The following is a 72,089-nucleotide window of genomic DNA, read 5'->3' as shown; positions in this document are numbered from 1 at the left end:
CAGGAGGAGAAAGGGGACAACAGAGGATGAGATGGTTGGATGGCATCACTGACTTGATGGACATGACTTTGAGTAGGCTCTGGGACAGAGAAGGCTGGAGTGCTTCAGTCCATGGGGTCGCAAAGAGTCGGACTCGACTGAGCAATGAACTGAACTGAACTGATATGACTCCAAAATTTACAAACAGTTTATGAGACAACATCATGAAAAAAATGGGTGGAAAACCTAAATAGACATTTCTCCAAAGAAGCCATAGAGAAGGCCAAAGTCACATGAAAAGATGCTCAGCATCACTAATTATTAGAGAAATGCAAATCAAAACTACAATGAGATATCACCTCACACCAGTCAAAATGGTTATCATCAAAAAATCCACAAACAATAAATCCTGGGGAGGGTGTGGAGAGAAGGGAACCCTCCTATGCTGTTGGTGGGAATGTAAATTGGTACATTGTAATATTATTAATATTCAGACATGAAAAGATTGAAATAATGCCATTTGCAGCAACATGGATGCCCCTAGAGATTGTCATACTGAGTGAAGTAAGTCAGACAGAGCAAGACAAATATCATGTGATACTGTTTATATGTGGAATCTAAACAGAAATAGAGTCGCAGATGTAGAAACAAACTTTTGGTTACCGAGGGTGGAGGGGGAGGGGTAATTTGGGAAACTGGGATTGAAAAATACACACTACATTACACAAAATAGATAACTAATAAGAACCTAGTGTATAGCACAGAGAACTGTACTCAATACTCTGTAATGACCTATATGGGAAAAGAATCTAAAAAATAAATGGATATATGTATAAATGATTCACTTTGCTGTACATCTGAAACTAACACAACATTGTAAATCAACTACATGTGTGCTAAGCTGCTTCAGTCGTGCCCGACTCTTTGTGACCCTATGGACTGTAGCCTGCCAGGCTCCTTTGTCCATGAGATTCTCCAGGCAAGAATACTGGAGTGGGTTGCCATTTCCTCCTCCAGGGCATCTTCCTGACCACACTCCAATAAAAATTTAAAAAACAAACAAGTTGACCCCCCCAAAACTTTCTTTTTGGAGAACATTCCAAGGACAGGGGATGTTATATGCTTAGATCCTGAAGTGGGATGAAGATGCTCTGTTGATGTATAGGAAGAAATCTAGAGACAAAAGTGCAATGAAATTAGTTTAAAAAAAAAAGGACAAGTAAATTCTTTTCCCAGATTCAATGGTTATTTTGGGGGTGACAACTTTCTTCCTATGAGTTATAATATATAAATTAAAAAAAAAGTTGACAGCATTTGCCTTAGTTCAAAAGTAAAATACTTAGGTCCCAACAAAACAAGAGTGAATTGATCAATAGAAGCATATCCAGAGAAGACACTGTTGACCAACTTGGACAAGGCCCTTATATATCAGTTATAAATATATTCTTTCCTTTGTACAAGATAGTTAGAGGAAATTATGAGTGTAAGTCAGGCGCTCCTGAGCACATTCTAAAAGCTGGGACACATTAACTCCTCTGATTGGTTTCTGAGGGGGATGTGGGGTGATGGATGCCCTTGACCTCTGCGTCATTATGCAAACAGGGCATCATGGTATTTCACTGAGACTCCTAGAGACTTCTATACTCTCTCACAGTGCGATGTTGTTGCTAGATCCTGTGGCAGATGGGGGATGGAGACAGGATGAATGAGGGTCACTCCATCCCAGGAAGCCCCCTGCCCTTAGATGAAAACCCCAGTGGCAGCCCCTAGAGCCCTTGGTGAGTTTGGGTCTGCTTCTTCTGCCTGATCTCTGGAGTGCCACTGAAGGACTTGGGCACCTTTGGGACATCTGGAGCCCCTGGGCATCTTCTTCAGGGCACAGTGACTAGGCCCCATGGGGAAGGGCCACTGAGCCCAGATTGGAGTGCTACAATCACATCTTGACCTGATGCCAGTGACTACACCTGCCTAAGTGGCCTACCAACATGTCCTTAGCACACAACCAAGGGGTCTGGCAGAGCCCCATGCATCACCTGGGGTTTCCCAAACAGGCCCAAATGTCTTGACCTTCTTGAAGGATATTTCACCTTAATGACTAGTGAATGGAGCCCTAAGTTGTCCACACAGTCAAGTGAGTTCTCACAAAACTCATAATCTCCTCCTAGAAAGCAATATTGGACAAGGGATGCAATTCTCATATTTTTTGCCTTGTATATGACTGAAGCGACTTAGCGGCAGCAGCATTTATATTGTCAAAGAAACTGTGAGGGAAGAAACATCTGTTGCAAATTTGCCCGGAGGAACAGGAGGCCTGTTGTCATTCAGTTGCTGAGTCTAGTCCAATTCTTTGAGACGTCATGGACTGCAGCGCACCAGGCTTCCCTCTCTCTCACCATCTCTCAGGAGTTTGCCCAAGTTTGTGTCCCTTGAATGCCATCCAACCATCACATCCTCTGATGCCATCTTTTCCTTCTGCCTTCAATCTTTCCCAGCATCAAGGTCTTTTCCAGTGAGTTGGCTCTTCACATCAGGTGGCCAAAGTATCGGAGCTTCAGCTTCAGCATCAGTCCTTCCGAGTATTCAGGATTGATTTCCTTTAAGATTGACTAGTTTGATTTCCTTACTGTCCAAGAGACTATCAAGAGTCTTCTCCAGCACCACAGTTTGAAAGCATCAATACTTTGACACTCTGCCTTCTTTATGGTCCAGCTCTCATATCCGTATATGACTACTGGAAAGACCACAGCCTTGACTATATGGACCTTTGTCAGCAAAGCGATGTCTTTGCTTTTTAACACACTGTCTAGGTTTGTCATAGCTTTCCTTCCAGGAAGCAGTGGTCTTCTAATTTCACGGCTGCAGTCACTATTCCACCGTGATTTTAGAGCCCAAGAAGAGGAAATCTGTCATTGCTTCCACCATTTCCCCTTTTATTTGTTATGAAGTGCTTGGACCAGATGCCATGATCTTAGTTTTTTGAATGTTGAGTTTTAAGCCAGCTTTTTCCACTCTCCTCCTTCACCCTCATCAAGAGGTTCTTTAGCTCCTATACGCAGGTCAAGAGGCAACAGTTAGAACCTTGTATAGAACAACTGACTGGTTCAGGATTGAGAAGCCCTAGTAATGCTCAACCAAAAGATGATGCCTGTAAAAATTAATACACAGAAATCTCAACTGTTGATAAAAATGGAGGCAGGAGGCCAGAAGGGGGAGCTCTAACACCCTACAACCATAGTGGAATGTGACAGACTTCTCTTGCCTGGCAGGAGCTCAGTCAATGAAAGATGGTTACAGTGCAATCAATGATAAGCTACTATAGTTTGAACTCTTTCCTTCTCCACAACCCCCCCACCCAATAAATAAGTTCTCTCTTTATTGCAAAAGATTGCATGTGGCTTGTCATGGTTGCTGATGCCAAATTGCAATTCTTTGATGATCATGAACAAACCCATTTTTGCTGGAGAAATAACTGTCAGTCTATTTAAGGTCAGCATTTTTGGCCCACATAGGGATCCAGAGAAGACCTCCAACAACTGGAAGGTGGGTGCTCAAACAGTTGTGATACTAGCACTGAGCTCACTAATGCTTGATGCTTTTCTTAGGGACCCTGGGGTTTGAAGGTTAAGTCTTTCTCCTGGATCTGAGTTGCCCTCTTTGCTTTGCAGATCTCCAGGATCTATATTAAAGTTTTATTGAGGATCTATATTAAAGTTTTGTCCTTTCTGATTAAAGCCTTGTTTATCTTCAAGTACTCTTTTGGCACATTGCCCTGACTTGAAATCAAGCTGTTCCAACTGGAATTCCCTCTTTCAGCTTGATTCCTTTTGGAACAGGGACTCCTCTATTAGATCTGTGCTGTTAAGCATTCAACCTGAGTCTTTCAGGACTGGGCTGTGCCCTTGAAACTGGCTGGTGTTAATGCCTGCAGGGTTTTTGAGCTGTTAGGGCTTTTTGTAAATTGTTCTTCTACTCTAGAGAAAAACTTCTGGGAAATAGGATCCCAGTTACCTAAATATTTTGAAGGAGCATTTGCCCCTGCCTCCCTCAACCACAGGGACCCTGGATTTTATGTTTAAAAACTGTGGTCCTTCCTCATGTGCATTTCTGTGTGGACCTGAGGCAGGAGATAGATGGGCTCCAGGCCAGACATTTACAACTAGCCTCTTGTTCATATTTCTTGAGGCAGAGTATAGATGGACTCCAGATCAGAAGTTTACAGCCGGCCTTCTGTTTATACTTCAAGATAGAAATAACAACAGGAACAGGGTAAATAGCTGGACTTTGTCTCTTGTGGACACTTTAAGATAACAGTAATGACAGGGACAGACAGGGATTAAGCACTGCCTGGGTAAAAGATCAAGAGGTCATGTATTTCTCATCGTTGGGGTCAGGGAGACCTTGACTGGGCATGTGCAGAAAGGTTCTGTGGGGTCAAAAAGGGAGGGGATAATAAGTTTTACTAAGTTCCAAAGACCCTTGTGTGAAAATCCATCTTGGCTAAAGGATGTGCATGCACAGAGGGAAGGGCCCTGAGTCAAAGAACAAAGCAGGTTGATTGGGCAGAGAAAAACAAAGACATGGAAGACTGCCCTCTTACAAATGATTTAAACTTCCCTGGAGAAAAGGGAACGCTCTTGCACTGTTGGTGGGAATATAAATTGATACAGCCACTATGGAAGAGGTATGGAGATTCCTTAAAAAACTAGGAATAAAACCACCATATGACCCAGCAATCCCAATCCTAGGCATATACCCTATGAGGAAACCAAAATTGAAAGAGACATATATATCCCATTGTTCACTGCAGCACTATTTACAACAGCTAGAACATGAAAGCAATCTAGATGCCCATCGACAGATGAATGGATAAAGAAGTTGTGGTTCATATACACAATGGAATATTACTCAGCCACACCTTTTGAGGTAGATGAACCTAGAATCTATTATATGGAGTGAAGTAAGTCAGAGAAAGATAAATATCATATTCTAATGCGTATATACAGAATCTTAAAAGTGGTGCTGAAGAATCTGTTTACAGGGCAGCAGTGGAGAAACAGACATAGAGAATAGACTTAACGGACACGGGGAGAGGAGAGGAGAGGGTGAGATGTATGGACAGAGTAACATGGAAGCTTACATTACCATATGTAAAATAGCCAACGGGAGTTTGCTGTATGGCTCAGAAAGCTCAAACAAGGGCTCTGTATCAATCTAGAGGGGTGGGATGGGGAGGGAGATGGGAGGGAGGTTCAAAAGGGAGGAGATATATGTATACCTATGGCTGACTCATATTGAGGTTTGACAGAAAATAACCAAATTTGTAAAGCAGTTATCCTTCAATAAAAAAATAAAAAGAAAAAAAAGCACATCTTTTATTGGTAAGCATATAGTTGAATATGGCTTTTATATGTAGTCTGACATTCTTTGCTATTTAGTTGAAATAAATATTTCATTTACATTTTAAAAAAATAAAGAAAAGTGATGTCTTCACATACTGAGAATATATATAAAAAAAAAAGAAAGAAAGAAATAGTGTCACTTCTTCCTTCCACTCCAGCCTTAAACAATCACTAATCCACTTTCTGTCTCCACAGATTTGCTCTATTTAACATTTCATATAAATGGAATCATATAATATTGGCTTTTTTGGAACTAGCTTCTTTCACTTAGCATAATGTCTTCAAGGTTCATCCATACTGCAATGTTTGTCCCTTTATGTCTTTTATGAGTGAACAATATATGATGTATGGATATATCACATTTTGTTTACCCATTGTTTGAGCTGCTGTAGTCCACTTTTTGCTGGTTCCACTTTCACCTTCTCTGGACCAAGATCAATGTCTCCTGTTCTCTGTCTTATTCATTGCCATCCAGTCCTCTCAGATCTGCCAACTCTTCTCAGTCGTATCCTTGACAAAATACCTACTAGGGACCTTTAAAGCTGGTGTCTGCTTTCACCTAGATGCCAACTCCGTGTGGCAATCTAGCTAACTATCAAGTCGAACACATGCTTTGTGGCATCAACAACTATAAAGTAAACTATTAGAGTGGAAGGACTTCCCTAGTGGCTCAAACCGTAAAGAATCTGCCTGCAATGCAGAAGACCTGAGTTCAATCGCTGGGTTGGGAGATCCCCTTGAGGAGGGCATGGCAACCCATTCCAGTATTCTTGCCTGGATAATCCCCACGGACAGAGGAGCCTGGCAGGCTACAGTCCATGGGTTCACAAAATGTCAGACACAACTGAGTGACTAAGCACAGCACATTAGAGTGGAAATCCCAGGGCAGGTGGCATGCATGGTCTCCAGTGATTCCTCTTTGTATAAATTGAAGTATGCAGGGCCCTCTAGAACCCATCATCCATCCTTTCAGATTCTCGGTGTCTGAGCCTCTATCTTATGTTTTAGGAGTTTCCCCAAAAGAAATAACACAATCTTCCCAGAAAATAACAGATGCTTCCATTTGCAGCCTCCTCACTGCTCTTCTGGAATCAGATATACTCATTCAGACTCTGAATCTGGACATAGAAACAAGAAACTTGAAATCAAGCAACAGCTAATAGAATTTACCTCAGTGGGGCTCTGAGCTCAATTTCCTGTCCTCCTAAATGCTACAGGAGAGATGAAAACAAACCAACCAACCACAACCCTCTATTGCACACAGCTGAGAACCTGACATGATAGAGCCCTGTGTTTGTGGTGGAAGGGGCAAATGACCCAGCGTAGGGTGGTGATCAGGTGTTCTAAAATTGCCTCTCTGCAAAATAAGATTTTTAAGATCAACTGAGGCAAACAAATAATTGAAAAGAGATAAAATAGCTCCTGAAGACTCACGTTCTTCTTCCCCAGCCTCTCTGTCTCAGGCTCTGCCTCCAGCACTGTCTTGCTCCCCTCTTCTGGGGACTTGTGCTCAGACCCTGCCTCCAGGGTCACCTTTTCCCTTCCCCCTTTATACTGCCTATTCCTCCTCTGTACCCTCAGTTTCCCCACACTAATTTTCTCACTGAACTTCCCTTTCCTCCTGAAGTTCTCCTCATCCCATTTTCTTCTGAATCTCTCAGAACCTGTCCCTTTGAATTAAGTAAGCCTTCTGAGAATCCAGTGGTTAAACTCTTAAATTTTTATATTCTTTGGACTAAAACTGATCTGTAAGCATTATTCAAAGTGTTTCTCAAAGTAAACAAAGATCCTCACAGATTCGCTAAGGAATTTAATATATCAGTCTTACCAATCTTGTTTCTTTGCTCTATATCAGTTAGATCATAAGCTTGTTGGTGAAGGCCATTGCCAGCACTGAATGAAAAGTTCTGATTGGGAAAGTCCTGAAAGGTCTAGAATTAGAACCAGGAGAGCAACCTTCTAACTTATACCATCAGGCCCAAGAAATCCCTATATGACTTAATTGGGCAATTCCTAGCACTTTTCCAAAGCTTAAGGATTGGAATAAAGGAACAAAACTCATGCTTACATATAAACTTCTGATGAATCTGTTCATTGCTATTATAATCTTCAGGTTATTTTAAAGAAAATTCTGGTCTTCTTTCAGATGTTGATCCCACTCATGTAGATTTAACTCTGATTATTAATGGTCTGAACAAGGATCTAGTAAAAAGGAGCAGGGTGTAATGGGAAACTGTCCACTCCAGATTTAATCTGATAAACCAGCTCTCTCACACTCTGGATGAGTCACCTAAAAGGAATACTGCCAAAATTCTTAATCTTAAATTTCAGCAAATAAAATTTCCTAAAAGAAACAAAAACCTTCCTAGCTTCTGTTATTAGTGCAAAGAGGACACTGGAAAAGAGATTGTTAACAGACTCAAGCACTTCAGGCACCATTGGCCCTCTAACCAGGCTGTCCAACTTCTTCCCAATTCCCAGTTGTGGGGCTCCAAGGAACTGTAGGGGCTTTTCTCAATCCTTCCTCTTAATCAGCTTGGAGAGCCATTCCTCCAGATTTGAGATGGATCTCTTCTAGTCCATCTGAGCCACTCCTGATGCTCAACCCCACTACTAGAAAGCAGTCCCTTCCTTGAGTTCAAATAATGGGGATCTCTAATGAGATTCACGAGATTCCTGTCTGTGAACTGATCCCCTTTTGTTTGGGCCCTTTGAGAGACACACACTCTTTTCTCCTTAGTTCCTCTACCACCTTTCATATACTACACTAATAATTCTTCTTAAAGTAGTATCATGCTGAAATTGCTTTCTTCTGAAAAGGGAAAATAATTCTGGAATTTGACAGTAGTCATCAAAGCAGCCAACCAGATGAATTAAGTGACTCTTTGATATTTTTTTTTTAAGTTTGCAAATTCTTTATATTTCCAGCTATTGAGAGAACATTTCTGAGTTGAAGTTACCTCTAGCAGCAAAACCAGAGCCAGCTGTTAAGCAGCCAGCATGCTACAGTATACATGACCATTTATTTTTAGCATGTTCTTTGTTCTCCTCTTCCAGAAGCTTCAGACATCTATTTAATTTATCTGTAGTCATAATGAAGCTGTATCTACAACTGCCATGTCTCCTGAAGTTCCTTCAATCATTGCATATATATTTGAAAAGCCATACACGGAGTCAGTTCTAACTAGCTGTCCATTTTGGTGAACAGCATTTTCACTCATAGAGAGCTTTATTTTTAGCCTGCCAACTGCATGGATTTCTTCATTTTGAGGGGATGGAGGAGGTCCTTCTAAATCCAGAAAATCTAGTGGTCTTTCACTTAGGGTGAGTACAGGAGGTGGTATTTTTAGTTCCATAGGCTTAAAGGGAGTTGACTGTGGAAGGTCTGGTCTTGAAATCTGCTGGTCTTGAAAACGGAATGTTCATTATTTCCTGCTACAATTCTCTCTGGAAGCTGCATAATCACACTAGCATTTGAAACTCCTTCTTGGAATCCTTGTTCCAGGTCAGCATTTGTTGGTGCTATCTTTCATTTTTCCAGGACCCTCACTAACTGACCTTTGGTGTATTCCATTTCCTACTGAATTTGACTAATTTCTGCCATCTCAGCAGCAGTAGAAGGAAATGCTGCCCCACTCACTAAATGTATACTAACTACTGCTTGCTTTCTGGCGTTATCTGCTTCTTAGCTTCATATTAAATCCTTTAACTTGCCTCAATATGCATGTGCTGGACTAAGAGCCACTTCTGTCCCCTTGGGTCCACTGGAGGGTCCCAGCAAGGGCCACCACCCACTGGCTCTCGTTTTTGACATCTTTTATCAGCTCTGTCTCTGAGCCGATTCTGGAAACACTGATCATTTATCTTTATTAAATCAACTACTACCCTCCTTATAGACAAAATTGCCAATTGATACTGACAAAATTCACAGTGTACTATCCATTGATTCAAATAGATCCCTCAAAACCCCTTCCCAGAATTAAGCAATATCCTATAAGTAAAGAATCCTTTCATGGCATAAAGCCCATGATAGGACATTACAAGTCTCAAAGACCCATTTCTTGGAATAGTTCCTGTAATATCCCTGTTTTACTAATGAGAAAAACTGAGGGCTGAGGGTGGAGGTTTGCTGAGGACCTGAGAACAATAAACAATGTTGTTATCTTGCCACACCCTGTTCTTAACCCTCATTCTTTACTAACATCCATTCCCACTGGATGTGAATGCTGCTGCTGCTGCTGCTAAGTCACTTCAGTCGTGTCCGACTCTGTGCGACCCCACAGACGGCAGCCCACCAGGCTCCCCTGTCCCTGAGATTCTCCAGGCAAGAACACTGGAGTGGGTTGCCATTTCCTTCTCCAATGCATGAAAGTGAAAAGTGAAAGTAAAGTTGCTCAGTCCTGTCCGACTCCCTGCGACCTCATGGACTGCAGCCCACCAGGCTCCTCTGTCCATGGGATTTTCCAGGCAAGAGTACTGGAGTGGGGTGCCACTGCCTTCTCCGCTGGATGTAAATGTTCCACTGTAATTCAATTTATGCAGTGCATTTTTTAGTATTTCAGCTGATGGACTATTGTGTATCATTTTTGCCTTCCCCTTGGAATAAAGCCAGTTCACCTGGACAGTAAAGCCTCAGGGTTTTACTGAGAGTTCTTATTTCTCACAAATCCTCAAGGCTGATCTAGATAATATAAAGTTCCCAGAAATTCTACTTTGTTGCAATATGTGGATGATTTGCTTTTTTGCTGTCCTCAGGCCTCTTCACAGGAAGACAGCATCCACTTGCTAAAGCTTTTAGCACTAAAGGGACATAAGGTTATCAAGGAAAATTGTAGTTTGCCCAAACCCAGGTTTGATATTTAGGGCATCTGATATCAGAACAAGTTATACCGAGTTACAGATAGGTTTTATGGTGTCTCTAAGTGTCCCCAAACCCCAAACATTAATTGCAAGGTTTTCTCGGATTAGTCAGCTTTTGCTGAAAATGTATTTCAAGTTTCTCTCATATAGACAAACTTCTGTATGTTTTGTAGCTTATTATTTTGGAATGTTGTAAGTGCGTCATGGCTTACTTCTAGCTGAAGTAAAATTTAAAATGGCCCTTATTTTAGGTGTTATTAGATGCAATACTTTTTCCTGCCAGTTTAGCTCTTAAGATTTCAGGGCATTCTAAACTTAATTCTCTAGAAGCTAAGGGAAATTTATCTTATTGACATTTCCACAAGGAATGCTTCTGTTAAAGGGACCGATAGTAGCTGAACCTCTGTCATGGTCCAAATGGGTATTTCCCCAAATGATAACTTAGGAAAACTGGCCCAGGGAAGTTCAACAATTGGCCTCAGGAAAGGAAAAGCAAGATTGGAAATTCAGTAATTGTTTTGATAAAAAGAGAACGCTCTGCCCAACCCAGTGCTCTGTGATGTCCTGAGGGGTTGGGGAGGGGAGCATGGGAGAGAAGCTCAAGAGGGAGGGGATATATGTATACTTATGGCTGATTCACATTGTTGTATGGCAGAAAACAACACAATATTGTAAAGCAATTATTCTTTAATTAAAAATTAATTAAAAAAAAAAGAGAGAACGCTCTGGTTTGGACCAAACAACAACCCAGTCTTACTGGAACCTCTAAAATTCCTACCGTAACTGGACCTGCACATCATCAGGTGACTTGAAAGTAAAGATTTTCCAGAATTGAAGCAGACAGTGTTTGAGTTCTACTTCTTTTGCTGTTTGGGCGACTTGCCTGTGATTTGCCATGCTTCCAGACCCTGAATTGTAATTCTCTGTTGAATAAACCCAATTTTTCTGGTGAAATAACTGGCAGTCTATTTGTTTTCAGTCCATACAATTCAGTGACATTTAGTACAACCACTTTTGTGCAACTCTCACCATTAATTAGCTTCAGAACATTTTCATCATCCCCCAAAGAAAATCTTGTACCCATTCGGCAGTCACTCCCCATTCATCTGTTCTCCAGACCTTGGAAACCAGTAATTTGAGGTCTCTTGGCTTGCCTATTCTGGATATTTGGCATAAATGGAGTCATACAATGCATAACCTTTGTGTCTGACTTCCTTCACTTAGCATAGCGTTTACAAGGCTCATCCATGTTTGTTTTGGCATGTATCTACATTTTATTCCTTTTTATTGCTGAATAATATTTCACTCTATGGTTATACTACATTTTATTTATCCATTCACTGAGTGATAGATAGTTGAGTTGTTTCCATCTTTTGGCTATTGTGAATAGTGCTTCTTTGAACAGTTGTGAACAGGTTTCTGTGTGAACAATTGTTTTCAGTTCTCTTGGGTATATACCTAGGAGTTGAATTTCTTGGTCTATGGTAATTCTGTATTTAACATCAGTAAACTGTTTTCAACAGCAGCAGCACCTTTTAACAGTTCCATCATTCACGCACAAGGGTTCAATTTCTTCACGTCCTTACCAACATCTGTTACTTAAAAATAGCCACGTGATATTTTTGGATTTATGATATCACATAATGGATCTGATATATCTCATTGTGGTTTTGACTTGCATTTCTTGCATTATGATTAATGATGTTGAACATCTTTTCACTTGGTTATTGGCTGTTTGTATATTTTCCTTAGGGAAGTGTCTATTCAATTACTTTGCCCCCCTTTTAATTGCATTGTGTTTTTTAATTCAATTGTGTTGCATTATGAATTTTTAAAAAAATGTTTCAGACTTGAGGCTTTTAGAAAATATTTGCAAATATCATGTTCCATTCTACGAGATGTCCTTTTAATTCTCTTGCTAGTGTCTTTCAATACACAAAAGTCTTAATTTCAAGATGTTCAATTTATTGACATTTTCTTTGTTTGCTTGTATTTTGTGTCACATCTAAGAAAATGTTTCCTAATTCGAGGTCATGCAGATTTTCACCTATGTTTTCTTCTAAGAATTTTATAGTTTTTAAAAATAGTTTTAGCACTTACCTTTAGGTTTTGATTCATTCAGAGTTAATTTTTGTATGTGTTGTGAAGTAGGTGTCCAGAATCATTTTTTTTCTTCTTTTGCATGTGGATATCCAGTAGTTTCAGCATTAGCCATTGATGAGACTATTTTCCCCACTGAACAGTCTTTTTACTCTTGTAAAAAATCAATTTTACAATTTTTTTTGGTAGACTCTCAATTTGATTCCATTAAACTACATATTTTCCTATATGCCAGTACCACACTGTTCTGATTACTGTAGCTTTGTAGTAAGTTTTGAACCTGGGAAATGTTCTTCTAGATGTGTTCTTTTTCCAGATTGTTTTCACTGTGTGGGATCCCTTGCAATTGCATATGAATTTTAGGATCTGCTTTTCCACTTCTGCAGAAAGGCTATTGGAATTTTGATAATGATTGCATTGAATTTGTAGATCATTTTGGTAGCATTGTTATTTTAACAATATTATGTCTTCAAGTTCATGAATATCAAATGTTCTTTCCATTTATTTACATCTAGGTCTTCTTTAATATATTTCAACAATGCTTTGTAGTTTTCAGTGTATAAGTCTTGGACTTACTTGGTTGAATTTCTCCTTAAATACATTATCCTTTTTGATGCTATTGTACATGAATTTTCCTTTTATATATTCTATTACTTGCATGTAGAAATAAAACTGATTTTTATGTGCTGGTCTTGTATCCTGAAACACTGTAAACTCATTTAAAAGTACTAATTGATTTTTGATGGTTGTTTGGATTTGAAAATTGAGAAAATTCTTGCTTTCTAGTTTGAATGCCTTTTATTTCTTTTCCTTGCCTAATTGCTCTGACTACAACTTCCAGTACAGTCTTGAATAAAAGTAGCAAAATCAAGCATCCTGTTTGTTCCTAATTTTAGGGGGAAAGTGCCAGTTTTTCATTCTTCAATATGAGATTAGCTGTGGATTTTTCATAATGTACTTTATCATGTTAAGGAATAGAAGGAAATTTCCTTCTATTCCTGGTTTGCTCAGTAATTTTATCATAAAAGGTTACTGAATTTTGTGAAATGTTTTTCCTGCATCAAGATGGTTTTGTGTGTGTGTGTTTTGCCTTCATTCTGCTAGTGCAGTGTATTATATTGATTGATTTTCTTATGTTGTATATATCTTCAATTTCTGGGATAAATCCCACACAGTCATAGTTTTTTATCCCAGATTTATGTTAACTTGGCTAGGAGTTGGGCAACCATAGGTGCCAGAGTCTTCAAATTCCTCTAGTATCCTTGTCTTTGTCTCCATTATTGACAAAACACTAATCACTCCTGAAGTGAAAGTGAAAGTTGTTCAGCTGTGTCCAACTCTGCAACACCATGGACTATACAGTCCATGGAATTCTCCAGGCCAGAATACTGGAGTGGGTAGCCTTTCCCTTCTCCAGGGGATCTTCCCAACCTAGGGATCGAATCCAGGTCTCCTACATTGCAAGTGGAACACTCCTCAGACAGTCTGTATCTTGTAGCTCTTTCTGCTGTGATCCAGAGTTGCTGTTGTGATGGCAAGTTCTGGGGTGGGGGTCAGGGTGTGGTGGAGTCTATAATTTTCCAATTAAATCTCAGTCTTAGTGGGACTGTCTAGGACAAATATTTATCCAGTGGTACGGCTTTCTCCCAAGTTCCTTGCCCTGTGCTCCCTCCTCTGGTTGCAGCATTCCTAATCTTCTTCCTTGAATAACCCTCCACCCCCCAACTCCATGTTTATTTTTTTCCCCCTCCTTAGTGAGACAGGAAGGTTAGATGGGGCTAAAGTAGGAGGAATGTCCTTATCTCAGCTAGCATAAGACTCTGGTAAACTCTTTTCCCCAGGAGAGCAGACATTTTTGGTGAACTCTAGATGTGTTTCACAATGGTTATCCTTCATCTCTTAGAGCACTGAGGGAATATTTCTCAGGTCACCACCACGCAAATCCATTGGAGTTTCTGAATCTAATGGCAGTGGATGTGGGCGACCTCTTAAGATTGTAGCCCCCAAGGAATTTCTCACTCTCAAGACAGTCCACATTCAACCTTTGGCAATTTATCGAAATGAGCATTTAATATTTCTAGTTCCTGTAGTTTCTCTTCCAGGTAAGCAGATCTGTATTTCTCTGGAATACAGGTATGCCTGTCATTCCAGATTTTGCATACCAGTGTTGTGATTTGCCCAGCAATCTCAGTTCTCAGGAATATAAAAGGAAAGTCAATGATTTTCAGCCTGTCCATCTTATTGTTGTAAGGTTGTGAGTGATCACTTTCAAGCTGTTCACAGCATAGAAGCTAAATCAGGAAGTCCAAACAAGTTTTTGAATGCTAGAAAATTGAAGATTATAAAATGCAAACAAAATCACAAAAATTCTTTAACTCCTTAAAATGCTCAAGTAATGTGACAATTTCACAATAATTATTCTGGGGTCAGTAGAATGTCAGATGTTGTCTGTGCAGAATTATGCAAAAGTGCAGAATTGTGCGCAGGATAGCCAACACCTTGCGTAGAATCCACTACACTTTGATTCAACTTTAAATTGTTTGCACTCCTGCATATACACCAAAACTTGCATTTTGTATTATCTCTATGAAAAGCAGTACACTTCTCATTAACTCATTAAGTGAGCAGCAGCCTTCTAAGCAAGCCTTTTATCATGAGAAAAACATACAAGGAAAGGAATTTTTTTTTCTGATATTGTGATTACCTGCACCTTGGGCTATGTTTTAAAAAGATGAGGTATTTTAGATCTTTAATAATCTCTGTAATAGTAAACAGAGCTATTACATTTTTTTATTACTGTAGTATTTTATCCTGGCACCGAAAATTTGCTTTCAATTTTAGAATCAGAAAACACTCCTGGTATGTTTGACCAGTTATCTGTGCTGAAAAGGTTGATCATGATGATACACAATGTGGACAATCTTACAACTTCTGCTGATTATTTTCATCTGAATTTAATTAAAAAATTTTTTAATAGCTGAAGAACCACATATCTCTTAGGTTTAGCTGTTAGTAGATACTTGTTTATAACTGACTTTCTGTCATTTTTTGTATTGAATGAACAGTTTCATACTACAAAAAAAGTTTCAAAAGGATTTTCCCCTCATTTAATAGATAACCAGTGCTCTGAAAGTTAATCACAAATCTACATTTGCATTCAAGATTCAAATACACAAATAAAAAATAGATCTTAGCAAACAGCACAGAAATTGAAAACATTTGATAGTCTCATAGCATCATTAATGTATTTGTCACTCATGAAGCTAAATTTATAACAGTAAATTGGGGTTAAACTGTTGAAGTGGTTTCAACCTATCAATAAACTGAACTTTGGTATGTGCTGCAGAAAAAATGAACTTCATGTATGGCTGCAAAGGAGAGCTGTATCTGCAAGGAACAACCTCTCCAATGAAAGCCATAGCTGATCTTATATAAGGTTTTGGGAAGCTTGGTCCAAGGATTGGTGGATTTTCAGAAGCAGGAGTGTTTATGGAATGACAGTCTTTCAACTATGTTAGTGTAATCACTAGAATAAAGCTGTTATTGACTGGTATACTTTCAGAAATATAGTTACTGAACTGAAGCATTTGCTGATTGACTTGTTTACAGGCATGGGATAGTAAACAACTGGTTGACTTTCAGAAGCTGGAGTCTCATTAGCTTGCTAACTGTCAGATGCAGGGGCCACTGCTGCTGATTTTTAGAGGATGTGTACTGATCCAAAGTAATCTCTAACTAACGGTGATTACTTGCTTACAACTTGAGACTATGACCAAAATGTCTTTTCTCTACCATGGAAAAAGACTTTCAATTCTCAGTTACCTTCTCCCACCCTACCCGCCGGGCTTCCCTGGTGGCTCAGACAGTAAAGAATCTGCCTGCAATGTGGGAGACCTGGGTTTGATCCCTGGGCTGGGAAGACCCCTAAGGAGGGCATGGCAATCCACTCCAGTATTCTTGTCTGGAGAATCCCCATGGACAGAGGAGCCTGGTGGACTACAATCCATGGGGTCGCAAAGAGCCAGATGTGACTAAGTTTAGCACATATCCCACCCCCACCCCCCACCCCTCCAACTTTGGTCTTTTCTCAGCCAAAAATGTAGGAGAGACTATAAAGAATTGTTCAGATCTCTGTGGAGGTCCAATTTTCAGCTAGCATTGCTATTTAAGTAATTTAAGTGCCAATTACTGAAACAGAAATACAGCTCTAACTGTTCAATTATCATTATCGGGGAAAAAAAATACAACTAATTACATTAAGGGAGATGTAAAAAAGACCAACACAAGATGCAGTTCAAAATCAGTCCATACAAGACATATTCACCATATACAGGATACCTGTCAAACTTATTTGCCATCTTAGCTTTCTTCTCACCCACCAACCTCATTTATTTGCTTCTGAACACCATTTTATTTGTTCTAGTATATTACATCCTATTCTCCAAATGTCCTGTTCCTGTTTTAGTTTGGAATCTTATTCATCTATCACTTGAATTATCATAGCTCAGATTTCTAGGCGTCAGTCTACACAGCTTGAATAAATTCTAGACACATTCTCTACACACTGTTGCCAAAACAATGTCCCTTGCTTAACATCTTTATCTATCAATTTTAGGGTAAAATCTAAACTTCCTTGCATGGCAAACAGGGCTTTTGTTATCTTGTCTCTTGCCTTCTACTCAAACTTAAACATCTGCCATTCTCTTGATCATTAGTTTTATTCTTGAATTTCCACAGAGATGTCACAGTATTACCCACCTCTACCTTTCCTCTTATTTGGAAGGCTTATCTCAGCCTCTGGATAGTTCTTATTATTCTTTCAAAACCTGACTCAGGGATCATTGCTTCTGGAAAACTTTCTCTGATGTAATCAGGCTTCCTTCAGTTCAGTTCAGTCGCTCAGTTGTGTCAGACGCTTTGCGACCCCATGAATCACGGCACGCCAGGCCTCCCTGTCCATCACCAACTCCCAGAATTCACTCAAACTCACGTCCATCGAGTTGGTGATGCCATCCAGCCATCTCATCCTCGGTCGTCCCCTTCTCCTCCTGCCCCCAATCCCTCCCAGCATCAGAGTCTTTTCCAATGAGTCAACTCTGCATGAGGTGGCCAGAGTACTGGAGTTTCAGCTTTAGCATCATTCCTTCCAAAGAAATCCCAGGGTTGATCTCCTTCAGAATGGACTGGTTGGATCTCCTTGCAGTCCAAGGGACTCTCAAGAGTCTTCTCAACACCACAGCTCAAAGGCATCAATTCTTCAGCGCTCAGCTTTCTTCACAGTCCAACTCTCAGACCCTTACATGACCACTGGAAAAACCATAGCCTTGACTAGATGGACTTTTGTTGGCAAAGTAATGTCTCTGCTTTATAATATGTTGTCTAGGTTGGTCATAACTTTCCTTCCAAGGAGTAAGTGTCTTTTAATTTCATGGCTGCAATCACCATCTGCAGTGACTTTGGAGTCCCAGAAAATAAAGTCGGACTGTTTCCACTGTTTCCGCATCTATTTGCCATGAAGTGATGGGACCAGATGCCATGATCTTCGTTTTCTGAATGTTGAGCTTTAAGCCAACTTTTTCACTCTCCTCTTTCACTTTCATCAAGAGGCTTTTGAGTTCCTCTTCACTTTCTGCCATAAGGGTGGTGTCATCTACATATCTGAGGTTATTGATATTTCTCCCAGCAATCTTGATTCCAGCTTGTGCTTCTTCCAGCCCAGCGTTTCTCATGATATACTCTGCAGAGAAATTATTAAGCAGGGTGACAATATACAGCCTTGACGTACTCCTTTTCCTATTTGGAACCAGTCTGTTTTTCCATGTCCAGTTCCAACTGTTGCTTCCTGACCTGCATATAGGTTTCTCAAGAGGCAGGTCAGGTGGTCTGGTATTCCCATCTTTTTCAGAATTTTCCACACTTTACTGTGAGCAAGCTTCCTTAGTTAGGTTCAATCTTTCTTCATGTCTAAATTGCTACAATGTTCTTGTACTGCAAAATATTTTCACAATCTATTTGCCTGTTAAAACCACCACACTTGTATACACTGACATAATTTGCTTTACTCATCTGACAGTCCTTCAACTCTATTCCCTTTACTTCATTCATAACTTCTTAAAGGCCTGTGACTTTTTTCTTAAAGTGTCCAGTGTGCAATACAGTACCTGCCCCAAGGCTAGGAGAAGAACAAACCACTGAGTTGTTTATAATTATTTCTTTTGTTTTCCTGAAATTGTTTTGACACTGAAGAACACCAAGAAGGAAAAACATCCTCTATTTTATGACATGATCAATGTACCTTTCAACATTTTGGCACATATGCTAGATTCATTAAACTACTCTTGACAGCCCCTTCTGGTGTGAAATTAGAATCTATAGTATTAAATACATATATATTAAACATTTAATAACTTTCAATACTGTATTAAATACTTTAAATAGCTTTGAAAACTGCTTATTTTTCCATTTAATATCCCTAAGATGACAGCTCACAGTATTTAGCAAGTGCTAAAGTATTATTTCACAATAAATTAATTCAGAGCAAAAAAAGAAAAAATTCTGGGTAGAAAACTTGCAGTTTATAGCAATTACTAGAAGAACAAAGGAAGAAGAGAACAGACATTTATTTCTATTTTTAAATGAAATCCATGCACAAAGTTTGACAGCAAGTCAGGAAAAGGACAAACCCCAGAAATTGAGAGGTAGTTTACAGTTTATCTTTTATTTGGTCCTTTTTTCTAAAAATGTATAATTTCTTTGACCACATGTTATATGCTATTACAATGTCAGTTATTTAAAAAAGCATTAACATTTAATTTATTTCCATGGGAAATCGAGTGCACACCTCCCCTCATCACCCAGATGCTTATAACAATTACATATGACAGGTAGACTACACTGCTGTAGAAAGAAAACAATTATTTTACAAATGCCCAAAGTCAATGTCTCCAGTCAGGGATTCTTCATTTTAGGTTATTACAAACTGTCTGACAGGCTTCCTCATTATGCATTTCATAGGTTTGTTCTTAGGACTTATTATCTGATGAGGACTAAACTATAGAAAGGCTTTTCGTATCCATTACATTTATTATATCACCCTCATGTATTGTGGTGAGCTTTGGTTTCAGAAACATGCAAATCTACTTCCTAGGGGTTCTCTTCAATATGAATTTTATAATGATTAGTAAGAGATGACCTGTGATTGAACAGTTTCCCGCATGTATTACATTCATAGGGTTTCTCTCCAGTATGAATTCTCTGATGGGCAATACGTGATGAGCTTTGTCTAAAAGTTTTCCCACATGTATTACATTTGAAGGGTTTCTCTCCTGTATGAATCCGCCGATGTTGAATAAGAGCTGAACTTTGGCCAAAAGATATCCCACATTCTTCACATCGATATGGTTTCTCTCCAGTGTGAATTCTCTGATGATTACTAAGGGATGAGTTACATCTGAATGTTTTTCCACACTCATTGCATTTATAGGGTCTTTCTCCAGTGTGCATTCTCTGATGTTGAATGAGCGCTGAACTTTGTCTGAAGGCTTTCCCACACACTTTACATTTACATGGTTTCTCTCCAGTATGAATTCTTTCATGAATAATAAGTGTTGAGTGGGAACTTAAGGCTTTACCACATTCATTACAATTATAAAACTTCTCACCAGTATGAATTATTCGGTGTCTATTAAGTCGTGAAATAGAAGTGAAGCCTTTTCCACATTCATTACATCTGTAAGGCTTTTCTCCAGTATGAATTCTTTCATGTTGAATAAGAGATGCACTCTGACTGAAGGCTCTCCCACACTCACTACATTTAAAAGGTTTCTCTCCTGTATGAATTCTCTGATGATAACGAAGGGATGAACTAGACTTAAAGGTATTACCACATTCATTACATAAGTAGGACTTTTTTCTGGAATGAATTCTCTGACATCCAGGAAGGGATGTACTGCAACTAGATGCTTTCCTACCTGGATTATATTTATAGGGGTTTTCTCCAGCATGGATTTTTTGATGTATAAAAAGGCCTGATCTTCTGCTGAAGGATTTACCACATTCTTTACACCTATAGGATTTCTCCACAGTATGTGTTCTTAAGTGTTTATAAAGGGATGTACTGAGAGTGAAGGCTTTCCCACATTCTTTACATATATAGGGTTTTTCTCCAGTATGAGTTATTTGATGTTGAATAAGTGCTGAACTTTGATTAAAGGCTTTTGAACAGTCTTTACATTTAAATAATTTCTCTCCACTGTGGTTTTTTTCATGTTTACGAAGGGATGAAGTATTTATGAAAGTTTTCTCACACATACTACATTTATAACGTTTCCCAGCTGTGTTGGTTTTTTGTTGATTAAATAAACTGAAATTTTGTTTGAAGTTGTTTCCTTGTATTTCACATTTTGGTGGGGCTTTTTCTCTTGGGATCACCTGTTGCCTAAAAAAGACTGACTTTGGGCTCAAGTTTTGCCCAAACTGAGTATTTTTATGTTTTCTCTCTATAGTGAGGATTTTCTTGTGAGTGACTGAAACTATCTGTACACTTTCTTTTTTCTCCTGCTTTTTCTCTAATCTGCCTTCATATCTGCAGGGTTTTTCTGATTTGAAGTCCCACGGTCCACTCCTTTTGGATCTTTTCATTATCAGTTCCTGAAATGAATGACCTTGTGTTTGAGTTGACTTTGTGGTTTTATAACTGTTCTTCCATCCTGGAGAGGAAAGAAAAAACTGAAAATGTTTCATGTGATACATCATTTGGCTACTAAATGTATACACTGAATATTGATGGTATTCAAATAAGGTCTCAATATCCGGCCAAAAGATAATAAGAAAAACTTAGGAGATTTAATTAAGCAGTACAGAGAAATAAGCCAACACAAGCTGAGAACAAGAGGGTGGAGAAAATACTAAACAAACCCATTTAAAGAGGGTGAGTGTAAGAGTAACCAGGAGAATCAGTTAATGGAAAAATGGAGAAGGATTAAAAGGGGAGCCATAAATTGGAAAAGGCAGTCTGGGATCAGAGTCCAAAGCCCATGACAGAATTTTAAATTATCTTCATGAGATTTATCTTATTTGTACTATCATTCATAATCTTGAAAGTCTTCATCCCTTTTCCCTCATGCCAAATTCCTTTGTATCAGTCAGAATCCATTCAAAAGTTAACTGAGTGTTTTTAATTGTTTTGTAGAAAATAATAGTACTTTTTTAAATTGGAGGATAACTGCTTTACAATAGTGTTGGCTTCTGCCATACAACAACATGAATCAGCCATAAGTATCCACATATCCCCTCCCTCTTGAACCCTTTCCCCAACCCCCACCCCATCCCACTCCTCTAGGTTGTCAGAGCACCAGGTTGAGTTCCCTGTGCCTATAGCAACTTCCCACTGGCTATTTTACACATGGTAATCTACATACGTTAATGCTACTCTCTCAATTTGTCCCACCTTCTCCTTCCCCTGCTGTATCCAAAGTCTGTTCTATATGTCTGCATCTCTCTTCTTGCCTTGAAAATAGGTTCATTAGAACCATTTTTCTAGATTCCATATATATGCATTAATATATGAAATTTGTTTTTCCTTTCAGATTTACTTCATTCTGTATTATAGGCTCTAGGTTCATCCACCTCATAAGAACAGACTCAAAGGCATTCCTTTTATGGCTGAGCAGTATTTCATTATGTATATGTGCCACAACTTCTTTATCCATTCATCTGTCGAAGGACATCTAGGTTGCTTCCATGTCCGAGCTATCGTAAATAGTAAACACAGGGGTACTGTGCGTTTACACGGTCCATTCCTCTTATTATAGGCACTCACCACAGTACTAAAATATATATATATACATATTCTATACGTGTAATTATACTTATCTATCTACCTATATTTAAATATATTTCACTTTCCTTTTCTATCCTAAGTATTCTTTGCAAGCAGATTAGCATGCCCTTTTAACCTACAGATCCTCCTAATGGCATCTGAATTATATACAAAATGTTTTATTAATCTTCCTCAACAATTTATATATAAATTTTTGAACAATGTCAAATACTTTCAATAACATATATTAATTTCACACACATACACACAATTCAAACACTTGTAGCAGTTGCCTCCAGGATAGTACATTATAGAAGTAATGAGAGGGTTTCAGAGCCACTTTAAACAGGAAGGAATTAGATCAATCTAAGGAGATCAGCTCTGGGATTTCTTCGGAGAATGATGCTGAAGCTGAAACTCCAATACTTTGGACACCTCATGCGAAGAGTTGATTCACTGGAAAAGACTGATGCTGGGAGGGATTGGGGGCAGGAGGAGAAGGGGACGACCGAGGATGAGATGGCTGGATGGCATTACTGACTCGATGGACGTGAGTCTGAGTGAACTCCAGGGGTTGGTGATGGACAGGGAGGCCTGGCGTGCTGCGATTCATGGGGTCACAAAGAGTCAGACACGACTGAGCGACTGAACTGAACTGAACTGAGGTAACAACAGGTAGGCATGAAACTAAAGGTTGCAAGATAGAAAAGTAACCTTGCTAATGAATCAAGCAAGAGAGGTTATGCAAGCAACATACAAGAATCAAAGATCAAATATAAAAAAGGTAAAAAGGGCTAACATGATAACATGGTAAAGAACAGAATTAAGTTAAATAAATTTTAATTGGGTAAGGATGCAATTAATTGAATATTAAATTTTGCCAGGGGAACAGGTATACATATAGTTATTTATTTTCTCCTGGGTTAGAGTAACCATTTCAAGGGTTCCTCTGCATCTTACTTTATTTTGACATTTCTGCTTGACATTCACAATCTGTGTACAGATTGTCTCTGCTTGGTGAACATAATATATTCTGCTTTTCTCTTTTCTTCTACCAGAGTCAACTTCTCAGTTTCCTTCATGGGTAACTTCTTCTATTCCCCCTTTAAAAATTGCTTTCTCTAGAGTTTGGGATTTTTTCCCTTCACTCTACACATTATCTTTGACCAATTTTATATGTACCCATCTTTACTATTTCTTTTCCTCTTTTCCAAGGCACTGGTTATTTGCCATGCAGGGCAAGTGAGAATAACACTCATTAAAAAACAACAACAACAACTAAGTATCAATAAATCATTCATTCAATTAGGGACCACATCTTCTGGAAAAGCCCACAGTGTGTATTTAGTGTAATAATAGCTTCTTTTCACTTAGCCAATCACAAAATCTTTCTGCTGTTTCAAAATCTCTCTCATCTTTTCTATTTACTGTTATGGAAAGAAGAGGTTTTTTTTAAATTTTCTGTTCATACCCTCCAAGTTCCTTGTCCATCTAAATCTTGCTAAATATCAACTTTCAATAACATTATTTGGGTAGAAGAGTGGGAGGCAGTCATAAAACTGGAGTACTTTCCCTGTTGGAAAGCACATGCAGGCTACATGTGCTGGGAAAAAGACAGAAAGATTTCAAAATTGTGGATTGTCATTTATAATGTAAAGTTAGAGACCCTGCCTTAGTTAGAGACCTATACCTTGATATAGGTCTGTATGTAAAGATTGCTGTTTTATGACCAACAAGTTTACTAGAGCTCTTGAGCACTGGAGTCGGGTACCTAAATAGTACTCTGCTTCTCATGCTTTAATGTTTCTATCATAGTATCCTAATTCTGGTGGCTCAGTGGTAAAGGGTCCGCCTGCCAATACAGGAGATACGGGTTCGATCCCTGTGATGGGAAGATCCTCTGGAGAAGGAAATGGCAACCCACTTCAGTATTCTCGCCTGGGAAATCCCTTGGACAGAGGATCCTGGCAGGCTACAGTCCATGGGGGTCGCAAAAGAGTTGGACATGATTGGTCAACAACAACGAACACCACTTCTAGACTTCAGTTAGTTCAGTTGCTCAGTCGTGTCCAACTCTTTGTGACTCTGGACTGCAGCACGCCAGGCTACCCTGTCCATCACCAACTCCTGGAGCTTGCTCAAACTCATGTCCATCGAGTTGGTGATGCCATCCACCTGTCTCATCCTCTGTCATCCCCTTCTCCTTCTGCCTTCAATCTTTCCCAGCATTAGGGTCTTTTCTAATGAATCAGTTCTTCACATCAGGTGGCCAAAGTATTGGAGTTTCAGCTTCCACATTAGTCCTTCCAAAGCATATTCAAGGTTGATTTTCTTTAGGATAGACTGGTTGGATCTCCTTGCAGTCCAAGGTATTCTCAAGAGTCTTCTCCAACACCACAGTTCAAAAGCATCAATTCTTCGGTGCTCAGCTTTCTTTATAGTCCAATTCTCGCATCCATACATGACTACTGGAAAAACCATAGCTTTGACTAGACAGACCTTTGTCAGCGAAAGTCTCTGCTTTTTAATATGCTGTCTAGGTTAGTCACAGCTTTTCCTCGAAGAAGCAAGCATCTTTTAATTTCATGGCTGCAATCACCATCTACAGTGATTTTGGAGCCCCCCAAAATGAAGTCTCTCACTGTTTTGATTGTTTCCCCATCTATTTGCCATGAAGTGATGGGACTGGATGCCATCACCTTGGTTTTTAGAATGCTGAGTTTTAAGCCAACTTTTTCATTCACTGCTTTCACTTTCATTCTTCTTCACTTGCTGCCATAAGGGTGGTGTCATCTGTTTATTTGAGGTTATTGATATTTCTCCTGGCAATCTTGACTCCAGATTGTGCTTCAGCCAGTCCAGCATTTTGCATGATGTACTCTGCATAGAAGTTAAATAAGCAGGGTGACAATATACAGCCTTGACATACTCCTTTCCCAATTTGGAACCAGTCCATTGTTTCATGTCCGGTTCTAACTGTTGCTTCTTGACCTGTATACAGATTTCTCAGGAGGCAGGTAAGGTGGTCTGGTATTCCCATCTCTTGAAGAATTTTCCACAGCTTGTTGTGATCTACACAGTCAAAGGCTTTGATGTAGTAAATAAAGAAGAAGTAGATGTTTTTATGGAACTCTCTTGCTTTTTCAATGATCCAGTGGATGTTGACAATTTGATCTCTTGTTCCTCTGCCTTTTCTAAAATCCAGCTTGAACATTTGGAAGTTCACGGTTCACATACTGTTGAAGCCTGGCTTGGAGAATTTTGAGCATTATTTTGCTGGTGTGTGAGATGAGTCTAATTGTGTGGTAGTGTGAACATTCTTTGGCATTGCCGTTCTTAGGGATTGGAATGAAAACTGCCCTTTTCCAGTCCTGTGGCCACTGTAGAGTTTTCCACATTTGTTGGCCACTGCTGAGTTTTCTACATTTGCTGGCATATTGAGTGCAGCACTTTCACAGCATCATCTTTTAGGATTTGAAATAGCTCAACTGGGATTCCATCACATTCACTATCTTTGTTTGTAGTGATGCTTCCTAAGGCTCGTTTGAGAACTCATTCCAGGATGTCTGGCTCTAGGTGAGTGATTATAGCATCATGGTTATCTGGATCATGACAATTTTTTTGTATAGTCTTGCTCTCTGCCAATTCAGTCTCCACATTGTAACAGAGTAATCTTTTTAAAATTCACATTTTACCATGCTGCAAATTTGCTTAAGACCCTCCAACTTATCTTCAACTTATAAGGTACAGAGTACTTAATATGGTGAACAAAGTTTGTCATGATCTAACCTTTGTTTAGCCTGGAACTCATCTCATTCCCCTGGCTTCTCGCCAGGTATGCTGAACTACATGCAATTTCCAGAGCCCTACATTTTTGTGTTTTTTTTGTGTGTGTTACCTTTGCATATGCTGGAGACATCCTTTCCATTCCCAAATACTTATTAAGTGCCTACTATGGGCCAGGTAAAGTTCTAGGGAATGTAAAGAATGTGATTTCAGTCTTTTAAGGAGTTTATACCTTGGTTTTGTGTTTGTGTGTATGTGTGTGTGTGTGTGTGTGTGAAGGTGTGACAAATAATAAGTAAATAAATGACAACCATATGGACGTGTGAAGCAAGAGCTTCCTAGGCGAAGGAAACAGCAAATATCAAAGTGTGGTGACTTCTGAGACACAGCAAAGAGACTGTGTGGCTACTAGAGTGCATTGAGGAAGAGAGAAAATGGTAAATAATAGTGAAGCAATAGGTAAAGGCAAGTCATATAAGGCCTAACAGGTCATGTAAGGACTCTGGAATTTTATTGTGTGTATGCTTGGAAGTCACAGGCCATAACATCCTCACTCAAGTTGGCTACTGTGTAGAGAACAGTGTTGACACACAAGTAGAAGCAGGGAACAGGGAAGATTATGAGGTTCCTGTAGTTAAGTAGGTGAGAAAGAAGGTAGAGGTATATGGTGACTGCATTCTTATCACCTACTAACAGAACTGGAATTGCTAGTTGACTATGTTAAGAACCAAACACTTAACCCCGATTATGCCAAGATGGAGACTATCTGGGATTTAATAACTACTTTTCATGGAACAGGAATAGAGCCCCACTGGAGTGCACAGAAGAAACACTGGGAGAAACATCAAGTATAGAAACGCTTTTGAAAAGTTTTGTTTAAAGGAGAATAGAAAAACAGATTTGGGCAGTTTTAATTTTTTCATGGAAGTAATTACAGCTACAAGGTTCCATACCAATAATGGGAAACTCATTTCACTCTACTTCAAGTGCCAATACCTTAGTCCAAAATTCATGTTTCCTGCTGAAGGGGACATGAGTCCTGGATTGTGGACATCCCAACTGTTCTTTATGTCTGTTTAAAGTTTCTGAAAAGTCTACAGATGTGTCTCCTTAAGCACAGTTCAACTTCTGCTCTTCTCAAGAGTCAAGCCTGGGCCTGAACTATGTCATAAACAAGGCTATAACTTAGGTCAGAAGTTTAGAGACCAGGTGATTTTGCCAATGACTACCACCCCAACTAAAACCTGCCATTAGGTCTAGATTCTCTTCCCTTGGTGCTTATGAACTTGTGCATCTCTCTTCAATCTTCTCTTCCCACATGATTTCATCCACTCCCACACCTCAGATGTCAATGACTACACTGACTCTCAAAACACTTTAGAGAGTTATTACCAGGTGCCTGCTAGATTTTCCATTTGTGTATTTTTCTTCAAATTCAGTTTGTCCAAATCTGAAACCAGTGCATTCCTTTCAAACTTTTCTTTCTGTGCTTAATAGGTCTGAATTATATCATAACCTCTTCAGCTCCTTTGCCATAAATTCTTAGTTTCATCTCAGAACCTTCTGTCTCCTGCATTCCATGCCTAGTCAGTCATCAAATTCCCTTAAATTGTATCACTAAGATGTTTCTGACAACCATCATTAATACATCCAAGTTCGGGAACTTCTTACTCTATAGTGACTATTGCTGCTGCTGCTGCTAAGTCACTTCAGTCGTGTCCGACTCTGTTCGACCCCATAAATGGCAGCCCACCAGGCTCCCCCATCCCTGGGATTCTCCAGGCAAGAATACTGGAGTGGGTTGCCATTTCCTTCTCCAAGTGACTATTGGTATTTATCTTCAATTTAATCCTTTGATCTGTTTCTCACCTTTCCAATATTACTTCCTACCAAATTTAACCTTCTTACTATATAGAACTCTTATTTCAAAAAGCATTGATTGTACTTTATTTAACTCATTCTTCAAATATTTAAAAAGCACCTACAATATGTTAGGCTCTACCCTAGGTACATGATCCACAAAACATTCCAGATCTGGTAATGAAAAGAAACAGTTAACTTCTTGAAGGAGTTCACTGCTTTGCATTAGAGACAAAAAAGGAGTAGGCAATCATATTGCAATGTGATAATTTATACAACAAAAACACAACACAGAAATGGATACAAATGTGAGCTTAGAACAGCATCCAAACTACCCTCAGACAGTAGTGAGTGCAAGCAGGGAAGGCATACAGGTGTGGTCAAAAGTTTGGGGAAGAAATGTCTAAAATGGGATTTTAAAGGCTTACCCATAGGTTAGATGTATGGGGGTAGTGTGAAGGCTAAAGGCAGCATTAAAATCTTTGAACCCAAGTCAACTTTCCAGACCTATATCCTTCCCCACCTTATTCTATAGGTGGGTCGGCGAGATCCCCTGGAGTAGGAAAAGGTGACCCACTCTAGTATTCTTGCCTGGAAAATTCCATGGACAGAGGAGTATGGTGGGCTGCAGTCCATGAGGTTTCGGATACACTGAGCACTCATGCACCAAATATATATTTTTTATTATAAATCATAACATTGATATAAACCACTAAGGATCTTTATTTAAACTGCTGTGATTTAAAGACAATTGAGATAATTCTCTATGTAACTAAACCAACAACATGATATACTATTAGGGTCATTTGTTTCATTTTGCTTTTAATATTTATGGAATACTTTTTCCAGTTTTATTTGATTCTATCCTTATTCTCTTCATCTTTTTTGTTTTTCTTCTTTCACCTTACAGATAACCTTTTTTATTGATACGTGTGTGTGTGTGCCAAGTAACTTCAGTCATGTCTGACTCTTTGCAACCCTATGAACTGTAGCTCACCAGACTCCTCTGTCCATAGGATTCTCCAGGCAAGAATACTGGAGTGGGCTGCCATGCCTTCCTCCAGGGGATCTTCCCAACCCAGGGATGGAATTTGTGTCTCCTACACTGGCAGCTGGATTCTTTACTGATCTGCTTTTATCTTTGTTTGTTTTTCTTTTATTTTAATACAAGCAAATACACACTTTTTCTTTTTTGGCATCTCCTCTTTTCTTTGCTATCTGTACTTTTCCTCACTTATTAATATTATCATCCCACAATGGAATTTATAGAGATCTCCCTTCATTCCTTTTTACAGTTGCAAAGAATTTCTTGGTGAGAATGTACCCAGTTTATTCAACCAGATTTCTTTGATGGATAGTTGGATTAACTGGGTTAACATTACCCAAAGCCACATACAATCAAAATCATCTCTTCTGCCTAGAAGAGAGCCAGCCAAAGACCATAGGACTACTCCTTAGAGTGAGAAAGCTCTCTATGAACTGACATGCAAAAAGCTTCAATATATACCAAGTGAAAGGGGTAGAATAGTGTATGTTGTATAATATAATTGCAGTGGAAAAAGGAAAAGAAGAAATATGTATTTATATTTCCATATAAGAGCTCTGCCAGCTGCTGCTGCTGCCTCATCACATCTCACCTTCTATAGCATCCTACATGTGTTCATTTCCTCATGCACCTCTCATGGGCTCATTTTTGGCTTCTGTTCTTACCACCACTCTCTTTAAGGCAACGACGACCTCCATGTGAAAGAAGCAAGATGTGCTCTTCAGTCCTCACCTAACTCACATTTCAGCAGCAGCCAATAGTGACTCCTCCTTTTCACTGAGAAGTTCTTTGCCTAAGCTACAGTAGGCAGCTGCCGGAGTTCTCGGCCTGAGCTCGCCTCCACATTCTCCTCACGGTCCAGCAGCCTCAATCTCCTTTGCAGCTTTTCAGTCTCCTTTGTGCACTCCTTTTCCTCTACCTGACCTTTAATCCTTGGAGTTCCACAGGGCTGAGTCTAGGCCCCCAGTTCTTTTCACCCTGTACCCTTTCCACAAGCCAGGCTCATCTACAGACATATTCCAGGCAAGACTTCTCTACTCTCCATACCTGATTATACAACATCCTACTCAAAACAGCAATTAGATGTCTCAAAGACAGCTCAAATTCAACATGCCTAAAACTGAACTTATGACTATTCCCTCCTTCCAACCTGTATAACCTATAAGTGGCACCTGTTGTTTCTATAAATGGCACCAGTTCTGAATAAAAAACTTTAAAAGGCATCCTTCATACTTCTCCCTCAGTTAATCGATTACCAAGACTTGTTTCTTCTAACATCTAAATAAGTCTCAAATTCATTTAAATTTCCCCACCTTTACTGAGGCCATCCTTTATGAGCCTTGACTTCAATGACACTAGACTCCTGAGTTTCCTTCTATAGTACACCTTATCTTTATCATCCCTACAGGTTCATTTCTCTCTAACTAGCCATGAAATGCCAGTTTCCTCTAGATTGAGTCCTATCCTCTTTCTTGCTCTCACTGTACCCTGAATCCACTCTACAGGTTAACTTAAACTCAAGCTTTTAGTGACAGAGTCTTCACATTTAATGCTCAGTGTATATTATGAGGGATGGAACTCTAAATCTACTAGACTATTTGACATCTTCACTTTGAATAACTGGATCAACCAAAAGATGATTCAATTTAATTCATCTAAAACCATATTTATACTAACCCCCAAATCTGATCTCCTAGCACCACTATCTCAGTGAATGATATCACTGTCCATCCCAGAATAGGCCACAAACCAAGCAAAGCATCCTTGACAACTCCATCTCTTCTATCTTCCATATCTGATCCATCTCTAAGTACTGCTGCTTTTATCTGCCAAATACCTCTGAAATTGGTTCCCTTTTTTCTAGCTCTGTCACCACTACCTAACCAAGTCATTCATGCATTCACTAACTGGAAGCTGACTTTAACCAAGCACTACTTTAGGTACCGAGGAGATGGGAACAAATAAACAGACAATCCAGCGTAAGGGAACTTACAATCCAGAGTAAGAGCAGATAATAAATAAATATGTACTATTTTGCAGTGAGGAGTACTCAGAGAAAATAAAGTATGGTGAAGGATAAAAGAATGTGGAGGATAAAAGACCATGTTCAGATGAGCTGTGACCAATTGATAAAGTGCTAACTGAGCAGAAACCTATATAGTACAAGGAAGTGATCATATGGGCTCCTGGCTGCCAGGAAGAAAAATGGTCCAGGAGAGGAAAAAGCAAGTGCAGAGGCCCTGAGGTGTGAGCCTGTTTGGCCTGCCTGACAAACTACAAAGAGACCAGGGTGATGAGAGTTCTCCAATAAAGGGCAGAGAAGAAAGAGATGAAGGCGAAAAGGTAGCCAGAACCAGACCACAAAGGCCTCTGAGGGCCATGCTGGGGGCTTTATAGTGTGTTCTATGTGACAGAAGCCACAGGAGGCTTTGGGCATAAGAGTAAAATAACCTGATCTACATCTTAAATAGACCATTCTAGCAGCTACAAAGAAAAAAGATGTTGGTGGCAGGAGGGGAGGGCAGGGGACAAGAACAAGACTAACTTAAACATATTAAACACACTTTCACCTTGTAAGGAATCCACTGTTTAAAACCACTGCATGCTCTTTCATTAGATTGCTGCTATATCCTCTACAGCACTTCTCTGCAAATTAGAAAAAGACCCCTACTCTCTGTGCAGATGCAGCCCCAACAAATCTCAGCAAGTTGAAGGCAGCCCACAAATGACTGCTCAGCTGACCATCTGGCCAGGTTCAATCTGCCCTGAATTCTTGCATAAATACAACAAAGGAAGAGAAAAAGACAAAGAGAAGCACTTTCTCATTGGAGGGAATTGTTTACCCAGATCATCATTGGGTTTTTAAATTTTTGAATTAAAGAATATTTTTACATTGGGTGTAAACCAAACTCATGAGATATTCAAAGTTGATTTAATCACATTATTCCTGAAGAATATATATATATATACACCACTTCATGCTATAGAAACAATCTAATGAGATTGCTCCCTGAAAGGAAAGCTATGACAAATCTAGACAGTGTATTAAAAAGGAGATATCTTTCTCCAAAAGAGCCCATATAGTCAAAGTTACAGTTTTTCCAGTAGTCATGTATGGATGTGAGAGTTGGACCATAAAGAAGGCTGAGTGCTAAAGAACTGATGCTTTCAAACCGTGGTGTTGGAGAAAACTCTTGAGAGTCCCTTGGACTGCAAGGAGATCAAACTAGTCAATCCTAAAGGAAATCAACCCTGAATATTCATTGGAAGGACCGATACTGAAACTGAAGCTCCAATATTTTGGCCACCTGATGCAAAGAGCCAACTTAATGGAAAAGACCCTGATGCTGGGAAAGATTGAAGGCATAGGAGAAGGCAATGGCAGAGGATGAGATGGTTGGATGGAATCACTGACTCAATGGACATGAGTTTGAACAAACTCTGGGAGATAGTGGAGGACAGAGGAGCCTGGCATGCTGCAGACCATGAAGTCAAAGAGTCAGACACGACTGAGTGGCTGAACCACTATTATACACATATACACACATATAATATACATAATATTTCAGAAAACTGATTATAGACTTTGGACTCATTTCTTAAGTAAGAGATTCAGATGAGATATGTACCTTTTGAGCCATTCCCTCCTATCTCTCAATATAAAACATACGGGTCCAGGGATGACAGTTTGTTTTCCCTTTTTGTTTGTTTTTCCTATTTGTGAGTAGTTTTGAAGTGAAAATAATATTTTTAAAAACATATTTGGAGGCAACTAGAGATCCTAGGAGTCCTACCTTGGAAGCATAAGCTTTTCTGTCACTGGTTGTTCAAAGGGTTGGTTTTTGGCTCTGGTCTAGAGTTAATAATCGAAGTGCGTCTAAGAACATCCAGGTCCCTAACCTGATCTCACAGGGAAGTGAGTTCCTCTTGGAAGGAAATTGTTCCGAGGGTACTTTTGCCCAGGAAGGTGGGGGATTCACCAGGGGTGCAGGAGGGACACAATACATGCCAGCACTCCCAGGACACCCCATCTGACTGCCACCTTTGACCAAAGAGAGGAAGTTCATTGCATCAAGAGAAATGCACACACTGGTTGGCCCTGACGTCTTTACTTCCTCCAGACACCCACTCAGAGTTTTCCTTCAACTTCCCACACCTGAGAAGGACTCCACATCTCCGCTAGGTGGCCTTGGGGTCTCTCTGGACAGCTTTGGACTCCGGTCATACTTTCTATTCAGTTTAATCCAACTAATACTTCACTCAGGAAAGGGGACTCCTCATGGATCAGAGTCTCCTGAGGTGAAGGGAAAGGGAACATTCTTCCTTTTCTTCCTCTGATCTTTCATGTCAGACTCAGCTCACGCCTGACAGTGGGACTGATATCCTTCCTAACTCTCCACGGGTTCCTTGCTGCCTGAATTCTCTGTTTACTCTGTGGTGGTCTCCAGAAATTCCCACAAAATTAGCGTATTTCTCCCAAAAGATTTGTTTAAAAGATTTAAACACAGACAAGTGTGGTTTCCACCTCATAAGATCTCACCTTGTACGATCTCACCTTAGGAAGAAAGTGTTCTAAAGGTGTGTGGGCTTTAGGGATGGATATAGCCTGTCCTGCAGTCCATCTGCTGCTGACTTCTCAGGCTCAATCACAGATTCTTCCCTCTTAACCCATCTCAGAAACACTGAGGTTTCCTGGGACTCTTGTCTGCTCCTCTATTCCTTTACCTGCTCAGTTCAAGGCTGCAAATGCCACTTTCGCACTGACGCCTCCCTGACCTCCCTGTTCAGTTCCAACCTGTAAATTCTTCTACAGCTGTTTACCGGTAACCTGTACCTGTATTTTGCTCACATCTCAAATGAAACCCATCCCACACCAAACTTGTCCTATACCGTTAAAAAAGGGACCCCTATTTTTTCCTTCTGAACCCACTGCATGTGCCTTCTAGGTAATGTCTTGCCTACATTATGCAATAATCTCCAGAAGGTTCCCACCTCTAGTTTTTCCTCACTTCAAATCTAAGCCCAACAATGTTTCTGAAATGACCATTCTTATTAAATTCAAATTACAAGAACTTAATTAATATATTCTCTGTGAAAATTTTAATTATATTACATGTAAATAAAGTCGCTTTTCATCATGTCCATTCTCAATCCTAATCCAAATGGAACTAGTTACCAGGTTAGGTGTTCCCTGACTTTTCTCTCAGGACTTAGACACCTAGTATGCATACAGACAAACATACATGTAAGTTTCTCTAGACATAAATGGTGACATGTCATAATCATGCTCCATAATTTGCTTTTTAGTCCCTTACATGCCTTGGAGCTCTGCCTCCACCAGAGCTCTTTCTTTATGACTGTGGTGTTATCTCAGTGTAGGTGCGCTCAGCATCTTTAGGTATGATCTTACCAAAGGTTACCTATAGTGTCTCAGACTGAGGCCATTTTTTCTAGAATATCAAGGACCATATAATTTTTTGGTTTAAAATCCTTGAATTTTTTCCAGTCAACCATGGACAGCTCCCATCTCTAAGAACTGAACCAAGGCGCTTCATAGTGTGGCCCCCACCTGGCTTTCTAATCTATTTCCTTCCTCATATCTTTCTTTTCCCATGACCCTGGGTTTCAGTCAGAATGATTCTGCTGCAGTTCCTTCAATACTCTAAGCTTGCTGAATGAATACTTGAAAATGCAGCTCTCCTTTGAAACACCAGGAAAGAATAAGAAAAAAGATCCTGAGAGATTCACCTGTGAAGTAGAGAAAAAGAGGAAGCTTGCAAATGGGGGCCTTAGCATCCCTTCTCTACCACTTCTTGGGCACTGAGAAGCCAGAAAAACTTCCCTGACCATCTTCTTCAAGTCACACACCAACTCATTTACCAGACTGCTGCCTGTAGAGAATCCCCACCCACTCACCTAGAGAGGAGCTTCCAAGGTTTTCTTTCTCTACCTTCCAGGGATCTTCTCCTTGCTGCAACAGGGAGATCACTTTGGGTTTGGGAAATAGGAGTCCTGCTCATAGAGCAAAAAAAGAAAACAAAAAGCCTTGATTTTGCCTTGATGCAAAGAAGAATCTGAAATCTGAGTAGAAAACTCAAAGGATGATACAACTGTGCGGTGCTTAAGTCGTGACCCCACGATGTGAGGGGGTATGTTAGGGTAAAGGCAAGGAACAACGCAACATTTAGTTGTATGTCAGTGAGGCATGATAAATGTGCAGCCTTGATTAATAGGGAAAAACAGTTTTCTATACAAGAGGGAATATGCATACACTGTTAAATGCATTGTTACATATACAGACTAAATTAACATTGTGTAACAGGTATCTATGGAAAGGATTATATATCAAGAAGGTTGTTTAAAATAAGAAAACACTATCTGACCCCTTTGAAAGATGGCAGCGGTCAGTAAACTATGGGTCTCATATGCCAAATCTAGACTACCATCTGTTTATGTATGGCTCTTGAGCAAAGAATGGTTGAAAAAAAAAAAAGAATATGTTACAGAGACCATATATGGCCCACAAAACCTAAAATACTTACTCCCTGGCCCTTTAAATAAAAAGTTTGCTCACCTCTGTAAAAGAGAATTGAGAAAAGCAAGTGTTGGGTCAAAGAAGAGGGTTGAGGGATGCTCTGTTAAGAGATTAACAAACACATCATAGCTCAGTCTTAGAGGGAAAACAAGGGGAGTGCCTACAATGAGGGAATTTCTAATGTGCAGCTCTGTAGACTGTCCCATCCATGGGGCAATTCCACGCCTATGAGGGGGAAAGTTATTTGGATTTATTTATGGAGATCCAGTTTGTACAGTGCTAAGGCAAAAAAACAAAACAAAAACAAAAACAAAAACAACAACGAAACACCTCAGATAAAGTTTTTAAATGACCTAGGGCAATTACCCAGGGAATCAGGTACTGAGGTATCCAGATTTCTGAATTCTGTATCTACAGGGGAAATTTCCTTACCCAAGGAGACAAGATTACTATAGTTCTCCAGCATCACATCTTGGTACAAGTTTCTCTGAGGAGGAGCCAGCTTTCTCCACTCATCCCGTGTAAAGAGCACAGCCACATCTTCGAACGTCACTGACACCTGTAGAGACAAGCCATCCCAGCTCAGCCAAGACCACCCATCACACAGGATGAAAAAGGTGGCAGTGGGTAGTAGACGGGCTACTATGAAATGCTTCTATACTATTTTGGGTTGTGAAACTTCCAGATCATTTATTTAATGAACAACTCACCCATGACAAATATATATTGAGTAGCATGAAGTACAGAGAAGGCAATGGCACCCCACTCCAGTACTCTTGCCTGGAAAATCCATGGACAAAGGAGCCTGGTAAGCTGCAGTCCATGGGGTCACTGAGTCGGGTACGACTGAGTGACTTCACTTTCACGCATTGGAGAAGGAAATGGCAACCCACTCCAGTGTTCTTGCCTGGAGAATCCCAGGGACGGAGGAGCCTGTTGGGCTGCCGTCTAAGGGGTCGCACAGAGTCAGACACAACTGAAGCGACTTAGCAGCAGCAGCATGAGGTATGAACCAGGCCCTGTTAACCACTACGAAAGATGTGTGGAGGTATTAATGCCATTAGTGGGGGTGTCAATTAGAATAATCTTTCTGATGGCGATTTGATAACCCACATTACAAGCTTTAAAATGTGCATATTCTTTAATGCTCCAATTACTGTATTTGTTTGATAATGAACAGTGATCAAAAATGTACATAAAAGGATGTTTATCATGTCCTAGTAACAGCAAAGAAATGGAAACAGGAATAATCACTGAGAGGGATTAGTTTACATAACTTAAGGCACTATCTTTGTGTTCCCTGAAACTTGAAGACAGTAACAATGGAAAGTAAAACACGTATCATTTATTGAAAGCTTTTTTCAGGCCAAGTACTATTCTTAGAGCTTTATGTTAATCTTTAGTATAAATCTTTATTTTGTCTTCACAACAACCCTATGAAATTGTCTCCATTTTACACGTGAGAAAGCAAAGGAGAAATTTATCCAAGTCACGAGCTGGTATGAAGGAAAAAAATCACTCCTCTTGTAAGTCTCTTTGACTCTTAATACAGTACTATTTCACTTTTGACACTAGATGTGGGGGGTTTTCCATACACCAAGCAATTGTGCCACACCAGCTGTGTGTCTTACAATGATACTCAATTCTGACACTGAGGATAGTGACTGGCCCCCCCTTCAGTGTCATTCACAAGTCCAAGTTGTTACCTGTGTTTCTGACTGACTGGCTATAAATTGGAGGTTTCCACAACCCTCTCCTAAGGTTTGATTAATTTGCCAGGGTGGCTCACAGAACTCAGGAAAACATTTACTTACTAGATTACTGGTTTATGATAGAAAGAATGTAACTCAGGAACTGGCAGATGAAAGAGATGTACAAGGAAGGGGTGCACTATGGATTTGCCATTCTCTCTGACTCTTTACAGGTTCACCAACCTGGAAGAACTCTGAACCCTTTTGGATTTTCATGAAGGTTCATTACATAGGCATGATTGATTAAATAATTGATCATTAGTAACTGATTCAACTTTCATCTCCTAGGGTGGTGGTAGGTGGGTAACGGGCATAGAGGGGCAGGACTAAAAGTTCCAACCCTTTAATCAAGGTTCCCTGGCAATTAGTCCCCATCTTTAGGTGGGGTCCAAAAGTCACCTCATTAACTCTGGTGTGAATGAAAGGGCTTGTTATGAATAACAAAGCACATCCATTTTGCCTTCATTGCTCTGAAGTAATTTCAGGGATAAAAATCATTTATTACTAATCACTTAGGAAATCACAAGGGTTTTGGAAATTATGTACCAGAAACAAGGACAAAGACCAAATATATACTTCATATTATAAGTCACAATATCACAGCTGGTCAGTGGTAGAGATAGAATTCCAATCCAGGGAACGTCCAAGGCTTCATACTTAACCACTCTGCAAAACTTCCTCTCAATATCCTATCTCACAGGGTTAAGAAATAAATGAGATAATCCATACAGTGAAGATAAACAGTAATGATGTAATACAACAATGTGAATGTATTTAATGTCAATGAATTATATGCTCAAAAATGGTTAAAGTGGTAAATTTAATCTTATGTATATATTATCACAATGAAAAATTAAAAGAGATTAGATCTGGTAGACAGTGCCTGAAGTGCCTATGGACGGAGGTTCATAACATTGTATAGGAGGTGGTGACCAAAACCATCCCCAAGAAAAAGAAATGCAAGAAGGCAAAGTGGTTGTCTGAAGAGGCCTTACAAATCTGAGAAAAGAAGAGAAGTGAAAGGCAAAGGAGAAAGGGAAAAATATACTCAACTGAATGCAGAAGTCCAGAGAACATCAAGGAGAGAAAAGAAAGTCTTAAGTGAACAATGCAAAGAAAAGAAAAATACACACATACATATGTACATAAATAAATAAAGGTGCATAGAAAATTGAAGGAATGACCACTATTTTGTCCAGGGGATGTTGGGGTAAGAGTTATTTTACTTTCTTTTTTATATATGTATTTTTTATTTTCTGAAATTTTTTTTAACATTAACATGAAGTGCCATATAATAAGATTATTTATTGGGACAGGGGAGGGATACAAGAAATGATCTTTGCGCTCAAAAGAAATAAAATCCAATTGGCAGACCGGAAAAATGCATGAATAATTTGAGCAATGAAAGAAAAAAGTGTTGCTGGACAAGACTATATACCATTTCCTAGTTTAATCCTCATTTTAGAGATAAGAAACATAAGATCCAGGGCACATACTTTATCCATGGCAGAGACAAAACAGTAACTGAAGTTTTCTTTTAACCCAGCACTTGGTGGGTATATTCTCTCTCTAGTCTTAAACATCCTGTCATTGAGTTTTATACACAAGTATATGCAATACAAAGAAGGCAATGGCAACCCACTCCAGTACTCCTGCCTGGAGAATTCCATGGACGGAGGAGCCTTGTAGGCTGCAGTCCACTGGGTCCTGAAGGGTTGGACATGACTGAGCAACTTCACTTTCACTTTTCACTTTCCTGCATTGGAGAAGGAAATGGCAACCCACTCCAGTGTTCTTACCTGGAGAATCCCAGGGACTGCGGAGCCTGGTGGGCTGCCACCTATGGGGTTGCACAGAGTCGGACACGACTGAAGCAACTTAGCAGCAGCAGCCACGCAGTACTCATGTACAGGCAGCAGGTGAGGTTAGGGAGAAATGTCATACAGGACTCATACACAGGGACAGGGAAGATTTGGGGCAAGAGAGCAGTTTGGCTCTGCTGAAATGGAATGTGAAAGCCTTAGAAGAAAGCAACCCAAATGTGCAAAGGCAGGTCCTAGCCATAGCTGCAGAAGATCAACCACCACATTTCGTGGGTCCAGAAAATATACAATATCCCATTGCAGACAGTTCTGGTAACTTGGGGGTTGGGCTTGCCCTGTGTTCTGAAAAGAGGTACAAGAGGAATGACTGGACGATAACCAACACGAACTTAGAACCTGGGTTTGATTTCAGATTACCTGACTTTCTTGAGCCTCAGTGGCAAGTGTAAAATGGGGGTAATAACTTTTACTTTGCTAAAACAGTAAGAATAAGCTAAAGCCCTTGGGATATTCCCTAGCAACATTACCTATTATGGTTAGATGAGGATGAGTAAAGGAAGGACACTGTACAGTCATTTCTATCTACCAACAATAATAGTATCATATATTATATTAATATCATTCAGCCACCACAACCATCACATGCTGCAGCTGCTGCTGTCATTTCAGTCATGTCTGATTCTGTGCGACCCCATAGATGGCAGCCCACCAGGCTCCGCAGTCCCTGGGATTCTCCAGGCAAGAACACTGGAGTGGGTTGCCATTTCCTTCTCCAATGCATGAAAGTGAAAAGTGAAAGTGAAGTCGCTCAGTTGTGTCTGACTCTTCGAGACCCCATGGACTGCAGCCTACCAGGCTCTTCCATCCATGGGATTTTCCAGGCAAGAGTACTGGAGTGGGGTGCCATTGCCTTCTCCCAACCATCACATACTGAACATCTATTATGTGCCTGGCCCTGATCAAAACTTTTTCCATGCACTAACTCCTAGGATCCTCTCATCTATGCTAGGAGGTAGGATGGTTGTTGTTTTCTTTTCACAGGTGAAGAAACTGAGGCATATTAACAGCAACAGAGAAGACAGGCACAAACCTGGCCATACAGCTCAAAAGAACCACTCAGTAATCACTGTATACCCTGCTCTCCAGTACCAATATCCTATGGAACTCTCACTACTGCTTTCTGAGGAGTCTTCTCTCTACTCTTGGAGTCAAGAGACTACTCCATCTATGTCCCCTCCAACATGGTTATCCTTTATTTGCACATTGGCTCACCTGGATGGAGTCCCACTCTTATTTTCACAGCATAAAGATGAAAATGGCAGGTCAAGATCAGTTTTCAAGACAGTGATGGAAACAAGCTGCATGATCCAGAAAGTTAAGAAGGAGAAAAAACTAAAAACTATGGACTGGGCAAAGCCTTGGAAAGTATGAGGATTCTCAGGGGTGGAAAGAAAAAGAAAAGCATTGTGGCCAAGGGTAGGCAGGGGACATGAGTGAGCAAAGGGAGTATGTCAGAAAGGAACTCTGCCAAGGGTGTATGTTTGTTTGTTCTGACCCCAAGTGGTATAAGACATGTGGTATCTTACTTCTCAAACCAGTAATCATATAGTAAATTGAGGTTAATGACTAAAAGAGCACCTATTAGGGAAAAAAAAGAGAAACACTAGACATGGATGGGGGAGGGTAGGGTGGGGAGGGGGAAGGCAAATATTCTCTACAGAACCCATCATCCACCACGGTGGACCAGCTGTAAGAGTTCTTTCACCAAATCCTGGCGAAAACTATATTGGATAGAGAATTTTACTTTGAGGGTAAAAAACTCCACCTGTCCCTAAGACTAGAGATGACAATGAACTCACCTGAGACCTTGCTTCCCTCTGTTCAGTAGCCATGTCTTTCTGGCCAGTGTCTCCTGAGAATGGGTGAAGTCTCCAGAAGCCAGATCTGAGGGAAGACAAAGCGAGCCAGGAGGAAGCCCCTTCTCTTTTCCACCCCTCTGAATCAGCAGCTCTGAATCATTTACACTCCCTGAGAATGATGCCAAGTGCCCTCAGAGAAGGAAGTCAGAAGCAGCCAGGGATAGACAGGACCAGACAGAAGGGCTGGGTCATCCTGTTCCAGGCCCAGCTCTTTCCCTGGCTCAGTGAAAAACGTCCTAGGACTCAATCAGCAGCAGCGGCAGCAATTCCTTGAGCCTCACGAAGTGCCAGGCACTACCTGCATTACTGAGCACGGTTGACACTGTCAGCCCCCATTTTACAGATCAGGAAACTGAGGGCAGAGTGGGAGCAACTTGCCCCAGTCCACACAGCCAGGGAGGCTGGCATCTGCTCTAAACTCCCTGCATGCATATATGACAACTTTTCTGCACTTCGAGTCTTCCCACCCAACTCGTCGTCCTCCTTGTAAGGAAACAATTTCAGATTTTTAGAGAAAACTGCTTTGGAAAGGGAAAGTATCAGTTCTCCTATGGCGGAGGAGGCTGCTGTCTTGAGAAACGAGGTACAGACAACCAGAGACTTGGATTCCAGTCCTGATTCTGCCACTGGAGGAAGCCGGCGATTCACTTAGGCAAAACAAGCCTGTCACTAGGGAGAGCAGCGGCGATGGTAGGGGAAGGAAATTATTTTCTCACGTTCACTGCCGGCCCAGAGCAATTCAAACGCCGGAAGGAGCCGGGCAGGTAGCGCGCTGGGAACCTATCTGGAGGAAGCAGGATGGCTGAGTCCGGCCAAAAGGGAGGAGGTGTCCGACTTGTGGCGTTCAGGGCACGTCTGTGGGAGGCGGTGGTGTCAGGCGGACAGAGCCCGGACGCCCGGCCCACAGCCTGCTGGCGCCCACAAAGGCCCAGCCCGCTCCTGCTGGGCCTGTGTCCCGCGCCCCGACTCCGCATCCTCCCGACGCCGGGTCTTCCCTCCCGCATCCCGCCGACCCTCCGCCGCTCACCTCGCCTAGGCCTCTGGGGTTCCGTGGGCTGCAGGCGGGAGGCTCCGGAACTGCCACAGCCTGACAGTAGCTTGGGGTTGGACTCGCCCGAGGTGCTGCCTGGGCCAACCTCAGGCCGGGTGGCTGCTCACGCCAGCTGCAAAAGCCAGGCACCCCAAGTAGGTACAGGAGGGGCGGGGCAGTGACCGTAGCTATACCGCTCTGGGAAATGTAGTTCACGCGAGAACCCAAGGCTTCTGGGACATGTAGTTCGCTGCGCTTGTCTGCGAGGAGAGAGCTCGTTGAGCTCCTCACTCGCCCAAACCCAGGCCCCTGTTTGTCGTCGCGCTCTGTGGGCTGCTAACTCCTGGGTTCCCAGTTTTTCCGGGAGGAAACGGACGTTCATCGAGGACAGTATCTTGTAGCCCTGCATCTGTGTAAATGATAGTCAGGTCAAGTAGACCACCGTCAAGAACAAACCTATTTCCCTTAAGGTCTTTCAACAAAATTAGTTGTAAGGGAATTAATGTCTAGGCTACACTTTCCATTGTTCTCCTGAGCAGGGAAGGTCCTCTTCTCTTTTACTTTTCTTCAAATAGCCCTCTTCCCAGTCACCAGAGGACTCTTAAATTATGCAGTGCCCATTGGTGTTAAACTCTGGAGTACCACAATCTAGGAATACTGAGATTAATCTTTTCTAGGAAGACTTGATCCCTGATTACTGAAAGACCCTACATATGAGGCTTTCCTGGCCTCAGTCATGTTTCTCTTAAAAATGAGGTTTACAGGCCCTAAGCGGGAGAAGGTGATGGCACCCCACTCCAGTACTCTTGCCTGGAAAATCCCATGGACGGAGGAGTGTCGGGAGCCATGTTAGGCATTACTGACAAAATGGAGGCATGGCCCCAACCCCATCTCCTCATCTCACAGGCACGGCCTCAGGATGAAGGAGATAGGCCTTGTGATTCTGACTTGTTCTTTCTTTTCTTCGGTTGAGTTGGCTGGAAAGAATGTTAAGGTGCTTGAGAGAAGCATGAGAAAGCACAAAACCTTCTGCAGTTGTGCCCAGAAAATTATCTATACATTAACCACTGACATTTGTTCAAGGATCTTTACAAAGAATGTTCCAGGATGAGCATGTAGGCTGCAGCTTGAGGCCATGGGAAGGATTGTTTTCTGAGACCTGTTTGTGAGGGAAATTTTTATGGCAAAAGAAGTTTGCTGAGTTTCAGTTCAGTTCAGTCGCTCAGTCGTGTCCGACTCTTTGCGACCCCATGAATCGCAGCACGCCAGGCCTCCCTGTCCATCACCAACTCCCGGAGTTCACTCAGAGTCACGTCCATCGAGTCAGTGATGCCATCCAGCCATCTCATCCTTGGTCGTCCCCTTCTCCTCCTGCCCCCAATCCCTCCCAGCATCAAAGTCTTCTCCAATGAGTCAACTCTTCACATGAGGTGGCCAAAGTACTGGAGTTTCAGCTTTAGCATCATTCCTTCCAAAGAAATCCCAGGGTTGATCTCCTTCAGAATGGACTGGTTGGATCTCCTTGCAGTCCAAGGGACTCTCAAGAGTCTTCAACAACACCACAGTTCAAAAGCATCAATTCTTCGGCACTCAGCCTTCTTCAGAGTCCAACTCTCACATCCATACACGACTACTGGAAAAACCATAGCCTTGACTAGATGGACCTTAGTCGGCAAAGTAATGTCTCTGCTTTTGAATATGCTATCTAGTTTGGTCATAACTTTTCTTCCAAGGAGTAAGTGTCTTTTAATTTCATGGCTGCAATCACCATCTGCAGTGATTTTGGAGCCCAAAGAAATAAAGTCTGACACTGTTTCCACTCTTTGCCCATCTATTTCCCATGGAGTGATGGGACCGGATGCCATGATCTTCGTTTTCTGAATGTTGAGCTTTAAGTCAACTTTTTCGCTCTCCGCTTTCACTTTCATCGAGAGGCTTTTTAGTTCTTCTTCACTTTCTGCCATAAGGGTGGTGTCATCTGCATATCTGAGGTTATGGATATTTCTCCTGGCAATCTTGATTCCAGCTTGTGCTTCTTCCAGCCCAGCATTTCTCATGATGTACTCTGCATAGAAGTTAAATAAGCAGGGTGACAATATACAGCCTTGATGTACTCCTTTTCCTATTTGGAACCAGTCTGTTGTTCCCTGTCCAGTTCTAACTGTTGCTTCCTGACCTGCATACAGATATGCAGGTCAGGAAGGTGGTCTGGTATTCCCATCTCTTTCAGAATTTTCCACAGTTTATTGTGATCCACGCAGTCAAAGGCTTTTAAGAACAGCTAGAAGCCTTTTTAGGAGATAGTGATCTTAAGATGCTAGGGTCAAACAGGATTTAGAAAGATAAGAAATAAACTGAGGAATGTAACATGAGTTACAATGTAATCACAACTTAAGTATAGGATACATAAGAGAAAGTAGATAATAGATAGTAAAGCCGATTCTGAGAGAATCGCTGAAGCAGGAACTCTATTTGAAGGACAACAATGATTTCTGGAGACAGTAAAACTGGGTGGGGGAGACTGAAAATGCCAAACATCTGACTTAATGCTTTTGTCAAAGTATAAAAGAGAACCTGAAGCTTGAAATAAACATGTAGTTCCATACTATGAATCAGAGGCTACATCATCATCCGCCGACACCGCTCACCCCTTCAGGCTGATTCCCTGGCTGCTGGAGCTGGACTCGGCAGAGGAGCCTGGTAAATGGCAGTCCATGGGGTCCCTAAGAGTCGGACACGACTGAGCGGCTTCACTTTCACTTTTCACTTTCATGCATTGGAGAAGGAAATGGCAACCCACTCCAGTGTTCTTGCCTGGAGAATCCCAGGGATGGGGGAGCCTGGTGGGCTGCCATCTATGGGGTAACACAGAATTGGACATGACTGAAGTGACTTAGCAGCAGCAGCAGCAGCAGCAGCAGCAGCAGCAGCAGCAGCAGCAGCAGCAACAACAGGCCTTAAGCAGGCTCTGGAACCAGATACTTCAATGATTTGCGAGTGATGGTAATTTAATTTAATTTAACTTCTCATCTAGTCGGGGCTTCCCTGATAGCTTGGTAGGTAAAGAATCCGCCTGCAATTCAGGAGACCCTCATTCAATTCTTAGGTCAGGAAGATCCACTGGAGAAGGGAATAGGCTACCCACTCCAGTATTCTTGGGCTTCTCTTGTGGGTCAGCTGGTAAAGAATCCACCTGCAATGTGGGAAACCTGGGTTTGATCCCCGGGTTGGGAAGATCCCCTGGAGAAGGGAAAGGATACCCACTCTGGTATTCTGGCCGGGAGAATTCCATGGACTGTACAGTTCATGGGGTCACAAAGAGTTGGACACGATGGAGCAACTTTCACTTCACTTCACTTCTCATCTAGTCAACAAACCGTTGAATAATGCACTGCTTTTGAGAAAGAGTGTATGGTGAGACCAAAGCAATGAGGGCTCTGATAAAGAGAATACTGAATGCTTAAAATGGCACATAACCACTTTTTTTTTTTAAAGCAAGCATTGTTCTTCTGCAAGAGATGATGTGAAAAATATTTCTAAATGGATGCCAACCAGCGAACCATAATGAGCTTATTCTTTGATGTCAACTTTGTCTTCACCTCTGCTCAATATTCATCTACAGGAGATGATGTTAAATGTCAGACCTGTCTTTTTTTTTTTTTTTTTATAACACCCAGCAAGCTGTAAACTCAATTGTGACACAGTTTACTTGGAGATTCCATGGACAGAGGAGCCTGGAAGGTTACAGTCCATGGGGTCACAAAGAGTCTGTAGAGTACATCATGAGAAATGCTGGGCTGGATGAAGCATAAGCTGGAATCAAGATTGCTGGGAGAAATATCAATAACCTCAGATCCACTGAGGTTATGACACTATGCTTATGGCAGAAAGTGAAGAGGAACTAAAGAGCCTCTTGATGAAAGTGGGAGAGTGAAAAAGATGGCTTAAAACTCAACATTCAAAAAACTAAGATCATGATATCCAGTGCCATCACTCCATGGCAAATAGATGGAGAAACAATGAAAACACTGACAGACTTTATTTTCTTGGGCTCCAAAATCACTGCAGATGCTGACTACAGCCATGAAATTAAAAGACACTTGCTCCTTGGAAGAAAAGCTAGGACCAACCTAGACAGCATATTAAAAAGCAGAGACATTACTTTGCCAACGAAGGTCCATCTAGTCAAAGCTATCGTTTTTCCAGTAGTCATGTATGGGTGTGAGAGTTGGACTATAAAGAAAGCTGAGCACTGAAGAATTAATGTTTTTGAACTGTGGAGAAGACTCTTGAGAGTCTTGAACTGCAAAGAGAACAAACCAGTCAATCTTAAAGGAAATCAGTCCTGAATATTCATTGGAAGGACTGATGCTGAAGCTGAAACTCCAGTACTTTGGCCACCTGATGTGAAGAACTGACTCCATGGAAAAGACCCTGATGCTGGGAAAGACTGAAGGTGGGAGGAGAAGGGAACAACAGAGGATGAGATGGTTGGATGTCATCACTGACTCGATGGACCTGGGTTCGAGCAAGCTCTGGGAGTTGGTGATGCACAGGGAAGCCTGGAGTGCTGCAGTTCAGTCGCAGAGTCGGACACGACTGAGCGACTGAACTGAACTTACCAGGAGATGGCATCAGATGCCGCAAGTTAAGGCTTCAGTCCCACAATACTGTCCCACACCCAATTCAGACACCAATCTCAAGTTTAGGTTGTTGTTTGTGGCTCTAACATATTGGCTATAAATCAGAAGTTTCTTCACCCCCTCCTCCAGTTTGACTAATTTGCTAGAGTAGCTCACAGAATTTGGGAGAGCATTTTACTTACTAACCAGTTTATTATAAAAGGGTGTTAATCAATAACAGCCTGATGGGAGAGAGTCATAGGGTGAGATATGGGGAAAGGATGCAAAGCTTTCTTGCTCTCTCTGAGGACCACTCTTCCAGCACCTCCACAGATTCACTCTCTGAACCCTAGTCATTTTGAAATTTTATAGCGCTTTCATTACATAGGCATGATTGATTGAATCATTGGTCATGGTGATTGAACTCAATCTCCAGCCCCTCTTTCCTCCCCTGAGAATGGGGTGGGGCTACTTTCAACCCTCTAATAACGTTTTGGTCTCTGGCAGTTAGCCCCCAACCTTAGGTGTTTTCCAGAAATTACCTCATTAACAAAAGGTCTGCTGCTGCTTAGTTGCTCAGTTGTGTCTGACTCTTTACAACTCCATGGACTATAGCCCACCAGGCTCCTCTGTCCATGGGATTTTCCAGGCAAGAATACTGGAGAGGGTTACCATGTCTTTCTCCAGGGGATCTTCCCAACCCAGGGATCAAACCTGGGTCTCCCACATTGCAGGCAGATTCTTTATCATCTGAACCACCAGAGAAACACCAGAATATAAGATCTGGTGTGGTTGAAAATGGGGTGTTATGAATATCAAAAGACACATTTATCACTCCTTGTAGTTGTTGTTTAGTCACTCAGTCATGTCTGACTCTTTTCCACTCCATGGACTGCAGCACACCAGGCTCCCCTGTCCTTCACTATCTCCTGAAGTTTGCTCAAACTCATGTCCATTGAATCAGTGATGCCATCCAACCATTTCATCCTCTCTCACCCCTTTCTCCTCCTGCCTTCAATCTTTCCCGGTATCATGGTCTTTTCCAATGAGTCAGCTCTTCACATTAAGTGGCCAAAGTATTGAGCTTCAGCTTTAGCATCAGTCCTTGCAATGAATATTCAGGGTTGATTTCCTTTAGGATTGATGGGTTGGATCTCTTTGCAGTCCAAGGGACTCTGAAAGGTCTTCTCCAACACCACTTTTAATTTCATGGCTGGAGTCACTGTCCAGAATATGAGGAGTAGAAGGGATGTGTGCTCCTCTCTGTAAGAGCACCAAAATCTGAACTAGCTACTGAACAATTGTTACTGAGTCCAAGCTTGCTCTGCTTGCTGCACAACAGGCCAGTGAATCTGAGAGAGGAGGTGTTGAAGCAAGGAAAATGACTTTAATCGAGGAGCTAGCAGACTGAGAAGATGGCAGGCTAACACCTCAAAATAACCATCTTATTGGGGTCTGGATACCAGGTTCCTTTATAGATCAGAGAGAAAGAAGCAATGAGGAACTAAGGTCAAAAGGCAGAATAGAGAGGGAGAGGCAGTGGGCAAGTAAAGTGAAAGGGTCTTCAGTCTTTCAAAACATCTCCAAGGGAATGTCCAGCCTTTGGAAAGGTTGTGTTAATCTCTTCTATTCACAGGTGGTCAGGGACAAACTATCTGCAGGAGCTGAACAAAGGCGCTTTAGTTTACAGTCAAGCAGAGAGGCAGGGACCTCCAGGCAAGCCATTGAGTGTGACTATAATAATAAAAGCAGTGAAAAGCAAGTCAAAGAAACAGTTGCCAACATGGAGTCAGAATTGGCTTCCTCCCTGCAATACAACTGGAGAAGGGAATGGCAACCCACTCCAGTGTTCTTGCCTGGAGAATCCCAGGGATTGGGGAGCCTGGTGGACTGCCGTCTATGGGGTCGCACAGAGTCGGACACGACTGAAGCGACTTAGCAGTAGCAGTAGCAGCTGAAACACAACCATTGACAGGAGGATGTTGGAACCCACTAAAAAAAAGACAGTCCACGTCTAAGGACAAAGGAGAAGCTGAAGTGAGACTGTAGGAGGGGCACAGTCCTGTTAAAATCAAACCTCATACCTGCTAGAGACTCTTGGAGGCACAAACAAAACCTCACGCACACCAGGATCCAGGGAAAGGAGAGGTGACCCCCACAAGAAATTGAACCAGACCTGCCTGTGAATGTTTGAGGGTCTCCTTCGGAGGCATGGGTCAGCAGTGACCTGCTGTAGGGACAGAGACACTGACAGCAGCCGTCCTGGGAGGTGTGGTGTTGTGGCATAACTCCTCCTGGAGGAGGTCGTCATTAGCCCTACCATAGAGCTGCCAGGCAGATGATCCACAAACTGGAGAACAGTTATACCAAAAAGGTTCTTGCACTGCTGGTAAAGGTCTAGGCCCCACAACAGACTCCCCAATCTGGGGATCTGGGAAAGAAACTGGAAATCCCCAGGGACTCTGACTCTGAAGGTCAGCGGAATTTGATTATCACTCAACAGTTAGGACATCCCAAAGGTTTTGGGAAACTGGAAGAAGATCACACACACACACACACACACACACACACACACACACACACACAAACATATATACTTGTTTTATAAATCACAATATCACAAACTAGTCAAAGCTGCAACTTTCAGCAATCCTGTTAAGGATGCTTCTTAGTTTATCTATTCTCTTTTTTAACTGCAGATTTTTAAGTGTACATTTTCATAAATGTTGATCAATTTGTTTGACCCCAAGTAAAACATAGAACATTCTCATCATCCCAGGGAGTTCCTTCAAACTACTTCCCACTCAGAATGACCCACCCAGAAGCAAACACTATTCTGATATCTTTTGCTGTAAATTAGTCTTGCCAGTTCTAAAACTTCATATAAATGGAACCGTGTAGTATGTACTTTTTTGTGTTTCATTTCTTTCCCTCAACATGATATTTATGACATTAACTTTTTGTATTAATTTTATTTAATTTGAATTTAATTCTTTTGTATAATTTTGTCTGTGTATTGAGATTTCTTTTTATTATTGTATAGTATTTAATTGCACAAATGTACAATGTTTATTCATTCATCTGCTGATGGACATTTGGATTGCTTTCAGATTGTGGTGCTGGAGAAGACTCTTGAAAGTCCTTTGGACTGCAGGGAGATCAAACCAGTCAATCCTAAAGGAAATCAACCTTGAATATTCATTGGAAGGATTTATGCTGAAGCTGAAGTTTCAATACTTTGGCTCCCTGAAGCAAAGGGCTGACTCACTGGAAAAGACCCTGATGCTGGGCAAGACTGAAGGCAGAAGGAGAAAGGAGTGGCAGAAGATGAGATGGTTAGATAGCACCACTGACTCAGCGGACATAAATCTGAGCAAACTTTGGGACATAGTGGAGGACAGAGGAGCCTGGCAAGATACAGCCCTTGTGTTCACAAAGAGTCAGACACAACTGAGTGACTGAACAGCAACAATAACAAGTTATTATGAATAAAGCTGCCATGAATATTGGCTCACAGATATTTTGGTGGGGATTCACTTATTTCTCTTGAGTAAATACTTAAGACTAGAACAGCTGATTGTGGGGTAGGGGTAGTACTGTGCTTGGGCTGCCATAACAAAATATCACAGACTGAGTGCTTTAACAAACAGAAATTTATTTCTCACAGTTCTGGAGGCTACAAAGTCCTGGGGAGTTCTGATCTGAGAAGTCTAAGATTGAGGCGGCTGCAACCAGCCCACTAAGCACAGGCGGCTGCGACTGGCACAAAAAGCACGGCCAAGAGGAGCTACCCCATGTCCGAAGTCAGGGGCAGAAGCCAGGAGGAACCCATGCCCGAAGGCTGGCGGCCAAGAGGACCTACCCCACATCCGAAGTCAGGGGCAGGGGCTGAGATTGCCAGGCTGTGACGGTGCAGAACAGCTGAGAGGAGCTACCCCACGTCCGAGGTCAGGGGTGGCGGCCGGGAGGAGCCACCACACGTCCAAGGAGACATGGCTGCACAGGCACAGGAGGGCCTAGAGGAGCTATCCCATGTTGAAGGTCAGGAAGGGCAGCGGTGCAGAGATACCCCTCATCCAAGGTAAGGAGCAGCGGCTGCGCTTAGCTGGAGCAGCCATGAAGAGATACCCCATGCCCAAGGTAAGAGAAACCCAAATAAGATGGTAGGTGTTACAAGAGGGCATCAGAGGGCAGACACATTGAAACCATACTCACAGAAAACTAGTCAATCTAATCACACTAGGACCACAGCCTTGTCTAACTCAATGAAACTAAGCCATGCCCACGGGGCAACCCAAGACGGGCAGGTCATGGTGGAGAGGTCTGACAGAATGTGGTCCACTGGAGAAGGGAATGGCAAACCACTTCAGTATTCTTGCCTTGAGAACCCCATGAACAGTATGAAAAAGCAAAATGATGGAATACTGAAAGAGGAACTCCCCAGGTCAGTAGGTGCCCAATATGCTACTGGAGATCAGAGGAGAAATAACTCCAGAAAGAATGAAGGGATGGAGCCAAAGCAAAAACAATACCCAGCTGTGGATGTGACTGGTGATAGAAGCAAGGTCTGATGCAGTACAGAGCAATATTGCATAGGAACCTGGAATGTCAGGTCCATGAATCAAGGCAAATTGGAAGTGGTCAAACAAGAGATGACAAGAGTGAACGTTGACATTGTAGGAATCAGCGAACTAAAATGGACTGGAATGGGTGAATTTAACTCAGATGACCATTATATCTACTACTGCGGGCAGGAATCCCTTAGAAGAAATGGAGTAGCCATCATGGTCAACAAAAGAGTCCGAAATGCAGTACTTGGATGCAATCTCAAAAATGACAGAATGATCTCTGTTTGTCTCCAAGGCAAACCATTCAATATCACGGTAATCCCAGTCTATGCCCCAACCAGTAACGTTGAAGAAGCTGAAGTTGAACGGTTCTATGTAGACCTAAAGACCTTTTAGAACAAACACCCAAAAAAGATGTCCTTTTCATTATAGGGGACTGGAATGCAAAAGTAGGAAGTCAAGAAACACCTGGAGTAACAGGCAAGTTTGGCCTTGGAATGTGGAATAAAGCAGGGCAAAGACTAATAGTTTTGCCAAGAAAATGCACTGGTCATAGCAAACACCCTCTTCCAACAACACAAGAGAAGACTCTACACATGGACATCACCAGATGGTCAACACCAAAATCAGATTGATTATATTCTTTGCAGCCAAAGATGGAGAAGCTCTATACACTCAACATAAACAAGACCAGGAGCTGACTATTGCTCAGATCATGAACTCCTTATTGCCAAATTCAGACTTGAATAGAAAACCGCTAGACCATTCAGGTATGACCTAAATCAAATCCCTTATGATTATACAGTGGAAGTGAGAAATAGATTTAAGAGCCTAGATCTGATAGATAGAGTGTCTGATGAACTATGGAATGAGGTTCACGACATTGTACAGGAAACAGGGATCAAGACCATCCCCATGGAAAAGAAACGCAAAAAAGCAAAATGGCTGTCTGGGGAGGCCTTACAAATAGCTGTGAAAAGAAGAGAAGCGATAGCCAAGGAGAAAAGGAAAGATATAAGCATCTGAATGCAGAGTTCCAAAGAATAGCAAGAAGAGATAAGAAAGCCTTCTTCAGTGATCAATGCAAAGAAATCGAGGAAAACAACAGAATGGGAAAGACTAGAGATCTCTTCAAGAAAATTAGAGATACCAAGGGAACATTTCATGCAAAGATGGGCTCGATAAAGGACAGAAATGGTATGGACCTAACAGAAGCAGAAGATATTAAGAAGAGGTGGCAAGAATACACAGAAGAACAGTACAAAAAATATCTTCACAACCCAGATAATCACGATGGTGTGATCACTCACCTAGAGCCAGACATCCTGGAATGTGAAGTCATGTGAACCTTAAAAACCATCACTACAAACAAAGCTAGTGGAGGTGATGGAATTCCAGTGAAGCTATTTCAAATCCTGAAAGATGATGCTGTGAAAGTGCTGCAATCAATATGCCAGCAAATTTGGAAAACTCAGCAATGGCCACAGGACTGGAAAAGTTCAGTTTTCATTCCAATCCCAAAGAAAGGCAATGTCAAAGAATGCTCAAACTACCTCACAATTGCACTCATCTCACATGCTAGTAAAGTAATGCTGAAAATTCTCCAAGCCAGGCTTCAGCAGTATGTGAACCGTGAACTTCCTGATGTTCAAGCTGGTTTTAGAAAAGGCAGAGGAACCAGATATCAAATTGCCAACATCCACTGGATCATGGAAAAAGCAAGATAGTTCCAGAAAAACATCTACTTCTGCTTTATTGACTATACCAAAGCCTTTGACTGTGTGGATCACAATCAACTGTGGAAAATTCTGAGAGAGATGGGAATACCAGACCACCTGACCTGCCTCTTGAGAAATCTGTATGCAGGTCAGGAAGCAACTGTTAGACCTGGACATGGAACAACAGACTGGTTCTAAATAGGAAAAGGAGTATGTCAAGGCTGTATATTGTCACCCTACTTATTTAACTTCTATGCAGGGTACATCATGAGAAACACTGGACTGGAAGAAACACAAGCTGGAATCAAGATTGCCAGGAGAAATATCCATAACCTCAGATATGCAGATGACACCACTCTTATGGCAGAAAGTGAAGAAGAACTAAAAAGCCTCTCGATGAAAGTGAAAGCGGAGAGCGAAAAAGTTGGCTTAAAACTTAACATTCAGAAAATGAAGATCATGGCATCCGGTCCCATCACTTCATGGGAAATAGATGGGGAAACAGTGGAAACAGTGTCAGACTTTATTTTGGGGGGCTCCAAAATCACTGCAGATGGTGACTGCAGCCATGAAATTAAAAGACGCTTACTCCTTGGAAGAAAAGTTATGACCAACCTAAATAACATATTCAAAAGCAGAGATATTACTTTGCCGACTAAGGTCCATCTAGTCAAGGCTATGGTTTTTCCTGTGGTCATGTATGGATGTGAGAGTTGGACTGTGAAGAAGGCTGAGTGCCGAAGCATTGATGCTTTTGAACTGTGATGTTGGAGACGACTCTTGAGAGTCCCTTGGACTGCAAGGAGATCCAACCAGTCCATTCTGAAGGAGATCAGCCCTGGGATTTCTTTGGAAGGAATGATGCTAAAGCTGAAACTCCAGTACTTTGGCCACCTCATGTGAAGAGTTGACTCATTGGAAAATACTGTGATGCTGGGAGGGATTGGGGGCAGGAGGAGAAGGGGACGACAAAGGATGAGATGGCTGGATGGCATCACTGACTTGATGGACGTGAGTCTAAGTGAACTCCAGGAGTTGGTGATGGACAGGGAGGCCTGGCGTGCTGTGATTCATGGGGTCGCAAAGAGTCGGACACGACTGAGTGACTGAACTGAACTGAAGATTGAGGCATTAGCATGGTGGATTTATTCTGAGGCCTCTTCTCTTGATTTGAAGGCTGTTGCCACATGACCTCTTCTTTGTGAGTGTAGGAAAGAGAAAGAGAGCAAGCTGTCTAGTGTCTTTTCTTATGAAAGCCCTGATCCCAACATGAGGGCCCCACCTTCATGACTTTATCTAAGCCCTAGTTACTTCCCAAAGGGTTCATCTTCAAATCCTATCACATTGGGGTTAGGACTTCAACATATGAATTTGGGGGGACATAGACATTTAGTACATAACAATAGGGAATGTTCAACTTTAAAACAAACTATTAAGTATTTTTCCAAAGTGATTGTATCATTTTATACATCCAGGAGCAATGTAGGAGAGTTCCACTTGTCCCATAAGTTCACCAATGCTTGGTACTGTCATCTCTTTCATTTTTGCCTTTTATTGAATATTAATGGCATCTCATTGTATTTTAATTTACGTTTCCCTGAAGACTTATGATTTGAGCCCTTTTTCAGGTGTGCATGGGCCATCTTTATATGTTCTTTTGTGAAATATCTGCTCAAGTCTCTTTAAAGTCACAATCACAGTTTTCAAGGCCTTTGTGAAATATGATTTATTTGGTACCAAAGGATACAAGCAGGTCTGAGGGGAGATAGGAATTGCAGTGATGTGGAATGTCCTCCATTACAGCTATTTTTCTTATTTTCCCAGCCATAAATTAAATTTTATTAAACCTCTAGATGCTGTATAAACGTAAACTGTCCCTTAGTCTTTTGATCACATTAACTTAATTTAGCTGCTCTTAAACTTCCCCTGGTAAATTTAGTTGTGTCAAACAATGGTTCTGTAGGTAGGGAATTCCTTTGAAAGGCCTGGCTGAATTGTTTCAAACACAGATTGATAAAAATTGATATCAAAACTTATCAACTCAATTCAGTTATTTCATGCTCTTAAGAAATTTATCCTGAGCAGAGACTCCACATTCTGATTATGCTCTATGTTCATCATTGCTCAGTTGTGTACCTGAGCACAGCTCTGTGTCTTCAGATGATCCTAGTTGTCAGCACACTGTTCATTCTATCAGTAGACTTTAGGGGTCACACTGCTCCTCATCCTCATGGTTCCAATCCTTGCATCATAAGGTTTAATTATTGAGTTGCCTAATACATAACAACATATATCTGTAATCAGTACTGTATATCATTATACCTATTGTTGTTGTTCACTCGCTCAGTCCTGTCTGGCTCTTTGTGACCCCCTGGACTGCAACACACCAGGCTTCCCTGTCCTTCACCATCTCCTGGAGCTTGCTCAAACTCATGTCCATTTAGTCGGTGATGCCATCCAACCATCTCATCCTCTGTCATCCACTTCTCCTCCTGCTTTCAATATTTCCCAGGATCAGGGTCTTTTCAAATGAGTTGGCTCTTGGCATCAGGTGGCCAAAGTACTGGAGCTTCAGCTTCAGCATCAGTCCTTCCAATGGATATTCAGGGTGGATTTATTTCAGGATTGTCTGGTTTGATCTCCTTGAAGTCCAAGGGACTCTCCATAGTCTTCTTCAACACCACAGTTTGAAATCATCAATTCTTTGGCATTCAGCCTTCTTTATGGTCCAACTCTCACAGCCATACATGACTACTGGAAAAACCTTAGCTTTGACTAGATGGACCTTTGTTGGCAAAGTGATGTCTGCTTTTTAATATGCTGTCTAGATTTGTCATAGCTTTTCTTCCAAAGAGAAAGTGTCTTTTAATTTCAGGGCTGCAGTCACCATCCAGAGTGGTTCTGGAGCCTAAGAAAATAAAGTCAGCCACTGTTTCCATTGTTTCCCTGTCTAATTGCCGTGAAGTGATGGGACTGGATGCCATGATCTTAGTTTTTTTGAACGTTGAGTTTTAAGTGAGTTTTTTCACCTTTTCTCTTTCACTTTCATCAAGAGGCTCTTTAGTTCCTCTTTGCTTTCTGCCTTGTACCTATGCCAGTTAATGACTTTGAAATACAAATCTAATCTTGTCCTATTGTTGTTACTCAGTCACCCAGTTATGTCCGACTCTTCATGACCCCATGGACTGCAGCACACCAGGCCTCTCTGTCCCTCACCATCTCCCAAAGTTTGCCCAAATTCATGTCCATTGCATTGGTGATGCTATCCAGCCATCTCATTCTCTGACACCCTCTTTGCCTTCTGCCCTCAAGCTTTCCCAGCATCAGGGACTTTTCTAGTGAGTCAGCTGTTTGCATAGATAACCAAAATACTGGAGCTTCAGCAAAAATTATTGGTTGGTTTAAGGTGCACATATTTTGAAACATTTACAATTGGTCAAGTTCTGACAAGTAATCCACACTTATTCTGTTCTCATTCATGTTACTGATGACATTACATTAATAATTTCTTTCATTTCTCAGCTCAGCAATACTCCGGCCCAAGAAATGTGACTTAGTGGTGCAAAATCAACAAACAATTCTAGTCTTAAATCACCTCTAGTAATCTATGAGTGGCAGCATTTCAACCTTAGCTACCTTTGTTTGATACAAGAATAATATTTTAAAGAAGAAAAATTCATAGAGTCTGAGTTCCCTTCATTAACAAAAATCAAGTAGCAATAACTTTTTTTAGCAAACATCAAGTAGCAGCAAACAGTGGCATGTTAATCTCTTGGTACCATAGCATATATTTTGTAAAGATTTCAAGATACCCTTTACAGATTTCCTCCTGTGCACAAAGCAGTATGCTCATAAGGCATGAGATTCTGTGTGTTCTAAAGGCCTCCAGACACCAGGTAAAAATGAGCCCACACAGAAGGAAAAATCAGAGAAACAGTCTCTTGGCTGAAGTGAGCATTCTCCATCCCAACAGGAAAAGGTTGAAAATTATGATTAGTAAATATACCCATACATCTTAACATACAGAAAAATTTAGATCTTATATCTTCTATCCAAGAATATATAGTTAAGGTTAGATAGGTGTCATTTTAGGCCCATCATCCTGACCAAGTATCCAGATATCTCTTCTGGCCCAGCAGCCATAATTTCAGCTGACTTCACACCATTTTATTGTTCCATTTATGTTTTGAATACAAGGAGCACAATGTGCCAGCTGGTATTTGTCAGACATTTCCATTCAGTGGGAATAGTCTTTTCAAAGTGCATACAGCTGTTCAGTAGCTGTCTTCTTGGATGCTTCAGGTGATAGCTCAAGTACAAAGAAGCAAGACTGATGATGGCTTTGAAGCCCTGCTGCTGCTGCTGCTAAGTCGCTTCAGTTGTGTCCGACTCTGTGCGACCCCATAGACGGCAGCCCACCAGGCTCTGCCGTCCCTGGGATTCTCCAGGCAAGAACACTGGAGTGGGTTGCCACTTCCTTCTCCAATGTGTGAAAGTGAAAAGTGAAAGTGAAGTCACTCAGTCGTTTCCGACTCTTAGCGACCCCATGGACTGCAGCCCACCAGGCTCCTCCATCCATGGGATTTTCCAGGCAAGAGTACTGGAGTGGGGTGCCATTGCCTTCTCCTTGAAGCCCCAGGCCCCATCAAATCTAATGTATCTTGTAACAACCTATGAGCATAGCTTAGTTTCCAGGGATCCTGCATGAGACTTGCCTAGTCTAAATAAACTTTACCAATCAGGAGTCATTTTTATCTTAAGCAATGTTGCCTCATTATTCAGCTGATGAATCTTTTGAACAGGTTACCAAGGCAATCAGAACCATAAATAAGATTGATTAGAAAGAAACAGGAAACATATTTCTTGGTTGGTTACCAGGGGGATAGAGCTATTAATAGAATGATATTAATAGAATTCTTTCATCACAGAAAGAGAAAGATTCCCTGAGCTTTTTACCTATAACCTATCCCCTTATTCTTTGGTTATTTTTAAAATTAAACTGTGTTTTGAGATAATTATTGACATGCAATAATTATTCACATGCAATTATCAGAAATATTACACAGAGGTGCTGTGTATACTTTAATGTTTCACCAGGGTCAACATCTTACAAAACTTACAAAAGTATAATAATGCACTTCTTAGCTTTTTTAATACAGAAAAGAAGACAAGTTAGTATATACTTGGTTACCAGGACTTATATTGGAAAATGAGCCATTGACAACCAATTTATTTATTAAATAATTAGGTGATTTTTTAATCAAAATGATTTTTAGTTTCCATAATATTTTAGGAAAATTTCTACCAAACAATAGTATAATGGTATTTAACACTCCAAACACAATGTTAATTGACAGAGTTAGCAGTATCATTTTCGTCCTTCAGCAAGTGTTTCTTTTAGGTATCTCAAACTCAGTATTAAAAAAAAATTTTTTTTAATTGAAGGATAATTGCTTTATAGAATTTTGTTGTTTTCTGTCAAACCTCAACATGAATCAGCCATAGGTATACATATATCCCCTCCTTTTTGTAATCCTCTCCCATCTTCCTCCCCATCCCACCCCTCTAGGTTGATACAGAATCCCTGTTTGAGTTTCATGAGCCATACAGCAAATTCCCTTTGGCTATCTATTTTAAATATGGTAATGTAAGTTTCCATGTTACTCTTTCCATACATCTCATCCTCCCCTCTCCCCATGTCCATAAGCCTATTCTCTGTTTCTCCACTGCTGCCATGCAAATAAATTCTTCAGTACCATTTTTTTTAGATTCTGTATATGTGCATTAGATATGATATTTATCTTTCTCTTTCTGATTCACTTCACACTGTATAATAGGTTCTAGATTCATCGACCTCATCAGAACTGACTCGAATGTGTTCCTTTTTATGGCTAAGTAATATTCCATTGTGTATACATACCACAATTTCTTTGTCCATTCATCTGTTGATGGACATCTAGGTTGCTTCCATGTTCTAGCTATTGTAAATAGTGCTGCAATGAACAATGGGATACATGTGTTTTTTTCAATTTTGGTTTCCTTATGTTATATGACTAGAAATGGGGTTGCTGGGTCATATGGTGGTTTTATTCCTAGTTTTTTAAGAAATCTCCATACCGTCTTCCATAGTGGCTGTATCAATTTACATTCCCACCAACAGTGCAAGAGGGTTCCCTTTTCTCCACATCGTCTCCAGCATTTATCATTTGTAGACCTTTTGATGGAGAAGGCACTGGCAACCCACTCCAGTACTCTTGCCTGGAACTCCCATGGATGGAGGAGCCTGGTAGGCTGCAGTCCATGGGGTCACTAAGAGTGAGACACAACTGAGCAACTTCACTTTCACTTTTCACTTTCATCCATTGGAGAAGGAAATGGCAACCCACTTCAGTGTTCTTGCCTGGAGAATCCCAGGGATGGCGGAGCCTGGTGGGCTGCTGTCTATGGGGTCACACAGAGTCAGACACAACTGACATGACTTAGCAGCAGCAGCAGACTTTTTGATGATGGCTGTTCTTACTGGTGTGAGGTGATATCTCATTGTAGCTTTGATTTGCATTTCTCTAGTAATAAATGATGTTCAGAATCTTTTCATGTGTTTATTAGCCATCTGTAGGTCTTCACTGGAGAACTGTCTGTTTAGGTCGTCTGCCCAATTTTTGATTGGGTTATTTGTTTTTCTGGCATTGAGTTGTATGAGCTGCTTGTATATTTTGGAAATTAACGCTTTGTCAGTTGTTTCACTTGCTATTATTTTCTCCCATTCTGAGGGTTGTCTTTTCCTTTGCTGTGCAAAAGTTTTAAAGTTTAATCAGGTCTCACTTGTATACTTTTGTTTTTATTTCCTTTACTCTAGGAGATGGGTCATAGAGGATCTTGCTTTGATTTATGTCATCGAGTGTTCTGTGTATGTTTTCCTCTAAGAATTTTATAGTTTCTGGTCTTACATTTGGGTCTTTATTCCATTTTCAGTTTATCTTTGTGTATAGTATTAGGAAATGTTCTAATTTCATTCTTTCAAGCTGTCCAGTTTTCCCAGCACCATTTATTGAAGAGGCTGTCTTTTCCCCACTATATATTTTTGCCTCCTTTGTAAAAAAATAAGCTACCCATAGAGCATGGGTTTATTTCTGGGCTTTCTATCTTGTTCCATTGGTCTATATTTCTGTTTTTGTGGCAGTACCATGCTGCCTTGATGACTGTAGCTTTGTAGTACAATCTGAAGTCAGGAAGGTTGATTCCTTCAGCTCCATTCTTCCTTCTCAAGACTGCTTTGGCTATTCAGGGTCTTTTGTGTTTCCATATAACTTCTGAAATTTTTTGTTCTAGTTCTGTGAAAATGCCATTGGTAATTTGATAGGGATTGCATTGACTCTGTAGATTGCATTTGGTAGTATAGTATTGATTATTCCTATCCAGGAACATGGAATATTATCCATCTGTTTATGTTGTCTTTGATTTCTTTCATCAATGTCTTATAATTTTCTGTGTACAGTTCTTTTGTCTCCTTGGGTAAGTTTAAGTGAGTGAAAGTCACGAGGTGAGGTGAAGTCACTCAGTCGTGTCTGACTCCTTGCGACCCCATGGACTGTAGCCTTCCATTCATGGGATTTTCCAGGCAAGAATACTGGAGTGGGTTGCCATTTCCTTCTCCAGAGGATCTTCCTGACCCAGAAATCGAACCCAGGTCTCCTGCATTGTAGGCAGATGCTTTACCGTCTGAGCCACCAGGGAAGTCAATAAATTACAAGGCTATAATAATTTAAAATGCAGTATTTGGTCAGAGAAACAGATAAGCAGCAAAGGGAGTGAGTCTATGAACAATGGAGTGAATATTAATATACAGTGACACTTCAAATCAGTAGAGAAGGACAGACAACCCAACTATTCAAAAAAGGCATTAGAACAATATGCATTTTGGAAAAACTAGAATAGTAAGATACCAACCACGCATATGTTTTACAATAATTCTTAGCTGCAGCAACAGCTAACACTCTAAATCTCAGTGACATAACCAAATACTTACTTATCTCTTGCTCATGTGAAGTTCAGTCGGTGGCTGGATAGGGTTATGGGGATCTGTTCCATGCAACCAAGCAGGGACCCTGGCTGATATTAATAGAAATTTCACCATCTTGTAAATCTATCTTGTAAGGTTGCCCAAGATGTTTAACATCTAGCTGGAAAACAAAGACAGAAATGTGGAGATTGCCTGGAAAGTTCTGTGGGGCAGGGGAAAATCATGTACCCACATTCTTCTGGCCAGCCTTTGCCAACTTTAAGGAGGCTGGGAAGTGTAATTTAGATAGGTACCTAACTAAAAGCAGCAATAGATTAAATGAACACTTAGCCAATTTCTAACATAGTGTGTCCTTCTGGTTACCAGGTGCCCTACCTCATAAAGCACACTCCCTCCTTCCACTTAGTTGTGTCCAACTCTTTGTGACCCTATGGACTATACAGTCGATGGAATTCTCCAGGCCATAATACTGGAGTGGGTAACCATTCCTTTCTCCAGGGAATCTTCCCATACGAGGGATCAAACCCAGGTCTCCTGCATTGCAGGAGGATTCTTTACCAACTGAGCTATCAGGGAAGCCATATTCCTATATATTTAATTGTTTTTGTTGCAGTGTTGAATGGGATTGATTCTTTAATTTCTCTTTCTGATTTTTGATTGTTAGTATATAGAAACGCAAGTGATTTCTTTGTATTGATTCTGTATCCTGAAACTTTTCTAAATTTACTGATTAGCTCTAGTAATTTTCTGAGACTATTTGTAGCATTTTCTACATATAAAGGCAATGCCAAAGAATGCTCAAACTACCACACAATTGCACTCATCTAATACACTAGTAAAGTAATGCTCAAAATTCTCCAAGCCAGGCTTCAGCAATACATCAACTGTGAACTTCCAGATGTTCAAGTTGGTTTTAGAAAAGGCAGAGGAACCAGAGATCAAATTGCCAACATCCACTGGATCATGGAAAAAGCAAGAGAGTTCCAGAAAAACATCTATTTCTGCTTTATTGACTATGCCAAAGCTTTTGACTGTGTGGATCACAATAAACTGTGGAAAAGTCTGAGAGAGATGGGAAAACCAGACCACCTGACCCGCCTCTTGAGAAACCTATATGCAGGTCAGGAAGCAACAGTTTGAGCTGGATATGGAACAACAGACTGGTTCCAAATAAGAAAAGGAGTATGTCAAGTCTGTATATTGTCACCCTGCTTATTTAACTGATATGCAGAGTACATCATGAGAAACGCCAAGCTGGAGGAAGCACAAGCTGGAATCAAGAAATATCAATAACCTCAGATGTGCAGATGACACCATCTTTATGCCAGAAAGTGAAGAGGAACTAAAAACCTCTTAATGAAAGTAAAAGAGGAAAGTGAAAAAGTTGGCTTAAAGCTCAACATTCAGAAAACGAAGATCATGGCATCTGGTCCCATCACTTCATGGGAAATAGATGGGGAAACAGTGGAAACAGTGTCTGACTTTATTTTTTGGGCTCCAAAATCACTGCAGATGGTGATTGCAGCCATGAAATTAAAACACACTTACTCCTTGGAAGGAAGGTTATGACCAACCTAGACAATATATTAAAAAGCAGAGACATTACTTTGCCAACAAAAGTCCTTGGAAAAACCAAGGCTATGGTTTTTCCAGTGGTCATGTATGGATGTGAGAGTTGGACTGTGAAGAAAGCTGAGGGCCGAAGAATTGATGCTTTTGAACTGTGGTGTTGGAGAAGACTCTTGAGAGTTCCTCGGACTGCCAGGAGATCCAGCCAGTCCATTCTAAAGGAAATCAGTCCTGGGTGTTCATTGGAAGGACTGATGCTAAAGCTGAAACTCCAGTACTTTGGCCACCTCACGCAAAGAGTTGACTCATTGGAAAAGACTCTGATGCTGGGAGGGATTGGGGACAGGAGGAGAAGGGGATGACAGAGGATGAGATGGCTGGATGGCATCACCTACTCGATGGACATGAGTTTAGGTGAACTCCAGGAGTTGGTGACGGACAGGGAGGCCTGATGTGCTGCGGTTCATGGGGTTGCAAAGAGTCAGACACAACTGAGTGACTGAACTGAACTGAACTGAACTGAACTGATGTACAGTATCGTGTCACCTGCAAACAGTGGAACTTTATTTCTTTTCTGATCTGGATTCTTTTATTTCTTTTTCTTCTCTGATTGCTATAGCTAGAACTTTCAGAACTATGTTGAATAACAGTGGTAAATGTGGACACCCTTGTCTTGTTCCTGATCTTAGGGGGTATGTTTCCAGTATTTCACCATTGAAAATAATGTTTGTGGTAGGCTTATGATATATGGCCTTTACTATGTTGAGGTAGGTTCCTCTATGCCCATTTTTTGAAGAGTTTTAATCAGAAATGGGTGCTGAATTTTTTCAAAGTCTTTTTCTGCATCTATTGAGATTATTATATGGTTTTTATCTTACAGTTTGTTAATATGATATATCACGTGGATTGATTTGCATATATTGAAGAATCCTTGCATTCCTGGAATAAACCCAGCTTGATCATGAGATATGAGCTTTCTGATGTATTGCTGAAGTCTGGTAAAATTTTATTGAGGATTTTTGCTTCTATGTTAATTAGTTGATATTGGCCTGTAGTTTTCTTTTTTGTGTTGTATTTGGTTTTGATATCAGGGTGATGGTGGCCTTGTAGAATGAGTTTGGAAGTGTTCCTTCCTCTGCAATTTTTTGAAAGAATTTTAGAAGGAGAGGCATTAGCTCCACTCTAAGTGTTTGACAGAATTCTCCTGTGAAGCCATCGGTCCTGGGCTTTTGTTTTTTGGGAGATTTTTGATCACAGCTTCAATTTCAGAGCTTGTAATTGGGTTTGTCCATAATTTCCATTTTTTCCTGGTTCAGTCTTGTAAGAATTGAACTTTTCTAAGAACCTGTCCATTTCTTTCAGGTTATCCATTTTATTGCCATAAAGTTGTTCATAATAGTCTGTTATAATCCTTTGTATTTCTGCATTGTCTGTTGTGACCTCGCCTTTTTAATTTCTAATTTTGTTGATTTCATTCTTCTCTCTTTTTTCTTGATGAGTCTGGCTAAAGGTTTGTCTGTTTTGTTTATCTTCTCAAAATAACAGCTTTTAGTTTTATTGGTCTTTACTATTGTTTCTTTCATTTCTTTTTCATTTATTTCTGCTCAGATCTTTATGATTTCTTTCATTCTACTAATTTTGGTGGTTTTGTTGTTGTTGTTGTTGTTATTGTTCTTCTAGTTGTTTTAGGTGTGGTTAGGTTGTTTTTCTTGTTTCTTGAGGTACGATTGTATTGCTATAAACTTCCCTCTTAGAACTGCTTTTGCTGCATCCCATAGGTTTTGCGTTGTTGTGTTTTCATTGTCATTTTTTTCTAGAAAATTTTTGATTTCTCTTTTGATTTCTTCAGTAACCTGTTGGTTATTTATAAATGTGTTGTTTAATCTCCATATGTTTGTGTTTCTTACAGTTTTTTTCTTGTAACTGATACGTAGTCTCATAACGTTGTGTTCGGAGAAGATGCTTGATACGATTTCAATTTTCCTAAATTTACTGAGGTTTGATTTGTGACCCAAAATGTGGTCTATCCTGGAGAATGTTCCATGTGCACTTGAGAAGAAGGTGTATTCTTCTGCATTTGGATGGAATGTCCTGAAGATATCAATGAGATCCATGTCATCTAATGCATCATTTATGACTTGTGTTTCCTTATTAATTTTCTGTTTTTATGATCTGTCCATTGGTGTGAGTGGGGTGTTAAAGTCTCCTACTATTATTGTGTTACTGTCAATTTCCCTTGTTATGTCTGATGGTGTTTGTCTTATGTATTAAGGTGCTCCTAGGTTGGGTACATAGATATTTACAATTTTGTGTCTTCCTCTTGGATTGATCCCTTGATCATTATGTAGTGTCCTTCCTTATCTCTTGTAATCTTCTTTATTTTAAGGCCTATTTTGTCTGATATGAGGACTACTACTCCAGCTTTATTTTGCTTCCCATTTGCATAGAATGTATTTTTCCATCCTTTCACCTTCAGTCTATATGTGTCTTTAGGTCTGAAGTGGGCTTCTTGCAAACAGCATATATATGGATCTTGTTTTTGTATTCATTCAGCCAATCTGTGTCTTTTGGTTGAAGCATTTAATCCATTAACATTTAAAGTAATTATTGATACACGTTTCTATTGCCATTTTCTTAATTGTTTGGGGTTGATTTTGTAGATCTTTTTCCTTCTTTTGTATTTCTTGCTATATAAGCCACTTTAACATTTGTTGTAAAGCTGGTTTGGTGGTGCTGAATTCTCTTAACTTTTGCTTGTCTGAAAAGCTTTTTATATCTCCATCAATTTTGAATGAGATCCTTGTAGGGTACAATAATCTTGGTTGTAGATTTTTCCCTTTCAGTACTTTAAATATGTCCTGCCATTCCCTCCTAGACTGCAAAGTTTCTGCTGAAAGATCAGCTGTTAAGTGTATGGGGTTTCCCTTGTATGTTACTTGTTGCTTCTCCCTTGCTGCTTTTAGTATTCTTTCTTTCTGTTTAGTCTTTGTTAGTTTTATTAGTATGTGTCTTGGCAGGAGGGCCTAGAGGAGCCATCCCACGTTGAAGTCTGGAAGGGCGGCAGTAAGGAGATACCCCTCATCCAAGGTAAGGAGTAGAGGCTGTGCTTTGCTGGAGCAGTCATGAAGAGATAACCCACGCCTAAGGTAAGAGAAACCCAAGTAAGATGGTAGGTGTTGCAAGAGGGCATCAGAGGGCAGACACACTGAAACCATACTCACAGAAAACTAGTCAATCTAATCACACTAGGACCATAGCCTTGTCTAAATCAATGAAACCAAGCCATGCCTGTGGGGCAACCCAAGATGAGTGGGTCACGGTGGAGAGGTCTGACAGAATGTGGTCCACTGGAAAAGGGAATGGCAAACCACTTCAGTATCCTTGCCTTGAGAACCCCATAAGCAGTATGAAAAGGCAAAATGATAGGATACTGAAAGAGGAACTCCCCAGGTCAGTAGGTGCCCAATATGCTACTGGAGATCAGTGGAGAAATAACTCCAGAAAGAATGAAGGGATGAAGCTAAAGCAAAAACAATACCCAGCTGTGGATGTGACTGGTGATAGAAGTAAGATCTGATGCTGTAAAGAGCAATATTGCATAGGAACCTGGAATGTCAGGTCCGTGAATCAAGGCAAATTGGAAGTGGTCAAACAAGAGATGGCAAGGGTGAATGTCAACACTCTAGGAGTCAGCGAACTAAAATGGACTGGAATGAGTGAATTTAACTCAGATGACCATTATATCTACTACTGCGGGCAGGAATCCCTTAGAAGAAATGGAGTAGCCATCATGGTCAACAAAAGAGTCCGAAATGCAGTTCTTGGATGCAATCTCAAAAACGACAGAATGATCTCTGTTCGTCTCCAAGGCAAACCATTCAATATCACGGTAATCCCAGTCTACGCCCCAACCAGTAACGCTGAAGAAGCTGAAGTTGAATGGTTCTATGAAGATCTAAAGACCTTTTAGAACTAAAACCCAAAAAAGATGTCCTTTTCCTCATAGGGGACTGGAACGCAAAAGTAGGAAGTCAAGAAACACCTGGAGTAACAGGCAAATTTGGCCTTGGAATGCAGAATGAAGCAGGGCAAAGACTAATAGAGTTTTGCCAAGAAAACACACTGGTCATAGCAAACACCTTCTTCCAACAACACAAGAGAAGACTCTACACATGGACATCACCAGATGGTCAACACCAAATTCAGACTGATTATATTCTTTGCAGCCAAAGATGGAGAAGCTCTATACAGTCAACAAAAACAAGACCAGGAGCTGACTGTGGCTCAGATCATGAACACCTTATTACCAAATTCAGATTCAAATTGAAGAAAGTAGGGAAAACCACTAGACCATTCAGGTATGACCTAAATCAAATCCCTTATGATTATACAGTGGAAGTGAGAAATAGATTTAAGAGCCTACCTCTGATAGATAGAGTGCCTGATGAACTATGGAATGAGGTTCGTGACATTGTACAAGAAACAGGGATCAAGACCATCCCCATGGAAAAGAAATGCAAAAAAGGAAAATGGCTGTCTGGGGAGGCCTTATAGTTCAGTTCAGTTCAGTTCAGTCGCTCAGTTGTGTCTGACTCTTTGCGACCCCATGAATCGCAGCATGCCAGGCCTCCCTGTCCATCACCATCTCCCGGAGTTCACACAGACTCACGTCCATCGAGTCTGTGATGCCATCCAGCCATCTCATCCTCGGTTGTCCACTTCACCTCCTGCCCCCAATCCCTCCCAGCATCAGAGTCTTTTCCAGTGAGTCAACTCTTCGCATGAGGTGGCCAAAGTACTGGAGCTTCAGCTTTAGCATCATTCCTTCCAAAGAAATCCCAGGGTTGATCTCCTTCAGAATGGACTGGTTGGATCTCCTTGCAGTCCAAGGGACTCTCAAACAGCAATTTTCCTTTTTTGCATTTCTTTTCCATGGGGATGGTCTTGATCCCTGTTTCTTGTACAATGTCACGAACCTCATTCCATAGTTCATCAGGCACTCTATCTATCAGAGGTAGGCTCTTAAATCTATTTCTCACTTCCACTGTATAATCATAAGGGATTTGATTTAGGTCATACCTGAATGGTCTAGCGGTTTTCCTACTTTCTTCAATTTGAGTCTGAATTTGGTAATAAGGAGTTCATGATCTGAGCCACAGTCAGCTCCTGGTCTTGTTTTTGTTGACTGTATAGAGCTTCTCCATCTTTGGCTGCAAAGAATATAATCAGTCTGAATTCGGTGTTGACCATCTGGTGATGTCCATGTGTAGAGTCTTCTCTTGTGTTGTTGGAAGAAGGTGTTTGCTATGACCAGTGTGTTTTCTTGGCAAAACTCTATTAGTCTTTGCCCTGCTTCATTCTGCATTCCAAGGCCAAATTTGCCTGTTACTCCAGGTGTTTCTTGACTTCCTACTTTTGCGTTCCAGTCCCCTATAATGAAAAGGACATCTTTTTTGGGTTTTAGTTCTAAAAGGTCTTGTAGGTCTTCATAAAACCATTCAACTTCAGCTTCTTCAGCGTTACTGGTTGGGGCATAGACTGGGATTACCGTGATATTGAATGGTTTGCCTTGGAGACGAACAGAGATCATTCTGTCCTTTTTGAGATTGCATCCAAGAACTGCATTTCGGACTCTTTTGTTGACCATGATGGCTACTCCATTTCTTCTGAGGGATTCCTGCCCGTGGTAGTAGATATAATGGTCATCTGAGTTAAATTCACCCATTCCTGTCCATTTTAGTTTGCTGATTCCTAGAGTGTTGACGTTCACCCTTGCCATTTCTTGTTTGACCACTTCCAATTTGCTTTGATTCATTGACCTGACATTCCAGTGAAAGAGGAGAGTGAAAAAGTTGGCTTAAAGCTCAACATTCAGAAAACGAAGATCATGGCATCTGGTCCCATCACTTCTAGGAAATAGATGGGGAAACAGTAGAAAGTGTCAGACTTTATTTTTGGGGGCTCCAAAATCACTGCAGATGGTGACTGCAGCCATGAAATTGAAAGACGCTTACTCCTTGGAAGAAAAGTTATGACCAACCTAGATAGTATATTCAAAAGCAGAGACATTACTTTGCCGACTAAGGTCCGTCTAGTCAAGGCTATGGTTTTTCCAGTGGTCATGTATGGATGTGAGAGTTGGACTGTGAAGAAGGCTGAGTGCCAAAGAATTGATGCTTTTGAACTGTGGTGTTGGAGAAGACTCTTGAGAGTCCCTTGGATTGCAAGGAGATCCAACCAGTCCATTCTGAAGGAGATCAACCCTGGGATTTCTTTGGAAGGAATGATGCTGAAGCTGAAGCTCCAGTACTTTGGCCACCTCATGCGAAGAGTTGACTCATTGGAAAAGACTCTTATGCTGAGAGGGATTGGGGGCAGGAGGTGAAGGGGACGACAGGTGATGAGATGGCTGGATGGCATCACTGACTCGATGGACATGAGTCTGTGTGAACTCTGGGAGATGGTGATGAACAGGGAGGCCTGGCATGCTGTGATTCATGGGGTCGCAAAGAGTTGGACACGACTGAGTGACTGAACTGAACTGAATCTCTTCAAAAATTTTCTCATAATGTTGGTGCATTTGATATTGTCCCAGAGGTCTCTGAGACTATCCTCAGTTCTTTTCATTCTTTTTACTTTATTCTGCTCTTCCGAAGTTATTTCCACCATTTTATCTTCCAGCTAACTGATTCATTCTTCTGCTTCAGATATTCTACTATTGATTTCATCTGGAGTATTTTTAATTTCAGTAATTGTGTTGTTTGTCTCTATGTTTATTCTTTAATTCTTCTAGGTCTTTGTTAATTGATTCCTGCATTTTCTCCATTTTGTTTTCAAAGTTTTTAATCATCTTTACTCTCATTATTCTGAATTCTTTTTCAGGTAATTTGTCTATTTCCTCTTCATTTAATTGGACTTTTGTTTTTCTAGTTTGTTCCTTCATTTGTGTAGTATTTCTCTGCCGTTTCATTATTTTTTTTTTAACTTATTGTGTTTGAGGTCTCCTTTTCCCAGGCTTCAAGGTTGAATTCTTTCTTCCTTTTGATTTCTACTCTCCTAAGGTTGATCCAGTGGTTTGTGTAAGCTTCATATGGGGTGAGATTTGTGCTGAGTTTTTTTTTTTTTTTTTCCCCTATGATGGGCAAGGCTAAGTGAAGTGGTAATCCTCCCCGTTGATGATTGGGTTTGCATTTTTTGTTTTGTTTGTTGTTTAGAGTAGGTGTCCTGCCCAGGGTGCTACTGGTGTTTGGGTGATGCCAGGTGTATTCAAGTGGCTCCCTTTGTGTGAATTCTCAGTACCTGATACTCCCTAGGGTTATTTCTCTGATAGTCTAGGGTCTTGGAGTCCATGCTCCCATTCCAAAGGCTCAGGGCTTGATCTCTTTAAGCAGTAGACAAGGTGAGAGTGGATTTTGGTGCTGTTTTTTTTTTTTTCTGTCTCAAACTTAGTATGTTTTAAATTGGATGTTTCATCTTCTTGTCCAAACCAACATTTTTTTTTTTTGTTTGTTTTGGTTTTTTAGTTAGTTTTAGTGTTAGCTTTACCAATGTTTTTAATAGATTTTTTTTTTTTTAAGATCAGTGTTAGTTTCACAGCAAAATGCCTCTCTAGGAGGAGTTGTGAAAGAGGAAAGGTTTCCACACATTGAGAAGTTCCCTACCTGGTGAGAATAAGGAATGGAGGGGGAGTTTTGGAGCCTTAGAGAAGAGCACAGAAACAAGTGTGCAGAAGGCAAAGCTGAGAGAGAGATCTGCACAAAGTGCCAGTGCTGACCGACACTCACTACTCTGAGACACTTGTCCGCTGGCTCACTGTGCTGGGTGGGGACTGGATACTGAGGCTTGGGCTTTGGAGCTCAAACCGTGGGGAGTGGACTGGGGTTAGGTACATGAAGACAAGCCTGGGCCTGGCTTTTTCTCGGTCTTTTGACTGAGAGTGCATCCTCTGCTTCTTCATTTTGTTTGTATTTCTCTTGTCTCAGGGAGACAAGGGACCATTGAGGGACACTCAAGTAGGGGGTGGGCCTACCATAGGAGCTGCTTTCTCCAGTTGCTCGCAGTGGTAGGGCATGCCAGCGTGTGCTTCAGGGGCGGGTGCCAGTCATGGCTGCCATCTTAGCTTCAGAGGTGGATGTGGATCACTGCCAGTGCCACTACCAAGGCTCCTATGTGTGTTGCAGGCCACTGCCCCGCCTTCCTGGGAGCCAACACTGCCTGTCACTGCTGCCAAGGGCCCTGGAACCTGGTGCCAACCACATGCATGATCTGCCACCACTACAACTGCTGCTGCAGAGCGACCCATGCCTGAGAGCCAGCCTCAGCCCCTGCTGTTCCTGGGAACCTGCACAAGCTGTATGCTTTTATACCTGCATGCCCCCTATTGAGGGGATATCAGCCAGCACACGCTGAGGCAAGACACAGCAAGCATCCAAACCAAAACAGCCCTCATGCCCCCCAAAAATTAAACCCACACCAGCCACACAGGGATGCTCTTGCTTATAAATAGCCCTCCAAGACTGCAGTAAATAGTTGTTTCTCCTAAACTCACATAATAAGAGAAATACAAACAAAATGAAGAAGCAGAGGATGCACTGTCAGTCAAAAGACCAAGAAAATTCCCTTGAGCAATGAAACAGAACTCTTCAGTCTAACAAACACTGAGTCCTAAAGATAGGTAATGAAAATACTGAAGGAATTAAGAAAGGCTTTTGAAAAAAATGCAGATTACTGTAAAAAAGGAACTAGAAACTGTAAGAGGGAGCCAAAAAAAATTAGAAAATTCATTTTCCAAGATGAAAACTGAGCTCAAGGCAATGAATGGCAGAATGAACAATGCAGAAGAAAGGATAAGTGACCTGGAAGATAGACTAGTGGAAATTACCTAGTCAGAGAAGCAGAGAACCAAATTTAAAAATAGAAAAAATGAAAGCAATGTAAGAGACCTATGGGATAATATAAAGCAAGCCAATCTAAGCATAATAGGAATTCCAAAAGGAGAAGAAAGAGAAAAGGGAATTGAAAATATATTTAAAGAATTTATGAATAAAAGTTCCCCAGACCTAAAGAAGGAAAGTGTTCAGATACAGGAAGCACATAGGGTCCCAAACAAGATGAACCCAAAAAGACTTACACCAGGATGCATTATGTGTAATAAAAGTAACTAACTATTAAAGAAAGAATTCTAAAGGGAGCAAGAGAAAGTTAAAGACTTAATTACAAGGGAACCCCTGTAAGACTATCAGCTGATTTCTCTACGAAACACTACAGGCCAGAGTTCAGTTCAGTCACTTAGTCATGTCTGACTCTTTGCGACCCCATGAACACCAGGCCTCCTTGTCTGTCACCAACTCCCGGAGTTCACTCAAACTCATGTCCATTGAGTCGGTGATGCCATCCAACCATCTCATCCTCTGTAGTCCCCTTCTCTTCCTGCCCTCAATCTTTCCCAGCATCAAAGTCTTTTCAAATGAATCAGCACTTTGCATCAGGTGGCCAAACTATTGGAATTTCAGCCTCAACATCAGTCCTTCCAATGAACACCCAGGATTGATCCCCTTTAGGATAGACTGGTTGGATCTCCTTGCAGTCCAAGGGACTCTCAAGAGTCTTCTCCAACACCACACTTCAAAAGCATCAATTCTTCAACACTCAGCTTTCTTCACAGTCCAACTCTCACATCCATACG

The 72,089-nt window shown here is 41.0% G+C and overlaps 1 protein-coding gene and 1 pseudogene across 5 annotated transcripts; both read right to left on the bottom strand.

Moving 5' to 3' along the window:
* Positions 1 to 8,099: 8,099 nt before the first annotated feature.
* LOC120863831 lies at positions 8,100 to 9,012 on the bottom strand (annotated as a pseudogene).
* A 9,927-nt stretch (positions 9,013 to 18,939) lies between these two features.
* Positions 18,940 to 42,084, bottom strand: ZNF354A (zinc finger protein 354A). Of its 5 annotated transcripts, none has more exons than XM_040240395.1 (5): positions 41,905 to 42,084; positions 40,818 to 40,902; positions 35,817 to 35,943; positions 34,766 to 34,861; positions 18,940 to 21,046 (listed from the first exon to the last, which is right to left on the bottom strand). In XM_040240395.1, exons 2-5 carry the CDS (start codon positions 40,848 to 40,850, stop codon positions 19,482 to 19,484), a joined length of 1,821 nt encoding a protein of 606 aa, XP_040096329.1. In that variant the 5' UTR covers positions 40,851 to 40,902; positions 41,905 to 42,084; the 3' UTR covers positions 18,940 to 19,481. The 5 variants fall into 5 exon arrangements, with proteins under 5 accessions (XP_040096329.1, XP_040096328.1, XP_040096331.1 ...); XM_040240394.1 differs by having other exon boundaries at positions 40,818 to 41,732; positions 41,905 to 42,064; XM_040240397.1 differs by lacking the exon at positions 41,905 to 42,084 and adding an exon at positions 41,594 to 41,799.
* Between the last annotated feature and the right edge of the window lie 30,005 nt (positions 42,085 to 72,089).

Source organism: Oryx dammah, unplaced genomic scaffold, assembly GCF_014754425.2.
Source record: "Oryx dammah isolate SB20612 unplaced genomic scaffold, SCBI_Odam_1.1 HiC_scaffold_5, whole genome shotgun sequence".
In the NCBI taxonomy this organism is placed as follows: Eukaryota; Metazoa; Chordata; class Mammalia; order Artiodactyla; family Bovidae; genus Oryx; species Oryx dammah.
The sequence above is the reverse complement of the archived record's forward strand: the minus strand, read 5'-3'. Positions and strand labels throughout refer to the sequence as shown.

Excerpts from the sequence above, each read along its gene's own strand:
- ZNF354A (XM_040240395.1), bottom strand. The coding sequence starts at position 40,850 with ATGGCTACTGAACAGAGGGAAGCAAGGTCTCAG. Across the intron at positions 34,862-35,816 it reads TAGTAATCTTGTCTCCTTGG|GACTCCTATTTCCCAAACCC; the intron begins GTAAGGAAATTT and ends CTCTATGAGCAG. Across the intron at positions 21,047-34,765 it reads CCTTGGAAGCTCCTCTCTAG|GATGGAAGAACAGTTATAAA; the intron begins GTGAGTGGGTGG and ends TTTCCTCTCCAG.